The sequence below is a fragment of the Salvelinus fontinalis genome, chromosome 31 (genome assembly GCF_029448725.1).
Source record: "Salvelinus fontinalis isolate EN_2023a chromosome 31, ASM2944872v1, whole genome shotgun sequence".
NCBI classification, from domain to species: domain Eukaryota; kingdom Metazoa; phylum Chordata; class Actinopteri; order Salmoniformes; family Salmonidae; genus Salvelinus; species Salvelinus fontinalis.
In genome coordinates, this window is record NC_074695.1 from 12,895,998 (window position 1) to 12,968,086 (window position 72,089).

At 42.7% G+C, this 72,089-nt stretch overlaps 2 protein-coding genes across 6 annotated transcripts; both read right to left on the reverse strand.

Annotated features, from left to right (window-relative positions):
• Positions 1-31,921: 31,921 nt before the first annotated feature.
• On the reverse strand, positions 31,922-45,271 carry LOC129829566 (tumor necrosis factor receptor superfamily member 14-like). Of its 3 annotated transcripts, XM_055891337.1 has the most exons (10): positions 45,051-45,271; positions 44,100-44,189; positions 42,372-42,497; positions 41,964-42,122; positions 41,700-41,784; positions 40,465-40,622; positions 40,293-40,307; positions 40,179-40,198; positions 39,909-39,955; positions 31,922-39,545 (listed from the first exon to the last, which is right to left on the reverse strand). In XM_055891337.1, exons 1-10 carry the CDS (start codon positions 45,085-45,087, stop codon positions 39,488-39,490), a joined length of 795 nt encoding a protein of 264 aa, XP_055747312.1. In that variant the 5' UTR covers positions 45,088-45,271; the 3' UTR covers positions 31,922-39,487. The 3 variants fall into 3 exon arrangements, with proteins under 3 accessions (XP_055747312.1, XP_055747314.1, XP_055747313.1); XM_055891339.1 differs by lacking the exon at positions 44,100-44,189; XM_055891338.1 differs by lacking the exon at positions 39,909-39,955.
• Positions 45,272-45,391: 120 nt separating this feature from the next.
• On the reverse strand, positions 45,392-53,946 carry LOC129829561 (tumor necrosis factor receptor superfamily member 14-like). Of its 3 annotated transcripts, XM_055891331.1 has the most exons (9): positions 53,008-53,869; positions 48,888-52,053; positions 48,337-48,442; positions 47,963-48,244; positions 47,764-47,851; positions 47,436-47,623; positions 46,704-46,753; positions 46,520-46,565; positions 45,392-46,388 (listed from the first exon to the last, which is right to left on the reverse strand). In XM_055891331.1, exons 2-9 carry the CDS (start codon positions 48,933-48,935, stop codon positions 46,375-46,377), a joined length of 822 nt encoding a protein of 273 aa, XP_055747306.1. In that variant the 5' UTR covers positions 48,936-52,053; positions 53,008-53,869; the 3' UTR covers positions 45,392-46,374. The 3 variants fall into 3 exon arrangements, with proteins under 3 accessions (XP_055747306.1, XP_055747305.1, XP_055747304.1); XM_055891330.1 differs by lacking the exon at positions 53,008-53,869 and adding an exon at positions 53,904-53,946 and having other exon boundaries at positions 45,392-46,565; positions 48,888-49,049; XM_055891329.1 differs by having other exon boundaries at positions 45,392-46,565.
• Positions 53,947-72,089: the final 18,143 nt, after the last annotated feature.

The window sequence follows — 72,089 nt, forward strand, 5'->3', positions numbered from 1 at the left end:
TGAACAAAATGCACTATTATTAGCCTGAAACTGATAGACAGACTAGCAAACAGGTCTTTGCCCAAAAAAATGACTGGAAGCAGACGTTTGGAGAAGCACATTATACCGTATTGATATCATATTGTCCTGAAAACGGCTATGGACATTATTGACACTAATCTCCTTGGCAAAGATCCTTAAATATCACTCAGTAGCAGTGCACCAAAACCCTTTCATTACAGAAAATGGTGGTCTGAGACTGACAGAGGCTGTAAAAAATAAAAATACATGGTTTTTTTAAACACAATATTACAATTGAGGATTTACTCACTTATGTAACTAGATGTGGGTGAAGAGTATCCACGGTTGGTTGCCATGTGCAAACAGCCTTGTAAACGTGACACCTGTCCTCGACATGCGTGATAGCTAATGTGGATCCATTACGCCTATGTGTACTTTGTGTGTACTTCGTGTGTACTTTGTGCGTATAAAGTAGCACATCAGCAGCTAGAGTACTATGTAAGGGCTGTGTCATACATAAAACGTCTTACATAAAGTCTACAGTGCACTACTGTAAGCTACAGTGCATTACAGCAAGCTAGATCGACCCTATGTCCTGTCCTACACCTAAATACAATCCTATGTGCTGTCCCACACCTATATACGACCCAATGTCCTGTTCCAAACCTATATACGACCCTATGTCCTGTCTAACACTGTAACGGGTGACGCTCTCCTCATCCTCGGATGAGGTGAGGAGAGAAGGATCCTCAGACCAAAACGCAGGCTTTGGGAAATAAGCCATCTTTATTTAACAACGATGATGGCAACACGAAACGAAACAAAACACTTTCAAACTACAAAACAAGAAAACGACGTTGAACGAAACCTGAACATAAACTTACATAACTAAACATAAACTTACGTACAGGAAACGGACGACATCGAAACGAAACAAACAAACAAACAAACGCTACAGTCCCATGTGATACGAACGTACATACAGACATAGGAGACAATCACCCACAAACAAACAGTGAGAATGCCCTACCTAAATATGACTCTTAATTAGAGGCAAACGCAAACCACCTGCCTCTAATCAAGAGCCATACCAGGCAAACCGAAACCAACATAGAAACAGATAACATAGAATGCCCACCCAACCTCACGTCCTGACCAACTAACACACAAAAACTAACATAAATAGGTCAGGAACGTGACAAACACCTAAATACGACCATATGTCCTGTACTACAAATACAGTATATGTATTCTATACAGATATATCTCTAGGCTACCTACCTATATGTATTCTATACAGATATATATATATATATATATATATATATATATATATATATATATATATATATATATATATAAATTGGATGCAGTCTATCACAGTGCCATCCGTTTTGTCACCAAAGCACCATATACTACCCACCACTGCAACCTGTATGTTCTCGTTGGCTCGCCAAACCCACTGGCTCCAGGTCATCTACAAGACCCTGCTAGGTAAAGTCCCGCCTTATCTCTGCTCACTAGTCATCATAGCTGCACCCACCCGTAGCACGCGTTCCAGCAGGTATATCTCACTTGTCACCCCCAAAGCCAATTCCTCCTTTGGTCGCCTCTCCTTCCAGTTCTCTGCTGCCAATGACTGGAACATATATATATATATATATATATATATATATATATATATATATATATATATATATATATATATATATATATATATATATATATATATATATATATATATAATATACAATATATAATATATATATATATAATATATATATAATATACAATATATATATATAATAAATATATTTAACTCACTAGCTTTAAGCACCAGCTGTCAGAGCAGCTCACAGATCACTGCACCTGTACACAGCCCATCTATAAATAGTCCAAACAACTACCTCTTCCCCAACTGTATTTATTTATTTATTTTGCTCCTTTGCACCCCAGTATTTCTACTTTGCACACTCATCTACTGTCAAATCTACCATTCCAGTGTTTTAATTGCTATATTGTATTTACTTCGCCACCACGGCCTATTTATTGCCTTTACCTCCCTTATCTCACCTCATTTGCTCACATTGTATATAGACTTATTTTTCTACTGTATTATTGACTGTATGTTTATTTTACTCCATGTGTAACTCTGTGTTGTTGTTTGTGTCGAACTGCTTTGCTTTATCTTGGCCAGGTCGCAGTTGTAAATGAGAACTTCTTCTCAACTTGCCTACCTGTGTCACGTTTCTGACCTGTTTTCTGTTGTTTTGTATGTGTGTGATGGTCAGGGCGTGAGTTTTGGGTGGGCAGTCTATGTTTTCTGTTTCTATGTTGGTTTTGGGTTGCCTGGTATGGCTCTTAATTGGAGACAGGTGTTTTGCGTTTTCCTCTATTTGAGAGTCATATTAAGGTAGGTTGTTCTCACTGTTTGTTTGTGGGTGATTGTCGCTGTGTCTGTGTTTGTTGCACCACACGGTACTGTCTCGTCTCGTTCTTTCGGTCGTTCCTGTTCATGTGTTCTTCGTTTCATGTAAGTTCGTAGTTTAGGTCTGTCTAGTTCGTTTTGTTATTTTGTATATTTAGTCAAGTGTATTTCGTGTCTGTCTTCGTCTTACAATAAAGTATTATGTATTCATCACCCGCTGCGCCTTGGTCTACTAACTGTCCGAAAGACGACCGTGACAGAATCACCCACCAAACCCAGATCAAGCAGCGGGTTAACGGACAGCAACGACAGCAGCAGTGGGAAAAGGAGGATTGGACATGGGAAGAGATCCTGGACGGTAAAGGACCCTGGGCAGAGCCAGAGGAGTGTCGCCGTTCCAAGGCGGAGCTGGAGGCATCTAAAGCAGAGAGGCGACGTTATGAGGAGGCAGCACGGAAGCAAGGCTGGAAGCCCGCAAGTACTACCCAAAAAATTCTTGGGGGGGGGACCTAAGAGGTAGTGGGCCGAGGGCAGGTAGGAGACCTGCGCCCACTTCCCAGGCTAACCGTGGAGAGCGGGAGTACGGACAGACACCATGTTACGCAGTAGAGCGCACGGTGTCTCCTGTACGGGTGCATAGCCCAGTGCGGGTTATTCCACCTCCCCGCACTGGTAGGGATAGATTGGGCATTGAGCCAAATGTCATGACACCAGCCTTACGCATGGTGTCCCCGGTTCGCCAACACAGCCCAGTGCGGGTTATTCCACCTCCCCGCACTGGACGGGCTACGGGGAGCATGCAACCAGGTAAGGTTGGGCAGGCTCAGTGCTCAAGGGAGCCAGTACGCCTACACAGTCCGGTATTTCCGGCGCTACCTCCTCGCCCCAGCCCAGTACCACCAGTGCCTCCAGTTCCGGCACCACGCACTAAGCCATCTGTGCGTCTCCAGAGCCCTGTACGCACTGTTCCTTCTCCCCGCACTCGCCCTGAGGTGCGTGCCCTCAGCCCGGTACCTCCAGTTCCGGTACCACGCACCAGGCCTATAGTGCGCTTCGAGAGGTCAGTGTGCCCTGTCCCTGCTCCCCGCACTAGCCTTGAAGTGCGTGCCGTCATCCCGGTACCTCCAGTTCCGGCACCACGCACCAGGCCTACTGTGCGCCTCAGCAGGGCAGAGTCGGCCGTCTGCCCAACGCCTTCTGCACTGCCTGTCTGCCCAGCGCCGTCTGAGGCATCTGTCTGCCCAGCGCCGTCTGAGCCATCTGTCTGCCCAGCGCCGTCTGAGCCATCTGTCTGCCCAGCGCCGTCTGAGCCATCTGTCTGCCCAGCGCCGTCTGAGCCATCTGTCTGCCCAGCGCCGTCTGAGCCATCTGTCTGCCCAGCGTCGTCTGAGCCATCTGTCTGCCCAGCGCCGTCTGAGCCATCCGTCTGCCCAGCGCCTTCTGAGCCATCCGTCTGCCCAGCGCCTTCTGAGCCATCCGTCTGCCCAGCGCCTTCTGAGCCATCCGTCTGCCCAGCGCCTTCTGAGCCATCCGTCTGCCCAGCGCCTTCTGAGCCATCCGTCTGCCCAGCGCCTTCTGAGCCATCCGTCTGCCCAGCGCCTCCTGAGCCATCCGTCTGCCACGAGCCATTAGAGCCGCCCGTCTGTCCCGAGCCATTAGAGCCGTCCGTCAGTCAGGAGCCGTCCGTCAGTCAGGAGCTGCCAGAGCCGCCAGCCAGTCAGGAGCTGCCAGAGCCGCCAGCCAGTCAGGAGCTGCCAGAGCCGCCAGCCAGTCAGGAGCTGCCAGAGCCGCCAGCCAGTCAGGAGCTGCCAGAGCCGCCAGCCAGTCAGGAGCTGCCCTACAGTCAGGAGCTGTCCTACAGTCATGAGCTGCCTTACAGTCATGAGCTGCCCTACAGTCATGAGCTGCCCTACAGTCATGAGCTGCCCTACAGTCATGAGCTGCCCTACAGTCATGAGCTGCCCTACAGTCAGGAGCTGCCCTACAGTCAGGAGCTGCCACCCAGTCCGGACCTGCCAGAGTCCCTCAGCCCGGACCTGCCAGAGTCCCTCAGCCCGGACCTGCCAGAGTCCCTCAGCCCGGACCTGCCAGAGTCCCTCAGCCCGGACCTGCCAGAGTCCCTCAGCCCGGACCTGCCAGAGTCCCTCAGCCCGGACCTGCCAGAGTCCCTCAGCCCGGACCTGCCAGAGTCCCTCAGCCCGGACCTGCCAGAGTCCCTCAGCCAGGACCTGCCAGAGTCCCTCAGCCCGGTGCCGCCCCTTAGCCCGGTGCCGCCCCTTAGCCCGGTGCCGCCCCTTATCCCGGTGCTGCCCCTTATCCCGGTGCTGCCCCTTATCCCGGTGCTGCCCCTTATCCCGGTGCTGGCCCTTATCCCGGTGCTGGCCCTTCATTTAGGTGGTTTTAGTTGGAGGGTGGTCATTGGGAGGGGGATACAGAAGCGGGGAGTGACTATGGTGGTGTGGGACAGCGTCCGGAGCCTGAGCCACCACCGTGGTCAGATGCCCACCCAGACCCTCCCCTGGACTTTGTGCTGGTGCGCCCGGCGTTCGCACCTTGAGGGGGGGGTTCTGTCACGTTCCTGACCTGTTTTCTGTTGTTTTGTATGTGTGTGATGGTCAGGGCGTGAGTTTTGGGTGGGCAGTCTATGTTTTCTGTTTCTATGTTGGTTTTGGGTTGCCTGGTATGGCTCTTAATTGGAGGCAGGTGTTTTGCGTTTTCCTCTAATTGAGAGTCATATTAAGGTAGGTTGTTCTCACTGTTTGTTTGTGGGTGATTGTCGCTGTGTCTGTGTTTGTTGCACCACACGGTACTGTCTCGTCTCGTTCTTTCGGTCGTTCCTGTTCATGTGTTCTTCGTTTCATGTAAGTTCGTAGTTTAGGTCTGTCTAGTTCGTTTTGTTATTTTGTATATTTAGTCAAGTGTATTTCGTGTCTGTCTTCGTCTTACAATAAAGTATTATGTATTCATCACCCGCTGCGCCTTGGTCTACTAACTGTCCGAAAGACGACCGTGACAACCTGGTTAAATAAAAAAATATATATATACATATAGCTTGCATACCTATTTGTATTCTATACAGATATATATCTAGCTTGCACACCTATATGTATTCGATACAGATCTACATCTAGCTTACGTACCTATATGTATTCTATACAGATCTACATCTAGCTTACGTACCTATATGTATTCTATACAGATCTACATCTAGCTTACGTACCTATATGTATTCTATACATCTATCTGGGGTACCTACATGTATTCTATACAGATATACATCTAGCTTACATACCTACATGTATTCTATACAGATATACATACTGCACATATACAGCCCATAATATATAGATACTACCCATTAGCGAGCGAGAGAGAGAAACCATTTCAACTCAGAGACACACAAACACACACTGTAAAAGTATAATTTTTCTTCCTGACAATCCACAACAATCCTCCTTTTCTTTTGAGCTACGTAATAATCAGCGGAGAGAGAGAAGGCGGGAGAAAGGAGAGCCTTGTTGTTAGCTACATCTGCTAAATTACATACACACCACACTCCCCCGGGAGCAAATACACACCACACTCCCCTTGGAGCAAAAACACACCTCCACTCCCCCTGGAGCAAAAACACACCTCCACTCCCCCTGGAGCAAATACACACCTCCACTCCCCCTGGAGCAAATACACACCTCCACTCCCCCTGGAGCAAATACACACCTCCACTCCCCCTGGAGCAAATACACACCTCCACACCCCCTGGAGCAAATACACACCTCCACTCCCCCTGGAGCAAAAACACACCACCACTCCTGGAGCAAATACACACCACACTCCCCCTGGAGCAAATACACACCACACTCCCCCTGGAGCAAATACACACCACACTCCCCCTGGAGCAAATACACACCACACTCCCCCTGGAGCAAATACACACCACACTCCCCCTGGAGCAAAAACACACCTCCACTCCCCCTGGAGCAAAAACACACCTCCACTCCCCCTGGAGCAAAAACACACCACCACTCCCCCTGGAGCAAATACACACCTCCACTCCCCCTGGAGCAAAAACACACCTCCACTCCCCCTGGAGCAAATACACACCTCCACTCCCCCTGGAACAAAAACACACCTCCACTCCCCCTGGAGCAAATACACACCTCCACTCCCCCTGGAGCAAAAACACACCACCACTCCCCCTGGAGCAAATACACACCGCCACTCCCCCTGGAGCAAATACACACCTCCACCACCCCTGGAGCAAATACACACCACACTCCCCCTGGAGCAAATACACACCTCCACTCCCCCTGGAGCAAAAACACACCTCCACTCCCCCTGGAGCAAAAACATACCTCCACTCCCCCTGGAGCAAATACACACCTCCACACCCCCTGAAGCAAAAACACACCACCACTCCTGGAGCAAAAACAAATATTATGCCAACACTAACACACACCCAACCCCCCTTTTGCCCAAAGCCCGGTATTTGGGTGCTGGATGCACTTAACCAGCCGATGAGAATCGTTATTAGTGCCTGGGCTAATTATCTTGTTTGAAGGAGGAAGAGGAGGAAGAGGGGGGGGGGGGGGTGAATTACAGATAGGGAGTATATTCACCCCCCCCCCCCTTTACACAGAACAATACGCAACGACAAATCACTCCCACAAGAGTACCAGTCATACCAACAAATCTCTGTTCTACCAGAGATGACAGAATCACATAGGTAGCCATAGACATTGAGTGCAGTCAGAACAGGCAGTCAGAACAGGCAGTCAGAACAGGCATGACAAACAGGTTGCTTCACAAAACACAAACAACACCACACTACAACAACCAATCTGAATAGGGCTGCTTGTTTCTCATCAAACGGTAACATTTCTCACGTACCCTCATCCTTTACAGGATGCATTTAGTCCTCCTTGAAAGAGCCGTCGGCTGGGTTACAAAGAGCCCTAATCTGGATGTCGTGGTTCCTTTGTGCCTCGGCTGGCGGACTCTGATGAGAGTGCTCTCCCCTCTCCCCAGCAGCACTGAGTACCACAGCCAGGTAGGCATACACACACACTGGCGGCGCATACACACACCCCGCCACCCTCTCTCTCTCTCTCTCTCTCTCTCTCTCTCTCTCTCTCTCTCTCTCTCTCTCTCTCTCTCTCTCTCTCTCTCTCTCTCTCTCTCTCTCTCTCTCTCTCTCTCTCTCTCTCTCTCTCTCTCTCTCTCTCTCTCTCTCTCTCTCTCTCTCTCTCTCTCTCTCTCTCTCTCTCTCTCTCTCTCTCTCACACACACACACACACACACACACACACACACACACACACACACACACACACACACACACACACACACACACACACACACAGTGCCGCACTCCCTAACAGGGTCCAGACCCTTCAAGGAGACTGCCAACAAGACACCGGGCCAGAGCCCAGACTGTAACGTAATTGCAGGATACAAGCCAGAAAAAGCCACTATCAGATAGCGACCAAGGCTAGCAGGAAGCATGCATCCACAGTGTATAGACACTGCCTGCCTGCAACACATGAGAGGATGAGCTAGCTAGTAGCTATAAACACAGCAGTTATGGAGGCAGAGCACACACACACACACACACACACACAGACAGACAGACAGACAGACAGACAGACAGAGATTACATCTAGGCTAAAATCCAGAGAAGGATACTGCCGTCAAATCTATTGTCCGTGGTGGATAGATGGACGGATAGATGGATAGAGGGATGGATAGAGGGATGGATGGAGGGATGGATGCTCACCGGTGTCCTTCCTCCTATTCTTTCTGGCTCCTTCAGCACATACTCCTGGCTGGTGTGTACGTCGGGTCGGGAAGGAAACGTAGCTACATCCCCTCCTCTCTCTCCCCGATGCCTCTCTTCTTCTCCCGGCGATTTATTTAATTATTTTCTCCCTCTCTCTCTGTCTCTCTGACTGCCTCCCCTCCTCCCTCCCTCTCTCTCTCTCTCTCCTTCTCTCCTCCTCCCTGTAGCACGGTTGCTACAGCTGTCAGTGTTGCCCTCGCTCTTTTTTTGTGGCTATTTAATTCCCCTCTTTTCTCTCTCTCGCTGGTGCCTCCTCCTCTGTTTCTCTCTCTCTCTGAAGCCTCTCCTCCTCTGTTTCTCTCTGATGCCTCTCCTCCTCTGTTTCTCTCTCTCTCTCTCTGATGCCTCTCCTCCTCTGTTTCTCTCTGATGCCTCTCCTGCTCTGTTTCTCTCTCTCTGATGCCTCTCCTGCTCTGTTTCTCTCTCTCTGATGCCTCTCCTATGTTTCTCTCTCTCTCTCTCTGATGCCTCTCCTCTGTTTCTCTCTCTGATGCCTCTCCTCCTCTGTTTCTCTCTGATGCCTCTCCTCCCCTGTTTCTCTCTGATTCCTCTTCTGTTTCTCGCTGATGCCTCTCCTCCGTTTCTCTCTCTCTCTGATGCCTCTCCTCCTGTTTATCTCTCTCTGATGCCTCTCCTCTGTTTCTCTCTCTCTCTGATGCCTCTCCTCTGTTTCTCTCTGATGCCGCTCCTCCTCTGTTTCTCTCTGATGCCTCTCCTCCTCTGTTTCTCTCTCTCTGATGCCTCTCCTCCTGTTTATCTCTCTCTCTGATGCCTCTCCTCTGTTTCTCTCTCTCTCTGATGCCTCTCCTCCTCTATTTCTCTCTCTGATGCCTCTCCTCTGTTTCTCTCTCTGTGATGCCTCTCCTCCTCTGTTTCTCTCTCTGATGCCTCTCCTCTGTTTCTCTCTCTCTGATGACACTCCTCTGTTTCTCTCTCTCTGATGCCTCTCCTCTGTTTCTCTCTCTCTCTGATGCCTCTCCTCCTCTATTTCTCTCTCTCTCTCTGATGCCTCTCCTCTGTTTCTCTCTCTCTCTGATGCCTCTCCTCCTCTATTTCTCTCTCTGATGCCTCTCCTCTGTTTCTCTCTCTCTGTGATGCCTCTCCTCCTCTGTTTCTCTCTCTGATGCCTCTCCTCTGTTTCTCTCTCTCTGATGACACTCCTCTGTTTCTCTCTCTCTGATGCCTCTCCTCCTCTTTATCTCTCTCTGGTGCCTCTCTGTATCTCTCTCTGATGCCTCTCCTCTGTTTCTCTCTCTCTGATGCCTCTCCTCCTCTTTCTCTCTCTCTCTGGTGCCTCTCTGTATCTCTCTCTGATGCCTCTCCTCCTCTGTATCTCTCTCTCTGATGCCTCTCCTCCTCTTTCTCTCTGATGCCTCTCCTCCTGTTTCTCTCTCTCTGATGCCTCTCCTCTGTATCTCTCTCTGATGCCTCTCCTCCTTTGTTTCTCTCTCTGATGCCTCTCCCCCTGTTTCTCTCTCTCTGATGCCTCTCCTCTGTATCTCTCTCTGATGTCGTGAACATAAAGAACCAATATTTTACGGTACAGTGATCTTTCTTTCCACCTCTATCCCTGTCTCTCTATGACATCTCCTCCTGATGTCGCCAGGCATGGGGGTAACCGCGCTCGGCCCCGGAGAGGCAGTGGTACACAGCGGAGGCTGCTGGGAAAACACGACATGGATCGATGCTGAGCGGTGGAAGAGGAGGAGGTGGTGAGGGGACCGCTGAAGAGCCCGGTGCAGCCTCCGTCTAAGTGCATCCGGGCTTTCAACCCCCTCCGCCCTCCTCCCACACAGAGGGGGGTCTTTTCACTCTCAGGGCCGAGCAGAGTCCTCAACTAACGGCTCACACAATGAGCCTGACAAGGCCGGATCAGTAAGCCAGCTAGCGAGCTCCGTTTAGAGGGAGATTAAACATTGTCTGTTGTTGTGAGCTGTGTGTTTTGATGAGGTCTGTGAGGAGACAAGCTAGCATAGCCTGTACTGTGCAGTACAGTAAGGTCAGTACGGGGAGAACTGCTATATCAAAGCCGGCGAACGCAGGCCTATGCAGTGAACTAATCTCTCTTTACCTTTTTATACTTAGAATTGTTCTAGTTTATAATTCATCTGAAGCTGCCATCTGCCAATTAATAGTCTCCAATGAGCACAATGCTTTGCCAGTTAGGTGAGTTCTAATTCTGTACCATCCTGTCTAGTGAGTATGGTTAGTGTGAAAAACATGTCTAACACAGCGAGTACACCTACATTATGTTTGTATTGTGCTTTTGGAGCACAGCGGTAAAAGGCTTATACAGTAAATACATGCTAACACGCTACAGTCAGTGTGTGAGGTCGTCCACAAATTGACAGGGGGAGAGATACATATCTAGATTGGTTTCCTAACCTAGAAACAAAATGGTTTATCACATTCGTTAATAAACAAAATCCACCTTAATGCATATTCATATCAGTCTTTGAAGAACCAGAAGCATCCGAATTCTGAAAGACAGTGGCCATGCTCACATATTTAAAGAGATGAACCAAGATGGTTGACAAACAGAGTCTGGTTTGAATTTGCAGTTTCAAAAATAAACTGTTGTAGAACAAAGTCCAGGAAAACCGTCTTGGGATTCCGTAATGAAGAGCTCTAGTATTTCGGAAAACAAATTCCCAACGGTGGAAAAGCCCACCCAGACAGGGCACTTAATCGCATTCATTAAACATTTCTGATGACCTCACTTCCTCCTCTTCCTACTAGTCATTGAGACATCTCCATACAGCAACAGATAAATGACAGACACCCTGTATATAACAGACGCTCTGCCTTACACTCAAATACTCCTGACTAACCCCCTTTATATCACACAACAAATAACAAACAATTGTTCAAGTACTCGACCTATGAACCATTTCTAATATATTACTATAATCTCATCATGATCCTGAGTTATCAGCCGGTTTGAGTCTGTAGAAAATTAACCACACTTATAAATATCATATTATGAGTGATAATAAACCATTATAAAAGGCTTAAACATGCTTAAAACAACTCCTTATACCTCATTATACAATGGGTGGTTCGAGCCCTGAATGCTGATTGGCTGAAAGCTGTGGTATATCAGACCGTATACCATGGGTATGTCAACAACAACAAAAAACTTTTACTGTTCTAATTACATTGGTAACCAGTTTATAATAGAGATAAGGCACCTCATGGCTAAGGGCTGTATCCAGGCACTCCGAGTTGCGGCCATATACCACACCCCCTTGGGCCTTATTGCTTAATTATACTCATTATAGAGTGGTGAGGAGGAAGAGTAGGAGCTCCATGGACCCTTCCTGTCCAGATGTAATTTAGCCATTCATTGTAGTTATTGCACTCTGTAGAGTTGCTCGTTTTCTCGTGTCAATTAACTTGTGACATTCCTGGATTAATCACTATATTAAATAAAGTCTGATTTAATCACCAAATATGATAGTCAGTTTAAAAAAAGGTTAAGGGTACAAGACTGTGTACATACAGTCAGTGAATCTGGCTGTTTTGGTAAAATCACTAGATATCCCATCGAGCCAAGCAGGAAGAGGCTGCCCAGTTCCAAGACCAGTCATTAATTCATAAGGCAGATTGTAGTTTTTATGCCCTGACATAAGGAGCTGGCGGCGAAAACGTTGATGAAACAATTTAGAGACGGAAACGAATAAATCAGATGACTCATATTTAAGGACAGTGAATCGATATACAGTACAATCCTGAAACCAGATGACTCATATTTAAGGACAGTGAATCGATATACAGTACAATCCTGAAACCAGATGACTCATATTTAAGAACAGTGAATCGATATACAGTACAATCCTGAAACCAGATGACTCATATTTAAGGACAGTGAATCGATATACAGTACAATCCTGAAATCAGATGACTCATATTTAAGAACAGTGAATCGATATACAGTACAATCCTGAAACCAGATGACTCATATTTAAGGACAGTGAATCGATATACAGTACAATCCTGAAATCAGATGACTCATATTTAAGAACAGTGAATCGATATACAGTACAATCCTGAAATCAGATGACTCATATTTAAGGACAGTGAATCGATATACAGTACAATCCTGAAATCAGATGACTCATATTTAAGGACAGTGAATCGATATACAGTACAATCCTGAAACCAGATGACTCATATTTAAGGACAGTGAATCGATATACAGTACAATCCTGAAATCAGATGCACCTGTCAATAGTAGAACAAAGCTCAAAACAAAATGAATGGTGAAGTCTCCTCCGGACATGGTAGACACTTCCTCCTCCTCACCATTCTATTCCTGTTGGTTTGAAGTCTTTTTCTATTATGTAGTTAACCTCCATTGTCTTCCAAGAGATGCTGCATAGTTTTCACACTGCTAGTCTTTGATCTGACGTCATCACCAGGGCAACTACTCCCAAACACTACAGTTGCATGGCATGTTTGTCAAGGTGAAATGTTCAGATTAAAAATAGAACAGTACCTTATAGAACAAACAGAGATCTTGATTTCACAAGTCTGGTATGTCTATTCTCTATTGTAGTGACGTGTCGTTTTAACGTCACATGTTGAACATCCTTTTTCTGTCTGTTTATAACGCTGAACTGTTGTGGACTACTGATTTCCTCCGAGCGCTCTCTCTTTCTCCAAGACAAAGGGTCATAAAAGTGGTCCTTCACACCTAGGTGTGGTCACAGAAATCAGAATGAAGAGAATGGACATGGAAGCTGGCAATTGACTGGTAAACTCATGTGTAAACTCGCAAAGGCTGCTTGATAATGTGATGCAATCATTCCCTTGGTATTTTGGAATGTTCTATCAACTGATAGACCCAGTCGGTTTTAGATAGAACATCGTGGCCCTGCCCGACTATGGGGAAAATAATATGTCGTTACCTAGGTTACCCCATTGGCTCACAGCAAATACCTGGCCTTTTTTCCCAAACAATTTTATTTTTGTCTGCTTTTTAAGCAAAGAACAACATTGCCTGCTCCTGAATGTTCTCACTACTTAGAAAAACATACTATTGTAGTGCTTCCCTCATGCCGTTTTCCATGACGATGCTAGCAGCTTCGATGCTAGCAGCCACGTGAGTGAGTGAGAGCTACTGACCGGAACATTAAGCTAGCCAAGACTAACAACACAAACAAACGTAAACAGCTCCATGTAGTGAGTGGGGTTACAAATGGACTATACTAAACAAGTTAAACATCATACCTGTGATGAAATGTTTCCACACACATAGTTACGTGTAGCCTATTTGGACACCGGATCCCCACATTTCCCACCCTCCCACGTTGAATAGCCTGAAGCCACAGGACTCTTCCCGCAGGCTCTACTTCCCTACGTGGGAGCATTGGCAACCACAGGTTGGGATTTGTGACCTGGTTACATGTACATTCAACACAGCAGCTTTTTGGCATGTTTTTTTTCCTTCTGTATATAACAAAAATATAAACAACGAAGTTGGCTCTTTTACACTGGCGGTCAATGGGAAAGAATGTTTATTTTTCCCAATTTGCCATGGTAATGAATAATTTTCATTCAGATGATGCTAACTGATGTGGCTCATGCAACTGTAATGTCAGTTGTGTTGATTCAGCAACTCACAGCACAAATTGAAGGGTACACTTCCTGATTTTTTATTTCCTAGCATGGGTACACTCAAAATGGCTGCCAGTCCACCCATTATGCCATCAATGACTTGAATGAAGATGCCCTTTCTATTTCTATGGGTGTGATACCATGTGACCTGTTACGCACGCCTCTGAGAAGAAGGAACGCAACACCCTGCTGCAACTCAACGTGAAGCAAAAGAGGTATGAACTGTAGGTGCGATTAAGGACGACAAAGGCAGAATTTACCGTTTACTAGGATTTATTTCCTACACGGTAATATGGGGAAAAGGGGCTGGACGGAACCAAAGGAAAGAAAGTAAATATCAAAGCTCCCCCTCTCCTATCTAACCTGCCTACCCACTTAACTTACCTAACTTAGCACCACCTGGTGCCCTAACCAAAATACAGGGGGTGGTCCGTCCAGGTCTTACCTAGTGTGCCTAGACAGTGAATATACTACGGGTATATGTATGCCCGCGGGCCTCTTGCCTAAACACTCCCAAAGTGCCTTCTCCTTCCCCCCTGGGAACAAATGAAACAGAATAATTATTAACAATTTCACAAACACTTTTACAACAAAACTGAGTAAACTAACTCAGGCCACTAAAGAAGCTTTGACAAAGCAACAAACACAGAACATATCAAAGCTGCTACCAACAACAACTAACACATTAATACCACACTTTCTGTTAAACAACCAACACTATATCACAATCTAATTCTAATCTAAGATCTAAGGATCTCAGCCTGCCTATCATCTCTCTTGCTCTAATGCTCTCTCCAAAATATTCAATCTCTCTCCAATCTCTTCTCATGATCTCTCCAAAATATTAAATCTCCCTCTAATCTTTTCTCTTGAACAGAACACTGGCTTTTATATCTTCAGGTGGCAACGGTGATTAGAAACAGCTGTATCTTGACGAGGGGGCGGGGTCAGCTCCAATCATCAATTAGCATGGGGTCGACCAATCAGCTGGTTGGGGAGAACTCAGGAAGCAATGTCCTGAAACACACACTCAAATACAAACCACAACACAGAAACTGGGGAACGTAACATGACCTCACAGGACTACAAAAGGACTCTGCTGTCTCCACCTCACACTCTTAACCTCTTATCCTGCCGGACCTCTTAACTCTGGACCCAAAGAAGGGAGGAGAACCTCCATCTCCAGCAGCCCGACCACAGAGCCTGGACCTTTGCCTTTAACGGCCAGAACTGGTAACTGCCAGGAAGTATTCCCTAAAGTCCATTTAAGGGAATAGTACCTGCAATCCAGTAGACAAATTGGGACAGAAGTGCCCATGCACTAAACAGACTCAGAAGAAGACTTGCTCTCAGAAGACGACAGAAGACCTTAAAGAGCTAGCGTAACCTGAACGGTACACTTCCGCTAACCTTCTCCAAGGACAAAGAGCTAGCGTAGCCTGAACGGTACACTTCCGCTAACCTTCTCCAAGGACAAAGAGCTAGCGTAGCCTGAACGGTACACTTCAGCTAACCTCAGCTAATATATATATATATATATATATATATATATATATACACACACACACACACATTTTTGAACTAGGCAAGTCCGTTAAGAACAAATTCTTATTTACAATGACAGCCAAACCCGGACGACGCTGGGCCATTTGTGCGCCGCCCTATGAGACTCCCAATCACGGCCAGATGTGATTCAGCCTGGATTCAAACCAGTGACTGTAATGAAACCTCTAGCACTGAGATGCAGTGCCTTAGACCGCTGTGCCACCCGGGAGGCCTCAGACAATGACAACAAGGTGGACACAGCCTCTCTGTCTCTCACACAGAAACACTGTGATACTGCAGCTGCATAGACTCCTCCCCAGAGACAATAGGAATGCTATCTCCAGGACAATTTCCTGTTTTAGTCCTCCTCCCATTCTTCCCTCACTCCTATCTCCTCCTCCTCCCATTCCTCCCTCATCCTCCATCTTCCTCCTCCCATTCCTACCTCATCCTCACTCTTCCTCCTCCCATTCCTACCTCATCCTCACTCTTCCTCCTCCCATTCCTACCTCATCCTCACTCTTCCTCCTCCCATTCCTACCTCATCCTCACTCTTCCTCCTCCCATTCCTACCTCATCCTCACTCTTCCTCCTCCCATTCCTACCTCATCCTCACTCTTCCTCCTCCCATTCCTACCTCATCCTCACTCTTCCTCCTCCCATTCCTACCTCATCCTCACTCTTCCTCCTCCCATTCCTACCTCATCCTCACTCTTCCTCCTCCCATTCCTACCTCATCCTCACTCTTCCTCCTCCCATTCCTACCTCATCCTCACTCTTCCTCCTCCCATTCCTACCTCATCCTCACTCTTCCTCCTCCCATTCCTACCTCATCCTCACTCTTCCTCCTCCCACTCTTACCTCATCCTCACTCTTCCTCCTCCCATTCCTACCTCATCCTCACTCTTCCTCCTCCCACTCTTACCTCATCCTCACTCTTCCTCCTCCCACTCTTACCTCATCCTCACTCTTCCTCCTCCCACTCTTACCTTACCTCACTCTTCCTTACCTCACTCTTCCTTACCTCACTCTTCCCTACCTCACTCTTCCCTACCTCACTCTTCCTTGCCTCACTCTTCCTTGCCTCACTCTTCCTTGCCTCACTCTTCCTTGCCTCAACCTTGCCTCACCCTTGCCTCACTCTTACCATCACACACACACACTTACCATCACACACACAGCCTAAAACCCACACTGGTACACCACCCGGCAAAACATGCTGGCACAGCAAATGTACAAGAGTGTGCTATAGGCAACCCGATACTATGTGAGAGAGATAGAGATATTTAGAGGGAGAGCGAGAGAGAGAGAGATAGAGAGGACTAGAGAGTGAGAATGAGAGGACTAGAGAGTGAGAATGAGAGGGCTAGAGAGTGAGAATGAGAGGGCTAGAGAGTGAGAATGAGAGGGCTAGAGAGAGAGAGCAAGAGAGGACTAGAGAGTGAGAATGAAAGGGCTAGAGAGTGAGAATGAGAGGGCTAGAGAGAGAGAGGAAGAGAGGACTAGAGTGAGAATGAGAGGGCTAGAGAGTGAGAGGAAGAGAGGACTAGAGTGAGAATGAGAGGGCTAGAAAGAGAGATGCCACGATACACCACACACCGAAGACCAACAACAGAGCACAAGATGACTCATATGGATGCCTGAAGTTCTAAGGGTCGAGACGTTGTTGTAAATACAATCACCTGGGCGCATGAGCAGCAGCGTTTTCCTTTCTGACTTACAGTATAAGACATTTGTCATGTTAATCTTCAAAGTGAACCATTCTTAACCAATTAGAGAAAGTGATTGTAATTACAGACATTAGCATAAAGGTTAACATGCACACCTCTCCGTGATGCTGATATTAGACAACCCAACACCAGAGAACCCATCAACAAGGAATATCTCAGTCAGACAGCGTGGGAGTACTGTGTCTCAAAATCAGCCTCACAGCCAGGGAATGTAATGGAGAGAGAAAAAAGAGGGAATAGAGGGAGAGAAACCATAGCTAGTGTCAGAGGGAATGGAGAGAGAGAAAAGAGAGGGAAGGAGAGAAAGGAAGGGGGTTAGTGAAGATGTCAGCAGTGAGCTGAAGACATCCTGCTGCTGCCGCCACCCTGTGAAACGGACGAGTGGTAAACCCCTGACAACTTATTGGAGGGAACGCTCCAGAACTAAGATGTGCTTAACATTACTGGGCTGCTCCAGTAAACGTTGAAGCAACGTCCAGGTATCGTTCAGCAGGTCTTTTGTTGTGAGCATGCACACGAGGAACATATCTACATCATATGTTGCTTTGTTTTTTTTGTTTTTTTTAAAGGTTTAAGAAAATAGTATTCTTTATCATTACAATACTTATATTTTATCAATATTGAAGCAACTTTTACACAACCTCCATGTCCTTTAAGAATAACAACAAAAAACTGAGTAAAGTACAGAGATCTTTGACGAAAACTTGCTCCAGAGCGCTCATGACCTCAGACTCAAATAGTTTGTTGGTGATGTGGACACCAAGGAACTTGAAACTCTCCACCCGCTCCACTACAGCCCTGTCGATCCATTTCCTATAGTCCACGATCAGCTCCTTTGTCTTGCTGACGTTGAGGGAGCGCTTGTTGTCCTGACATCACACTGCCAGGTCTCTGACCTCTGCCAACACAGGGGCCCCTCAGGTGTGCATGCTTAGTCCCCTCCTGTACTCCCTGTTCACCCACGACTGCGTGGCCAAGTACAACTCCAACATCATCATTAAGTTTGCAGACGACACTACAGTGGTAGACCTGAACACAGACAACGATGAGACAGCCTATAGGGAAGAGGTCAGAGACCTGGCAGTGTGGTGTCTACTCTTACCACCTGGGGGCAGCTTGTCAGGAAGTCCAGGATCCAGTTGCAGAGGGAGATGTTAAGTCCCAGGGTCTTTAGTTTAGTGATGAGCCTTGTGGGAACTATGGTGTTGAACTCTGAGCTATAGTCAATGAACAGCATTCTCACATAGGTGTTCCTTTTGTCCAGGTGGGAAAGGGCAGTGTGGAGTGCGATAGATATTGCGAGCAGTAGCAAAGACTGAAGGAAAGTTACTTATTTAACTTGTAAATAAGTGTAATGTTTCATCCTACAGTTAACTACTAGGTTATTTACAATTAGTAAGTTAGTACTCCTACACTATCCTCTCCTAGATGAATACTCCACCAAGGTAGGGGGTCATGTCGTGTTGCGGGAGCTAGCTAGCGATAGCTAACTGAATGTAAACAAATTTGTTGTATCATTCCACATTCAAATATTATATTAATTTACATTCAGCTAGCTAGCGCGCTTATTCTCATTTCCTAGCTACAGAACACTGCTTCATGCCTCCAAAAATAATGGGGAGGGGCCTCTAGTTTTGTTTACATTTTGCGAATGGTTAGCGGTGTTAGCATTTCCTGGGAAACCAGGTGTAATACGTGCGTGTAATATGTAGCACTAGTACTCATTGTCTTCACCTGGACATGGCGTACCAGGCTTCAATGGAGTACTGGGGAAGACTGCAAGAAAATAATGAAAGACAACTATGAATATCCAGAGACATGTCAAATCAAAATCTTGGGACATAGACGGATTAATGATAGAATGATTGCAGAGGAGGGGAAAGGAGGAGGAGCAGAAAAGATAGTAGAGAAGAGGAGGTGAAAGGAGAAGATGAGGTATAGAGAGAGAGGGGGGAGGGGGGGGTGAGTGTAGACAGACTGAGGCCTGACTGACTGTGCAGGTGATCAGCATGTCCCTACACAGGAGAAATAATATTAATATTATTCAAATCACAAAGACTTTCACATTGATGAATATTATTAAAATGACAGACTCTTTGACATTGATTAATATTATTCAAATCACACAGACTCTTTCACTTTGCAACACACCAGGGTTAGTGCAAATGGAAATACACCCAATTGGATTCAGTCGAGAAGCTTGAACAAATTAAAATACAGCCCAAGCCAGACATGCATTGAATACAGTCAGAGAGTATTTCCTTAAGACAACGCTTGAGGTACCTGTCCAGTGGTGGATCAGCGTTAGATGTGTGGACTAAATATCTTGTAAAAATGGAATTACAACAAACCACTACAGACATCCATCCATCACGTGACTACCATTTGAATGTGTTAAACAGACCAAAGAAGGATGAATTACTACACAATATGATTTTAGCAACTGTGCACGGCTACAGGTTGAACTGTGCAGATGAACATTTGGACTTCCTTTAGTGGGAGGAAGCGGAATGATCCATGGCAGTGACAGCCTGGTGGCAAATACCATGCCACATATAAGCTGCAGCACACTGTGTGTCCGTCTGAATTCTGAAACTAGGGCCTGCCCTACAGGATGCCAGGTTGTGTGAGATGCCACTCCAGGCAAGCACAAGTCAACCAACCAGTCAGTCACTCTCATTCAGATATCACGCTAGTCTTTCATCACTGCTCCAGGGATGGGCATGAGAACTCCAGTACTACAGTACTCCAACGGACATCAAAACTCAATCTTTAACCAGAGATAATGCAAGGAAAATACCGTAAAACTATTTGGTGGAATGTGCTTTGTGGTTTGTCCCACCGAAAACAAATGTGATGTTGTACACATGTAATCGTTTTGAAGACAAGGTTAATTTGCTTTGACTCCAGTGTTTCATAGTTCTACATGTTGACTCCAGTGTTCCATAGTCCTACACGTTGACTCCAGTGTTCCATAGTCCTACACGTTGACTCCAGTGTTCCATAGTCCTACACGTTGACTCCAGTGTTCCATAGTCCTACACGTTGACTCCAGTGTTCCATAGTCCTACACGTTGACTCCAGTGTTCCATAGTCCTACACGTTGACTCCAGTGTTCCATAGTCCTACACGTTGACTCCAGTGTTCCATAGTCCTACACGTTGACTCTAGTGTTCCATTATCCTACATGTTGACTCCAGTGTTCCATAGTCCTACACGTTGACTCCAGTGTTCCATAGGCCTACAGTACATGTGCGTTTTGCACTCATACAAGCCAGAGGCAAGAGACACAAGGCTACTCTTCTCACAACTCACATCTGCATGCTACAAAACACCAGCTAGACAGCTGCTCTGTCAAAGAGCAGCTTCACCTTGACAAACTTGGGCAAGTCATTCTTATTCATTGACTAAAAGAAATGTCAGCCTTGTTGCGGAATAATTCACTTCCCTCATGCAGTTAAACAAGTGTGTCTCACTATGTGAGCATTTTAAGTGAAATATAAAAGGCTAGATGCAAAAATCAACTAGCTATTAGCAAACAACTAAAGCAAATAGCTAACAGCTACAAACAATTATGCAAAATAGGCAACCGGTGTGTAGTAGTTAGCCTGATGAAACCAGCCTGATAGCTGCGTTCCCTATTCTGTTTAGAAGTTAAATGTGATCAGGCTGGTCCCATCAAGCTATCTAGTAGTAAGATATTTCCATGAAATATCAGAGGCACAGCATATACAGAAAAGGTTGGCTGCACTGATGAGACGGCGAGCCTAATTGGGAGTGAATTGCAAATCCAACTCACATTCATTGGCATGTGGTGAGCAAACCATTCATTATAATGCAGGTTTCACTTCTGTTTCTCGTCTACTATTGATGTGGACATGGACACCCGTGATTGCTCCTTGTTTCTGTCTCAAACCATGCCAGGTCTCAGCTGTTGACTACATCATGGTTGGTACCACGGCCATCTGCCGGATTCAGAGTGGCTCTTTGTTGGCACAAAATGGCTACCTACCCTGCATCTCCAGGTCGGTGGCAGGCTACATTTTGATGGATAGGTTAATATCTTCATCAACACACAATAGCATCAACTGATGAACTGCATTTGTAATCCATTACAAATCCATAGGCCTACATCCATCACTAAAAATGTTGGTTTCTTTTCATATTCAAATCTAAACAGTCATTTAAAATTATGAAAATTGAGATTACGCTTCTACATAAATGTATAGGTGACCTTGTGGGCACCCTTTGATATGGACATTGTAAACTGTAGTGTGTTCATTTTCAACATCACACCTCATTAGGCCAACCTAACCCCCTCCTGTCTGAATCTGCTACTGTTGACAACACAAACCCAATTCAGAATATGGGCATTGAGCAATGAGACAAATAGGCAGATATGTTCAGGATCACTTAAACTAGACATAATTCAGTATTTATATTTCCAGAGGATCATTTTAGGGCAGCCAGTGGTTAGTATTCGACTGATCTCGGTTACCCAGAATGTATATTCTCGCGAAAGTTGTCACTTCCCGTTTAACTTCTGGGGGGAACGACATTAATAATTGGGATTTCCGTTGTGTGAAGGAAGGAAGCAAAGTGTCAGCCAGACCCCTGCCTTCAGCTCATTTCTCCGGTGTGTATGATCCGTGTGGATACATGTGCGAAGCAGTACCCATGGAAGAGTTCTGATGTTTTCAACATAACCATTTAGAATCTTAGCAGGGTCCATGTTTTCAACACAATTATTTAGAATCTTAGCAGTGTCCATGTTTTCAACACAATTATTTAGAATCTTAGCAGTGTCCATGTTTTCAACACAATTATTTAGAATCTTAGCAGTGTCCATGTTTTCAACACAATTATTTAGAATCTTAGCAGTGTCCATGTTTTCAACACAATTATTTAGAATCTTAGCAGTGTCCATGTTTTCAACACAATTATTTAGAATCTTAGCAGTGTCCATGTTTTCAACACAATTATTTAGAATCTTAGCAGTGTAATTTAATTAATACAGCCACAGCATATGAAACCAAAACAAAGCCAATTCATTTAGCAGATTAATGTTATTTTTTCAACCACTGTAAGTTCATAAAAGACAGTAGATACCCTGAGTGTACAAAACATTAGGAACAAATCAAATCAAATGTTTTATTTGTTGCATACACATGGTTAGCAGATGTTAATGCGAGTGTAGCGAAATGCTTGTGTTTCTAGTTCCGACAATGCAGTAATAACCAACGAGTAATCTAACCTAACAATTTCACAACAGCTACCTTATACACACAAGTGTAAAGGGATGAAGAATATGTACATAAAGATATATGAATGAGTGATGGTACAGAACGGCATAGGCAAGATGCAGTAGATGGTATCGAGTACAGTATATACATATGAGATGAGTACTGTAGGGTATGTAAACATTATATTAAGTGGCATTGTTTAAAGTGGCTAGTGATACATTTTTTACATGTATGGCAGCAGCCACTCAATGTTAGTGGTGGCTGTTTAACAGTCTGATGGCCATGAGATAGAAGCTGTTTTTCAGTCTCTCGGTTCCTGCTTTGATGCACCTGTACTGACCTCACCTTCTGGATGATAGCGGGGTGAACAGGCAGTGGCTCAGGTGGTTGTTGTCCTTGATGATCTTTATGGCCTTCCTGTGACATCGGTTGGTGTACGTGTCCTGGAGGGCAGGTAGTTTGCCCCCGGTGATGCGTTGTGCAGACCTCACTACCCTCTGGAGAGCCTTACGGTTGTGGGCGGAGCAGTTGCCGTACCAGGTGGTGATACAGCCCGGCAGGATGCTCTCGATTGTGCATCTGTAAAAGTTTGAGTGCTTTTGGTGACAAGCCGAATTTCTTCAGCCTCCTGGGGTTGAAGAGGCGCTGCTGCGCCTTCTTCACAACGCTGTCTGTGTCGGTGGACCAATTCAGTTTGTCCGTGATGTGTACGCCGAGGAACTTAAAACTTACTACCCTCTCCACTACTGTCTCGTCGATGTGGACAGGGGGGTGCTCCCTCTGCTGTTTCCTGAAGTCCACGATCATCTCCTTCGTTTTCATGACATTGAGTGTGAGGTTATTTTCCTGACACCACACTCCGAGGGCCCTCACCTCCTCCCTGTACGCCGTCTCGTCGTTGTTGGTAATCAAGCCTACCACTGTAGTGTCGTCTGCAAACTTGATGATTGAGTTGGAGGCGTGCATGGCCACGCAGTCGTGGGTGAACAGGGAGTACAGGAGAGGGCTCTTTCCATAACATAGACTGATCAGGTGAAAGCTATGATCCCTTATTGATGTCAACTATTAGATGAAGGAGAAAAGAAGAGTTAATGAAGGATTTTTAAGCCTTGAGATAATTGAGTTCTTCAAACCACCATGTTCAGCAAGCGGTTGATAGGACTAGCAGCGGACGAAGTGCACACTGTTGTTCATTGGTAAGTCTACATTTCAGACAAACTCCTGGCTAGCCATTGCAGCTAGCTAGCTGTATCATCCATCCTACTTTACTATCAACTGGCTAGCTGCATCAGGCAGCTTTAGATGCGAGGGAAGAAGAAAAAAAAAAATATATATATATAAACATACACTGAAAAATATATATAAAACGCAACATGCGACAATTTCAACAATTTTACTGAGTTACAGTTCATATAAGGAAATCAGTCAATTGAAATAAATTCATTAGGCCCTAATCTATGGATTTCACATGACTGGGCAGCCTTGTTTCAATACCAATATTTTGTTTGAACACAAGTACAACAACACACTAAAGTTGTCCAACATCCGTTTAGCTACTGTTAGTTCCAGCATTTCATTTATGAGCTTCAGGGTTGTTGCCACAACCATTGTAGAGGTATGTTTTAGGTTGGGTGTGGCAGCTACCGTTACTAAGGGCATGTGCAGGAAGGAAGCAGCTCTCTGGCACTTCTACAATATGCACTAGCCAGCAGAGCAGACCTGGTTTCTTACAGCTGCACTAGTCTGACAGGCTTCCTGTGTACATTAAGAAACTGCAGCGCCAGCACGAGATATGTCTTGGAAAAAGGAACCTCAATCCAGAGATGAGGAACGCTCAGTACTCTGAATTGTTCCATTATCCCAACCTTTACATCGAGAAGATTGAACGACTGCTTACTTCTCCAAGCAGCATGCCAATGTTTGGTTAAATCACATTCTGGTGTTACAATCTGTAGCTAATTCAGAGCCTAATGCCTTGTGAGAACTTAATGAATAGGGTTGTGGGTACTTCTATATGTAGCCATTACCCTATTGACCCATCATTGTAAAAATCAAAATCAGAGTATATTTGTCACGTGCACAGGATGCAGCAGGTATGAAGTGAAATACTTATATTTTTACATTTAGCAGACACTCTTATCCACAACAAATTACAGTAGGGAGTGCATAGAATTTCATACTTTTTTCATTCTGGTCCCCCATGGGAATCAAACCCACAACCCTAGTGTTGCAAACACCAGGCTCTACAAACTGAACCACACTGGACTTTAATGGCATAACCATGTCCCATGTAAACACTTACTTTGGGACCACTCTTTAGCGTGACTTCATAGGCACTTCGATGTAACTACGTGAACATGTATCTGAGCATACCAAACATTAGGAACACCAGCATCCACTGGTTTACACTGTTTAGTGATTTCGACGCAAGCCTCAGAGCTCCGGTATGAGCTCTTGGTATGATTCCAAAATGACTGCTGTGTTTTGTGCTACTTTGCATGAGGACGAAAAGGACCGTTTTCCAGAAAAACGGAAGTCAAAGGCACTTCAATCTTTTGTCTTGCCACTTCACCCTCTGAATAGCACACACACACACAATTCATGTCTCAATTGTCTCAAGGCTGAACAATCCTTTAACCGGTCTCCTCCCATTCATACACTGATTGAAGTGGATTTAACAAGTGACATCAGTAAGGGATCATAGCCTTCAACTGCATTCACCTGGTCAATCTATGTCATGAAAAGAGCAGGTATTCTTAATGTTTTGTATACTCAATGTATAGTGTGCATCATCTCTTAGAAAAATGCTTAGGTTAGAGTAAAACGTCAGGAAAGTCAAAGCATTATCCTAGCCCTGAAAAGATTCCCAAAAGCCTGGCAGTGAGCGAGGTAGGAAATCCTTCACTATGACAAATCAAAGCCCATGGGAATCTAAGAGCAGGTATAGACTCACTGCATGTCTCACTAAGACACCGTCTCAGACAGCTCCTCTGCACACGAGAGCCCACTGAGTTAAAGGGACAGTTCACCTGAAATCAAATACTTTTTTTATACCTTAAGGGTGGTCTAGAGTCAAGCTGAACCCATATACCAAACAATCTGTGGTTGTAGTTCCTATATGCATTAGGAGACATCTACAGGCTACAAAACTGGAATTAAAGAAAGTCACCATGTAAATAGATTACATGGGCCCCATCTTCCCTTTTAATTTTGACTTCAGTGTGAACTATCCCTTTAAGAAGAACTAATATGGCTGCTCATAATGGGTTGCTAGGCAACTGAAAGAATTAGGCTGTCAGCAAACGGACACTCAGCCCACGAGGCCACACAATATTACCTCCCCCACCCCTTTAAATATGTTTAGAATTGGGGAATTACAATGCATCCATAGAGCTCAGAAAGAGGGCTGATGCAATTCAGAGTATTCAAATTCTACCTAAGTCAACTCCCCCACATTAGTACAGACTCCATCATATCCATTGCATAACTAGGCAGTGTCGAGCTGTAATCTTCAAACCTTGCACAGCACTTTCTAACTGTGCATGCACACTTCCTTATTCATGTTCATTTGCGGGTTTGTAATGTTGATGTTATACACAAAGTAAATACAATGGGCAAAAGAGAAGGCTGTGTGTATAACACAAAGCATTCAGTCATCAACAGAGAAATACACTATATGACCAAAGGTATATGGATACCTGCTCACCAAACATCTCATTCCAAAATTATTGCCTTTAATATGGAGTTGGTCCCCCCTTTACTGGTATAACAGCCTCCACTTGTCTGGGAAGGCTTTCCACTAGATGTTGGAACATTGCTGCGGGGACTTGCTTCCATTCAGCCACAAGAGCATTAGTGAGGTCAGGCACTGATGTTGGGCGATTAGGCCTGGCTCGCAGTCGGTGTTCCAATTCATCCCAAAGGTGTTTGATGGGGTTGAGGTCAGGGCTCTGTGCAGGCAAGTCAAGTTCTTCCACACTGATCTCAACAAACAATTTCTGTATGGACCTCGCTTCATGCACAGGGGCATTGTCATGCTGAAACAGGAAAGGGCCATCCCCAAACTGTTGCCACAAAGTTGGAAGCACACAATAACATTCTATATGATTCTGTGCTGTAGCGTTAAGATTTACTTTCACTGGAACTAAGGAACCTGAACCATGGAAAAACAGCCCCAGGCCATTATTCCTCCTCCACCAAACTTTACAGTTGTCACTATGCATGCGGGCAGGTAGCATTCTCCTGGCATCCTCCAAACACAGATTCATCCATCAGACTGCCAGATGGTGAAGCGTGATTAATCACCAGAAAACGCATTTCCACTACTCCAGAGTCCAATGGCGGCAAGCTTTACGCCACAACACTTGACATTGCGCATGGAGATCTTAGGCTTGTGTGCGGCTGCTCAGCCATGGAAACCCATTTCATGAAGCTCCCGACAAAAAGTTATTGTGCTGTCGTTGCTTCCAGAGGCAGTTGGAACTCGGTAATGAGTGTTGCAATCGAGGACAGACTATTTTTATGCGCTGTGCGCTTCAGCACTCGACGGTCCCATTCTCTGAGCTTGTGTGGCATACCACTTAGTGGCTGAGGCGTTGTTGCTCCTAGACATTTCCACTTCACAATAACAGTACTTACAGTTGACCTGGGGCAGCTTTAGCAGGGCAGAAATTTTACAAACTGACTTGTTGGAAAAGTGGCATCCTATAACAGTGTCACGTTGAAAGTCACTGAGCTCTTCAGTAAGGCCATTCTACTGCCAATGTTTGTCTATGGCGATTGCATGGCTGTGTGCTCAATTTTATACACCTGTCAGCAACGGGTGTGGCTGAAATAGCCGTAACCACTACGTTGACAGACTGTCCACATACTTTTGTATATATAGTGTTAAGTTATTCCCTTCAAACATTCAGAGAGTCTGGACATGACCTTTCAATGCACAACAGGTCTGTTTAATAAGCCAATTGGGTGATGCTATGTTATTGTATAGCGCCAGCCTGCTAGCTAGGCCATACAGGGATGCTGTCATCTTCTCTGCCTCTCTTTTTGGCACAATGATTTGTTTAGGATGGGGTGGGATCATCAGAGCCTCCGCAAATCAAGGAGGCTGACATTTTGCATATTCAAAAACGGCTTATCAAACATCCAAGTATATCCTGTGCTTGGCTCGACTCCCATCCTCTGTAGTGTGACTGATCAGGACTTTACATTGAATGACCGTCCTTATCACAAGGTTGCAGCCCGTCAATAACATTTGCATCGCATTCATTCAAATCGGACAACCTCTAGACTGTAAATTTGCATATTTTTTACCCTAAGACAATTAAGGGCGTCATTTATTTGTTTCAGCAACCAAAAACATGTTATTAAGAATATAACCTCCAGGGTTCATCTCCAGAACGCAGAAGACAATATGGACCCCTATTCACATTACACCTCATAGGAGTACTGGTCTGGGATCAATGAATCAGCTCTTGTTCATTAGGATTGTAAAGGCAAAACTGACACTACATCAGCACTCTTAGACGCTTTGTGAATACGGAACACTGGTGTTTGGCCATATGAGACCGCATCCTATTCTGACAGGAATTATTGCCAAGTTGTTCAGTGGCATCCTCATTCACCATTATTATGACCACTGCAGATCTCAACTTCGAAACCACCAAGCCTTAAATCTACCTACAAGAACCTTTTGCCTGTAGACAAGCCTCCTTTTGCATGGAGCAAACTAGTATGTACATCACCTTAGCTCCCTCTTACTGTTATGTCAACAGCCAGGCCCAGATTTGTTTGACTGCCCGTTTCAGCAACACTTGACACACACGTCGGTTAGATAACAGCATCAGCCACCTACAATAAAAGGACAGATATCAAAGCAATTTTAAGGCTTTATGAAGCCATTATAAACCCTGTATTAGGCTAAATAGATGCTTCTGAAATCATTGCAAATATCCTGCTGTAGGTTGTCACTTTTGACAAAGCATCAGATGTAATGCTCTTTAAATCCTACTATCCCAACTGTTACACCGAGAAGATTGAACGACTGCTAGTTTTAAGTTTTTAACTAGAAAGTGTTCTGCTAGCCATACTGTAGTACTTAAACGGTTGTCAATGGGGAATTTGAACTCTAACCAATACAGAGGTGGTTTACACTAGTCGTCGGTAGGCCGTCATTGTAAATTAGAATTTGTTCTTAACTGACTTACCAAGTTAAATAAAGATTCAATTGAAAAAATAAAATCAACAAAAGACGGAGTTTCTCATACCTTTTCATCTAGAAGACTGCCAACCTCCATACCTGTTACTTTCTTACACCTTGCCCAAACCGGCTGCGAGCGTGCGCCATCGTGCGCTATCGTGCATACATTTATTTTGCCCCCCCACACCAAACGCGATCACACCAGCAGGTTAAAATATCAAAACAAACTCTGAACCAATGACATTAATTTGGGGACAGGTCGAAAAGCATTAAACATGTATGGTATTTTAGCTAGTTAGCTTGCACTTGCTAGCTAACGTTAATTTGTCCTATTTAGCTAGCTTGCTGTTGCTAGCTAATTTGTCCTCGGATATAAACATTGAGTTATTTTACCTGAAATGCACAAGGATCTCTACTCCGACAATTAATCCACACATAAAATGGCCAACCGAATCATTTCTAGTCATCTCTCCTCCTTCCAGGCTTTTTCATTGTTTAAATTATATGGTGATCGCATCTAAACTTTTTTTTCATTGTTTAAATTATATGGTGATCGCATCTAAACTTTCATTGTATTACCACGACTACCTGCAAAACAGTTCGTCTTTCTATCACCCACGTGGGTACCTGCTTCTATAAACCAATGAGGAGATGGCACGTGGGTACCTGCTTCTATAAACCAATGAGGAGATGGGAGAGGCAGGACTTGCAGCGCTATCTGCGTCAGAAATAGGAATGAGTTCTATTTTAGCCCTTGGCGTCGCAGACACTCGTTGGCGCGCGAGAGCAGTGTGGGTGCAATAATCGAATAACATGGATTTCAAAATTTATTTTGCGACGCTCGCGCACGCGACGTGTCCGGTCTGGTCAGCATGTTAGGAGTCTGTTGGAAATGCAATCCGGTTTAAAAACTGATACAAAGTAACCCTTGAGTGACGCGCGAAGCCTCATAACCGATTTGTTAAATACTACCCGCTGTAGTGCGCTTTAATTGTCACGTACTCCGAGCCCAGGTCCACCAGAGATCCGTATCTAGAAGGCATTGTAATCCAGGATGGGAACTACCAGACAACTAAACAAACCTGTATCAACAGGCCTCACTTGAAGATAAAGGTTTCCATGGAATATTTGGAATTGACTACTCGATAGAAACTATAATGTTATGCAACGTGTCAAACATGAAATATCCTACTACCTGCCTTGCATGGAATTCCCTCGCAACGTTTTATATTCGTAATTCTGGACACGAGCGTCTCCGGTGATATGGGTCTCGCTATGGTTACCGACCGTAGAGAGTGGAGAAACCGCACCACCAGGGCTGGCTGGCCTGGCCCAAATCACCTGTTGACAGTGTTGGGTCAAAGTAACACTACCTTCAATAGAAAATGACTCAAGTAAAAGTGAAAGTCACCCAGTAAAATACTACTTGAGTAAATTTTTTTTTTAAATGGTTTTAAATATACTTAAGTATCAAAAGTAAAAGTAAAAATCATTTAAAGTTCCTTTAATTAAGCAAACCAGAATAGCCAAATTTAAAAAAGTTTAATAATTTACGGATAGCCAGGGCACACTCCAACACTCAAACATAATTTACAAATTAAGCATGAGTGTTTAGTGAGTCCTCCAGAGGCAGTAGGGATGGCGAGGGTTGTTCTTTTGATAAGTGCGTGAATTGGACCATTTTCCTGTCAAACTGTAACAAGTACTTTTGGGTTTCAGGGAAAATGTATGGAGTAAAAAGTACATCATTTTCTTTAGGAATGTAGTGAAGTAAAATTTGGCAGAAATATAAATAGTAAAGTACATGGCCCAGTTGCATAAAACCCCGTAAGTTCATTTCCCCCCTTATCTTTTGCCTTAAAGTTTCCTTAACTTTAAGTCAGTTGCACAAAATATTTTAAATTAAGTGAAAAAGTTAAGGGTGCCAATGAGGTCCCTTAACTGCTTCATTCAGTATGGATATAAGATGTAAACAGCATTTGTGGAGGTGGACTTTGCTTTCATCTGCTCTGTTAACAAAAGGAAAACATCAACCAGATAGCTACTTGGCTAAACAATGGAAAGTGCACAATCCATGGCTACAAAGCTAGCTGGCTAGTTAGTTATAGCTACTCTGTAAAATAGTATTTTTACTTAAGTACTTTACACCAATGCCCGTTGATTTAGGACATTTACTAAGTAAAATATGGCAACCATTTACATTTGAAGGGCCATGATCGGCCTTATGAAATTACTGCTACAAATTAATAAAATTAACACATTTAATCAAAGCACTTGAGTTTTCCTCTGTGACATTTTTAGCAATAACCTTTTCTTAATTAGCCTAAATTTGAAGAGAATATTACATGTGGGCATTTTTTTTTTTACAGATGTGTTTGTAATCGTTAATCAGAATGTTACAACCAAACCGAGACCGACCTGCACCTCTTCTGATCACTAAGCTATTAGGTTCTGATTAGCCCATTCGGCTCCAGGGTTCTGTGACTGAGAACGAGAACAGAGAAGTTCTTGAGCGTTGCTGTAACTGTTACACTTGTGCGCCATCTCATGGATTGACAGTGTAAATTCATTTATGAGAACCAAACCATTAGGCTACTACTGGAAACAGTTAACTTGTATTCATGCATATAGTGACATTTATTACTAACAAATTGTATTTAAGAAATTGATCCTAGCAACAAATTAGGCACCACTGTGTATGTATATATATCACACACACTACCGGTCAAGTGTTAGAACACCTACTCATTCAAGTGTTTTTATTTTTACTATTTTCTACATTGCAGAAAAATAGTGAAGACATCAAAACTATGAAATAGCACATATGGAATCATGTAGTAACCAAAAAAGTGTTAAATCAAAATATATTTTATTTGAGATTCTTCAAATAGCTACCCTTTGCCATGACAGCTTTGCACACTCTTGCCATTCTCTCAATCAGCTTTACCTGGAATGCTTTTCCAATAGTCTTGAAGGAGTTCCCACATATGCTGAGCACTTGTTGGCTGCTTATCCTTCACTCTGCGGTACAACTCATCCCAAATCATCTCAATTGGGTTGAGGTTGGGGGATTGTGGAGGACATGTCAACTGATGCAGCACTCCATCACTGTCCTTCTAGGTAATATAGCAGTTACACAGCCTGGAGGTGTGTTGGGTCATTGTCCTGTTGAAAAACAAACAATAGCGGGACTAAGCCCAAACTACTGCCCCTGAACAAGGCAGTTAACCCACTGTTCCTAGGCCGTCATTGTAAATAAGAATTTCTTCTTCACTGACTTGCCTAGTTCACTTTTTTATTATTATTATTTTTTTTTATACGTGAACTTATGCTCTGCAGCAGAGGTAACTCTGGGTCTTCTCTTCCTGTGGCAGTCCTCGTGAGACCCAGATTCATCATAGCGCTGGATGGGTTTTGCGACTGCAATCGAAACTTTCAAAGTTCTTGAAATGTTCTGTATTGACAGACCTTAACTTTTAAGAAGGCACACCTGTTAATTGAAATGCATTCCAGGTAACTACCTCATGAAGCTGGTTGAGAGAATGCCAAGAGTGTGCAAAGCTGTCAAGGCAAAGGGTGGCTATTTGAATACACCGGTAGTGTATTTTTTATAATTGAATATTAAAACATACAATCTACTTGTAGCTGCTCTTTTTTGTTGTTGTTTATGTTACGTTTACATTTTTCAGTCATCTAACGGACTCCCATTGAGAGCGACTCACAGAAGCAACCAGGGGCAGTGCCCTGCTCAAGAGCACGTCAACAGATCTCCAGCAACCTATCAGCCACCGGCCCAAGCTCTCAACCCCCAGCCCTCCAAGATGCCCCCCACAGTTCCCAGAGAGCTGCTCCTTAACAACCCCCCGCCAAAAAATAAATACAATTAAATCATTATACACCCCCAAGCCCCCACCAACAACAAAACATGAACAAAAGAGAAAAATAAGAGGAAAACAATGCAAAAAACATCAAGGCCAACAAAAGTCATATCAGCCGACAATACAATTGGGTGCATGTATAGCACTATTTACATGTGTGTACTATTTACATGTCCATGGTGCACCCGTGGCACCACTGTATTCTGATGTTGATCATTTTTGGCAATATTGACAAATGTACAAGTGTGTTAAAACATGGGAATACGGGGGGCGGAGCTAGCATGTTGGAGTGAACGGCTGCGTGTGAGAGGCTCCTGCAACTTTTTTGCGAAATAATCTAACTTAACCTACTTTATGATACTTTTTACAACAAACATTTCTTTCTAATACAACATCGTAACTTTCTGTGTAAAAATGCCGAGTAATAAGCGACCAAAGGACAATAAATCCACATCGGAGGCCTACTCCACACCAAACAACGAGACAGACATGGCGGAAGGCACAGGCAACAACGTGACACTTAAAGAACTTACCCAGGCTTTGGGAGAACTACGTGTTGCTTTAGCTGAGGATCTTAAGGCTACTATTGCTGAACTGGACACCAAAATCGAGGGCACCATTCGAGCGGTCGCTTCGCAGGACCAGAGTATTGTGGACCTTGAGAGGGCTTCTGAATTCAGCGCTGGTAGGATCGACGAGTTAGAGAAGCTGTGCTCGTCACTACAGGGTACTGTGCAGAGGCTTTCTGTGAAAGTGGTCGACCTGGAGGGCCGTTCCAGACGTAATAACCTTTGCGTTGTTGGTCTGGCAGAGGGGGTAGAGGCGGGCTCTCGCCCCACCGACTTCTTCGCCAAGCTATTGAAGGATGCAATGGGATCGGATGTTTTGGCTTCGGACCCCCAGCTGGACCGTGCACATCACGCCCCTGTCCCAGTGCCTGGACCGGGTCAACGCCCTCGCCCAGTAATCATCTGTTGTCACAGTTTCAAGACCAAGGATCTTATCCTGCGCGAGGCCCGAATGAGGGGAAACCTGTTATATAAAGGGCACCCCTTCCGTGTCTATGATGATTATGTGCCCGATGTGGCAAAGGACCGTGGCGGCTACAGAGATGTCATGGCCAAACTCTACAAACTCCATCTTCGCCCAGCCTTGCTCTTCCCTGCAAGACTAAGAATTACCCCGCCCTCCGGTGAGAAGATTTGGCTCTCCTCGGTTTTGGACGCAGAGAAGTTTATCCGGGAACATACGCCAATCCCCCGTACAGGTTAGAGTGCCTTGTCATTGTGTGTTAGGGTCTGCTCATGGAATCGAATCCATACTAAACCATAACGGGTGAAACCGTATTGAACGGTCTCAACAAGGGCTACCGAACATGTAAGATGCTGTGGAGGGCAGTCTTGGCTCTCAATTAAAGTCACTTTCATTCTGGCTGTGTTCAGAGCGATGCCTATTTAGGATGCCTTCCAGGTTTGATTATTGACACTTTCGGATGAATATACTTATATTCCCCCCATTTTTTGTTTTGTTATTCTTACATTTATTGTTATTACAATACCATTTATTTAAAGCTTGCAGGGGACTGGGGGTGATGGTGGGGAAGGGGCAGACACAGACACCTGGATAGCAAGGTGATGTTTTGTGCCGTTCTGCCTTTGATATAGCCGAGGGCCGCTCTCCCGATTAGACCCCTACCAGCCCTCTGTAGTGTCTAGGTAGGTGTGCGTACATATAATTATTATTTGTACTTTATAATTTTCTCTTAGCATTTTACTATTATGTATGTGTATATTTTAAATTAGTGTGGATTATTACTCTGGGGCATGAATGTTTCTGTATGTATGTGTATATGCGCATATGTATATATGTATGGGTGTGTGTGTATATATATATTTTTTTAAATATATACCTTTATATGTATTTTTTGGGGATGTATGTGTGTGTATGTATACATATATGTATATGGGTAAGTATGTGTGTGTATGTATACATGTATATAACCTTTTTATTTATTTATTTTCTGACTGGGGGATACGTTTAATTTAGAAAAATTCTTGTTTCCGATCTAACCCACAATATGTAAATGTACGGCTGTCTAAGTTGGTTGCTGATGGTTCATGTTTAGACCGGCAGTGCTTAGCAAAATAATCTTGTGATGCTATATCTTGCTTATCTCAGGGATAGATAGACCCAAGATGACGCTTAAGTGCGCAATATGTTTAGGTTGCAACTTATTCTCTTTAGGTTTATTAGATGCTAATTGGACACTTTATTCGCGGGAGCCTCCTCAGTTCATATGTTAGTAGAAGTTCTAGGATAGTGAGAGGTGAACATACAGTTGGGATTTTATTTTTGTTTCACCTCTTGTTCGAGGTCGCGCCGTGCTTTTTTGGCATCGGCCAGACAATGTGTTTATTATTTTTATTTTATTTTCTCTCCTATTTGTGTATGCCTGTTAAAGGTGGGTTGATCGGGGGGGGTAAATAGTGGGGAAAGTAGGGGAACAGGGTGGGAAGTAAAGGGGCTTGCAGGGGGGGAGGGGCTGGTTGGATACTGCTCGGGTGTAGCTGCTACATATGCTGATCGTGATGGTTTGGTGCGCTTTCTTACCTTTTTATTGAGTTACAAGTTATGCAGGCCACCATAGGAACTACAAATTAGAGGGGGGCGGGCCTCACATTCACTTCCTGGAATGTTAAGGGCTTAAACGAACCAATTAAGAGAGGCAAGGTCCTAGCCCACTTGAAAGCACTCGTAATATCATATTTTTTGCAAGAAACCCATCTGAAAAATAATTCTCACAGCAGACTTAAATGTAGGTGGGTGGGGCAAGTGTATCACTCTAACTTCTCTGCCAAAACGAGATGCACAGCGATTCTGGTACGGAAAGGAATTCCCTTTCTACATAAAACCACTATTGTGGATAAAGAGGGTCGTTATGTGATCGTAATAGGAGAGATCCACTCTACTTCTGTAACTCTACTAAATATCTATGGGCCAAACATTGATAACCCCTCTTTTTTCAAAAGAGTCCTTGCCCTGATTCCAGATATCTCCCATACTAACCTGATCATTGGAGGGGACCTTAACTGCGTGCTAGACCAATATTTGGACAGATCCTCTACCCGGCGAACCCCCACCTCATATTCAAGTGAATTCTTGAATACCTACATAAAGAATTCTAACTTATTTGATATATGGAGGATCACTAACCCTACGGGTAGGGAATACTCCTTTCACTCTCATGTTCACAATGTTTATACTCGAATTGACTACTTTTTGGTTGATGCAAAACTACTCCCCTATACCTGTAATGTGAAGTATCATGATATTATAATCTCGGACCACAGTCCACTCACCTTCTCCCTGAGATTGGGTGACATGGTACCAAACGAGAGGGTCTGGAGGTTAAATCCTCAGCTCCTCACAGAACCAACATTCTGTGAACATCTTAAAGACCAAATAACATTTTTCTTTGACACCAACGACAACACAGAGACTTCCCCAGCATTACTGTGGGAAACAGTTAAGGCTTATTTGAGAGGCTGTATCATCTCCTATCAGACTGCCAGGAGTAGGCAAAACAAGGGAAAATTGGTAGAACTGGAGGGACAAATTCACTTACTGGATAGGGAGAATGCTAGACATCCATCTATGGAGAAACATAAAAAAATTACCTCTTTAAAATTTGAATATAATCAGACTCTCTCAGCTAAAATTGCTAAATCTTTTCTCTACGCCAAGCAAAAATATTTTGAGTTTGGTGACAAACCACACAAATTACTCGCCAGACAACTTCGAAAAATTGTGAGTGACCGAATGATTCACAAAGTTAAATCTGCATCTGGGGAATTACTCTCTTCCCCCAAAGACATCAATGACAGATTCCGTCAGTTTTATGAGACTCTATATACATCTAAAGCCGATTCTAACCCCTTAATTATGCAAAACTTTTTGGATGACTGTGATCTTCCTGCCCTGAACCAGGAAGATTCTAACTTCCTGAATAAGGAAATATCTCTTGAAGAAATTCGAGAAACAATCAAAACTCTAAAGAGTGGCAAGACCCCAGGCCCAGATGGATACCCAGGTGAATTCTATAAAACATTCAGCTACATGCTCTCTCCCTACCTGCACAAAATGTTGGTTCAGTCCAGAGAGGATGGAGCTCTCCCATCTACTTTGGATGAAGCATTCATTACAGTTATACATAAGAAGGGTAAAGATCCGGAAGAGGTAGGGTCGTACAGACCAATATCCCTCCTCAATACAGACCAAAAGATTTTAGCAAAAACCCTGGCTAACAGGCTTAGCACTTTAATTGGAAAACTGGTCCATTCGGACCAGACCGGCTTTATCCCGAACAGAAACTCATTCTTCAATCTCAGGCGCCTCTTCAACATTATGTATTCTCAGAGGTTACCAAACGTAGACCTTGCCGTTATATCTCTTGACGCCGAGAAGGCTTTTGATCAAGTTGAGTGGTCCTATCTATTCAAAGTCCTACAGAAACGTAATATTGGAGATGGGTTCATAAATTGGATCCAGCTTTTATATAGGAACCCCTGTGCGAGAATACTCACTAACCAATCATTGTCGCCCCGATTTAACCTCTACAGAGGGACAAGGCAGGGTTGTGCGCTGTCGCCTATGCTCTTCGCCCTAATCATTGAACCTCTCGCTCAGACGATTAGATCTGATGCAGCAATACACGGCTATAATACTAAAGATACTCTAAATAAGATTTCCCTATACGCAGATGACATTCTCCTCTATGTAACAGAACCCCAAGCTAGTATTCCAGCTATCCTTGATGTGATTAATTTGTTTGGTACCTTCTCGGGATACAGAATAAATTGGAACAAGAGTGAATTAATGCCCATACGGTTACAAAACACCTCCTGGCTAGAACATCTTCCACTTAAGTTATCTTCAGAAAAATTTACCTATCTAGGAATTGTAGTTACCAAACAATATTCCTTACTATTTAAAGAGAATTTCCCCTCGCTGATGCAAAAACTAAAGACAAACATACAATTTTGGAGAACTCTCCCAATTTCTCTGCTCGGAAGAATTAATGCCATTAAAATGGTCTTCCTCCCACAACTGCTCTACCTATACCAGAACATCCCAGTATTCATACCTAAATCCTTTCATAAACAACTGGACTCAATTATCAATCCTTTCATCTGGGATTATAAAACACACAGGATAGGTAAAAAACACCTCTGCAAATCCAAGATGGAAGGAGGATTGTCTCTCCCAAATTTTATATTTTATTATTGGGCCGCTAACCTCCGTGCGGTTACGTTTTTGCTGGATGACGCACGTCCGTCACCCACCTGGCTTAGTATGGAGCGGGAGGAGTGTCACCCCTTCTCTATTGGTGCTGTGATTTTGTCGCCTGTCAATCTGGAGAGGTCACTTTATCGTAACAATCCTATTATACATTGCACAGTCCGAATCTGGAAGCAAATTAAAAACCACTTTGAGCTTAGACCAATGTCATTCATGCTCCCTGTTGCCAGGAACCCCTCCTTTGCCCCCTCCAACCTTGATAACACCTTTGAGCAATGGGGAGAGTTGGGGATAAGTTCCATAGGGGATTTATATATAGAAGGGACCTTTGCTTCCTTTGAGTTGCTGAGGGAAACTTATAATCTTCCCAGAAGTAACTTTTTCAGATACCTACAAATCAGAGACTATGTTAGGAAACACCTCCCAACATTTGGGAACGCTAAGCCTTCCATGTTTGACGGATGCATAAAAACATCCCCCACCTCAGACAAACTGATATCTCGTTTATATGATTCTTTTCAATCGGTTAGCACACCCTCTACAGATGCCATTAAGGCAAAATGGGAGGAAGAACTAGGGACTGACATTTCGATGGCAGACTGGGAAGATAGCTTGGAGTATATCCACACCTGCTCCATTAACTCCAGACATTGGCTCATACAATTCAAGGTATTACACAGATTACACTATTCCAAAACCAAACTGCATAGGATATTTCCTGATACATCCCCTATGTGTGATAAATGTCAGGCTGCACAGGGTACACTTCTCCACTGCTTTGCCCTATGCTCTAGCTTGCATGGTTACTGGTGTGGAATTTTTAGGATCCTCTCTGAAGTTCTGGAGACTTCAATTGACCCAGACCCGCTTCTGATAATCCTGGGAGTGTCTGATTCCCTAATCGGACTAACCAACACCCAAAAACAACTCATCTCTTACAGTCTCATTTCGGCAAAAAAACTAATCTTGTTGTTCTGGAAAAAGAGGGAAGCGCCCACTACCAAATTATGGCTCAGCGAATTGGCAAACACTGTACACTTAGAAAGGATTAGATATATTCTGAACAATAAATTATTAACATTTGATCAGATCTGGCAGCCTTTCCTCTCTTACTTGGACCATTCGGCACTGTGAATTTGTACTTTTTAACGCACTCTCCATTGTAATATTTTAATCCACCTCTGGGCAGCACGTGCTGGCACCGCCACCCGAGCAGCGGGGAGGGGTATAAGGGGAAGGGATAAAGGGGGGGAATAAGGGGGGGGTGACACCCACCCTCTTTCTTTCTACCTGTCCTTGTTTTGTATGTCTTGTTTTGTAATAATTGTTTTGTACCCAGAACTCTGGATCTTTTTATTTCTGTCTGCTCTTTTATGTTTAGTTAAAAATTGTATACCTGCCTTTCATACCTATACACCATTCCTGTGTGTGTTCAATAAAAAATATTTGAATGAAAAACATGAAAATACAATTGAAATGTTATTCAAACAATCATCAAAACAGTGAAATATGAATTGTTTTGTTAAATGCACAGGTACTGTTAATATAAAAAATGTAATTAAAAAGTAACAATGTTTAGGTAGATATAAGAACATGTGGATAAAGTTAACCAATTTCTGTCTGTGTATTTAACAGTCCACTCCAGATAAGTGCACGTATTAGTCAAAATGCAGGTGCCTTCTGGGTATCTGCATGCATTCATGGCACTTCCTCAGTTTAGTGGAACATCAGTTACAACATTACCAGGCACATTTTCTGCTGTTTCCACTCTGGAAAACAAGAAGCGAACAAGTCAATCATTTAGTTACTAATAGTATAAAGTACGATACCAGTATTTAAATATTCTGTCCATGGCAAAAATTAAATCATGAAGCAGACCAAATTCTTTTGTACTTTAAAAACCTTCTGTATGTAAAATAATGTCTGCTAAAGCTTGGGATATAAATACACGTGACTGCATGACATAATGTTTGTTCCAACATTAGGGCTGTTTTCCTAAAGAAGTTAAATCAGCTTTGTCTTTTGTTTCATTGTCACAATACTGGTATTGTTCCAGCCCTAGTATAAAGTAATCTGTTTATTCAGTTATTACTATGATAGTCTGAAATATTTAATCCAAATGGATGACCTACAGGGAGTTACTGGTGACTTGTACAGGTTCCGTTTCTTGCACAGGAACCTATGAGATATTACATTAAGTTAGGATCGCTACAGCAACTAAAACGGACTAAATGACAATAACATTGGATTCTTAATCCATAAATTTAACAGAATTTCACTCACTAGCAACAATTTACCAGGAAAAACTAACTTTGACAATGGATTTGCTTGCATAACAATGTAATATGAGGGTTTATATCAAAACGTCAACTGAATAGAGAAGTTGAAATAGAATGACTTACCTCAGAGAACCGATACAACTCTGAAAGTTCAGTAGAAATAGTCAGATTAATAGAGGCAAAACAAACTAGTTAACATGGTGAGAAAGGTATTAATGTAAATAAATAGAGACTGACCTTTCTTACGTTTAGCTGAAAACACAAGAATAATCAGATTAGTTGGGGTAAAGACAACTCACCATTAAATGCATGTGTATGTATTACAACAGCAAGTTACATGACAATTACATGCTTTTAAAGAAGTGACTCATTAAATAGAGACATGAAGTTAAATAAACAAAGGACTCACCTCTTGCGAGGTAGAAACAAAACAGTACAGTTACTGTCAGGCCTAATAATAATATTGGAGCTATTATAGCGACATGACTCCTTGGTGGCACTTTGTTACAAATAACATCTTGACTGGAATTTCCATCTTTAGTCTTCACGTGTCCCATTGCTGCACAACTGCAGAGTAAGCAACACATAAAGTTGTATTTAACTAGACAGGTCAACAACAGCATATTGTAATGTCAGGTTTTATAATTTTAATTTTAGGACCTGAATGACAAAACATTCAGGAGATAAAAGGTGCTCAAATTTTTGCCATTTTGCAAACCCCACCATACCATGAGACATCCATGGCTTCATCACTGGAAAAGATATCAACCTAAGTGACATCAAAGATGGCCAACCAACTTTCTGATAGAGAATGCAGTGATGAGTACCAATTACTACCACAAAGATGGCCGCCGGTTCACCCCCAGTTAAATGTCAACTTAACTAATCATGTTTATTCTATCATCTATATTTCTATTATTTCTAATGGAGGATTGAATGTGTAATTTAAAACAGATATTCCCATTAAAATCAACATTCACTGATGTGTGGACCTCCAATCATCTTTGTGGTACCATTTGAAAGTTTACATTTCAATTGTATTCCTATTTTATTTTTTATCCAAAACATTACTCACCCTGTATTCAAGAGCATGTTGTCTCAACCGATGGTGGCACAACACAAAAATCTCATGACCTAAAATAGGAGATTTTAGATAAATAAATAATCAAATTAAATGTCTTTGTTAAGAAATCATTAAAATAGGGTTTTCTAACTATTTGTAAGCTTTTAAATTATATCGATCTCAACCATTAATCTTTTCCAGTGATGAAGACATGTATGTCTCATGGTATGGTGGGGTACACAAAATAGGTCAGCACCTTTATCTCTTGAATGTTTTGGCATTCGGGTCCCAAAAGTGCACTTTGAGCACTTCTACAATGGGCAAATATGTATGGAAGGTTCCGTTCAAATCAAAAGGGGTGCAGTCAAAAAGTGAATGAATTCAAATAGTTTTAACATTAAGCCAGCCTGTAATTATATTGTCAACCAAAATCTGGTTGCCAGAACTGAATTTATAGATTGCTATCAGAGCATTGATCCTGCTATCTGAAATGTAATATCATCAATGTCCCAATAATTTTTTTAAAGAAAAAAGAAACCTAAAGCAATTTAAGAAACTCTAGTACACGAACGATGACCTACTCAGTCCAAGCAGTGCAGTTGACACCATGTTGTGAGTAAAAGCCATGTTGACACTCCTCACACATGGTATCTGTTGTCTTTGTTCCTATAAAGTGAGAATAAACAATGTTATCATGTTCAAAAGATAACAATTGAGGTGATGGAGAAGTCAAAATCACCTGAAGTATGACTTCACTTCAAAAAGAAACCAGCGCAAAAAAAACACCATCTATTTATCATAATTATAATGTCCTGTACAATATTTAGCCTCTACTTCATACTTACCAGGTGATTTAGTACTCTGTCCCGGTGAACAGTGTGTATGTTCTACTGCAAAGCTACACTCAGAGTTGGATGAGTAGCTTCTACAGTAGAATCCATCGGGAACGTCGCAGACTGTGTTACTTGTTGGTTTGCACTCTGCCTGAGTGAACAGGCCCTGTCCTGGAAAATATCAGGGTTGATTCATTTCAGAGGACTACTTATGAGAAGGCACCTCATACCCCTTTCACACTATTGAGGTGACCTGAAACGTAAGACACTGGCTCAGATATTTTCTTTTTTACATTGTACTTTCCAGTTGGTGGATGCAGAACCAAGCCAGTGCCACACAACTCAGCTCAGCTGTGAAAAGGTTATGATGTGTACTGCTAAAAGGAAAGATGGGAAGGTTTGGAATAAATGTAAATGTACCTGGGTCACAGGGACTGCAGGGAAAGCACTTGGTTAGACCATTGGCCTCGTTCATGAAGGTCCCTCTGATACAGGGTATGCAAGATGTGCTGGAATCTACTGTACAATCTCTGCGGACCACCAAGCCTAATCACAGAAAAAAAATAAAAAATTAAACTTAGAGACGTTACATATTTTCTTTAAGTAGCCTAGTTTTGTTGTTTGGCTACCTGAAGAGAACTAGGGCCTATCACTCACAGCCTACCTATTCAAAGGCATTATGGAAAAGTGTGCATCGAACATCGAGTTTAACATCCTGGCAGTTAAATCATACTCGATTTTCAAAAATGTATCTGCTATAAAAACATGTTTTTACATGTTTCCCGCTCTTTGTTGATTTCGGTAGGGTATCCCCATATTTAATTGATCAGATGTTGTCAAAGCCGAAATAAGTGACATCGGTGCATTTAAAGTATACTCGATTTTTTAAATATCACATCCTTTTTCGCATACTCAGACGGCCGACTATTTACGATGCAAGCATGGGTATTCGGACAGAACCAGTGTTTCAAGGAACACAGCTCGCTGCACCATGAAGGTTTTTTTGGCCCCCGGTGACATCCAAGGGGGTTGTTTTCTCAGGACTTGATCTTCTATCTTTTTCACTACATACTGGTATGGTTCTGGAGATAGTAAATATAATGTTAAAATGTGAAAAAGTGACCCTTTAATTGGGAACATGCCGAATAGCGAAGTTTCTGCCGTGGTGTTAAAATGTAGCCCAAGTAGTTTTTGTTCTCCATAAAATTATCATGGAGTATTGCATCCTGGTCTTTTTTTTGTTTTTTTACCCAAAGTGGATTTCTGTTTTCTCATTGAAAAGTGTTTCTTGTCTCTTGGCCTTTGTCAGCACTTTTAAACTAAATACTAAACCAACTTTTGATTTCTGAATGTGTCTGCACCGGGGACTCTGGATGTGGCTGCGTTATTGATGTCATGTTAAATCAAGCCTTTTGATTTGAACGGATTGTTTTAGTTTTGTAATCTAGGCTACCTTTTGAATTATTTAAGTTATTTAAGTTATTTATTTAAGTTATCAAGCCATAGCGGTCATTCTGATCTCGTTCCCAAAGTGCTTTAGTTTATTATGTTGCTGTCCAGCAGTTCTGAATTTGGGATAAACACGACTGTCCACGTTTTTCTGTGCAATACCTTTTGATTTGAACATATTAAAAGTGTTGGTGTGTGTACTAGGCTATTTGATATAATTTATACATGTTACAGCACTTTGATTTCACAAATAATTATGTTGAAATGGAACCAAATTATCTGTTTCTGTCCTCTTCAAATAGGATAGATGGACTTTATTGGCTACGGTATAGGTTGAGTGTGATAGGCTGGTTATAGGCAGCCTGAGTAGGCCTATCACTACATTCTATTCAGAGTTTAGAGAAATGAATGGAACTGGAACGCAGTCAGGAGCCGCTACTGTATTGTGGCACACTTTTTACTAAACGGTACATGCTAAATAGTATGCGACGATGAGTACATAGTTTGCAGTTTAAGCATGTAGTACGCTAGTATGGATCTTCGGACACAAACAATGTCTCCCATTTACTGCATAAGTCTTTCTGAAACACTGTAGTGTATGAGATATATGAGCTACATGTAGAAATGTGCCTGCCCCTTGTTTACTGGTAACGTGCAATTCAGCAACATTGAAAAAGCTAATGCATAAATTAACATTACCTCTACCACACATTGGGCAGCACTGCCCATCAGACTTTTTGTATTCTGCTGGACCACAATTGCTTCCAAATACATGCATAAAATTCAAACCTGAAACAGACAAAAAAGATGAATTGGCTAAGGGCCAGTCTGTTTGTTCTCTCTTGACAACTCCTTAATTGCCATGCCATGCACTTAACAATGACATTGGAGTTGAAAATAAACAGACTGGAACTTGTAATTAAAACAAATTACAACTTCGTGTCTTCCTCCCCCTAATAAGTGGAAACCCACAAGATGGCGGCCGGATGGCAACGACTGTCAGACCGATTAAGACAACATCAACATATCGACTTCGAGTCAGGCGTGGTTAAAAAAAAAAATCCAAGCGCCGCAAACCTTGCCCACACCTGACCATGTAGCAGGATGAACAATTCATTTTGGTTCCGAAATACTGTAACCACGACATCAGATGAGTACGCTAGACTAATCACAAAGTAAGTCTGAATATTTATCTAAATCCGTCATAAAACGTTAATATAATTATCATTTGAGATTTTGCGTTCGTCAGATTGAAACTAATGAATGTGCGCTTGACTTCCGCTGCTCCCACAACCTTGTTTTAATGTTTTTCTTCTCATATTATCTAGTTAATGTCGTAAAACAGATTGTTGTAGCTAATTATACATAGACTATTTTAAGGGATAGTGCTATCAAATATGAATTGTTCTGTGGCGCAACTGTTAGGCAAGGAAGGATTAATTAAACTCGTTGGTTTCAACATAGCTTGCATACGTCTTATTGCTTTGGCAACATGCACATGGTTGTGGTTGTAAAGTCAGTTGCTAGCATCGATAACGCAAATTTGCTGATTCAATCTGAAATGTGATAGTTGGACTATTTGATTTAGCAGGACGCCATTTTATATCACAATTTTGTAAAACCTAAATGTAGCTAAACCAGCTAACTTACCAATGAGGAAATACTGTGCAGACGAAAGGTATACCATTTTCACTTGATAAAGACGTCAGAACGTTGTGACGATACATTAATACTGCTACTAGCCAACTATTATGTCACATATATGCTTTTAAAGCACCATTATTAGTCAATTATCTGTGCCTCTTGTTTAGCTAGGATAGCAAGCAGGGTGCGTTCACATGACACCGGAAATGACGTATTGGCTCCGTTTAAATTCTTAAATACATATATTCCCTGAAGTATAATTGAAAACCATTGAATTTAGTCTATAATAGGTCTGAAATATTAGGAGGTGCATTATACAAATAAACTTAACTGGCTCACACACATCCTTTCACTTCACATTTTGCTTTAATACATTTTTACAATATAAGGTCATTGGAACACTTGAACATAACATTTTACTGCAGATACTCTATTAATCCCACGAGGTGACAATGGATTTGCCACCATATTTACACATTAAAAAAAAACACATCAGAGAGACTTGAGCACTGATGGAAACACACACAAATCATGACCAATGCAAAATCTATATTCCGTGAATAATCTGCTAAACACTATATAATACAATATGTACAAAATATGCATCAAAAGCAAAGGAACTATACAATCATGGAGGACTGTAAAAGTCATGAAGTGTTTATTATTAATTGGAGTCCTATTGGGATGCATCAGGGTCACACACTGGACATAGCCTTCACTTTGCACCATTGCCTTTGTGGGGAATGGGATTATACAAATTCATGGTCGCACAACAAGTCAATTGTTTCCAAACCAGTGTCCAGGCCATGTTATTCAAAGGTCCTTTTCACAGTTTGTATCAACAGAATCTACAGTACATCACAAGTTCCATGGGGATGCTGTGGGATCATCTTTAGATTTCCTCAGTTCATGGACATTTGTTCCAAAATGCGATTGTATCCTGCACCATCATCCAAAGACCAGGTGCAGTGTCATACAAAACTCCTTTAGTTCCAGTTACGCTCAAATGACTTGGACTGACCATTAAAATTAAGACCATCTGAACTTACCCTGGACAGTACAGACCTGGCTCCTACTAGGGTTTACATCTTCGTCCCCACTATTGGAAGGTTTTACAAAAATGTTTTTTCCTTGGAATTGTGTTTTAGGGTTTTAGGCCATGTATTAAGGTCATAATTGGTTTAATCAGTACACCACAAAACAAATGTGTCAGCCCCAACTTTTATTTAAAAATGGAGTCTAGATCACATTTACTATGTAGTGGACAGAAATTGGACCCTACTACGTCTCAGGCCAATGAACCTCAAACTGGATTGTTGTAAAGAATGTCCTAGGGGCATGAATCTGGTAAGGATAATATTAATAACATGTCAAGTTTACATGAAAAAGATAAAGTTCTAAATCATACATATTTTGGCTGAAGTTCACGAGAACTCATGCATACCATTCTGTACATATGTTAACAGAACCTTTACCTGTTCTTGTTCCCATAAACAGCGTTGCTCCCTCGGTGTCTGATTCCTACAAATGAAACCGCAACTCAATAAAACATAAAAAGTGGAACTCTCGAGTCAGTAGAAATAACGGAACAAGTTATGTCATCTATCTCCTTGCCACAGTGAGTATGTTATAAAATACAGAGGGTGCACATGAACATACCTCTATAGGTGTTTGTAGGCCTTTATGTACATCTGTAGGCCTTTGTGTCTCTGTAGAAATAGAAGCATTAGCGTTGAGACAAAATAATCAATATCGTCATATGACCAGTAGGCAGTGGTATTGTCAGAATTGACAAAAACTGGATATTTCTCACTGTTCATCTAGGCCAGGAATGGGCAACTGGTGGCCCTCATGCTTTTGAAGGCCCTCAGAACAATATTCCCAAAAAACAACCTTTTTTTTTCTCTGAAACTCAGTCAGGGTCTCAACTTACTGTTTATAAGTTAGAATAGTAGAACACACAAGATGCCATTTTGAAATTTCGTTTTGCATCAGCAGTTTCTCTTATGTCAGTTACTGATAGTCAGTCAGTTATCCCATGTCAGCAAAACATTTTTAGACATCTAAGTTAGTTTAGTGGCCAGCTATCTAAACGTATCATGGTCGGAATTACCGGTCAGGGGGCCCTCATTGAATTTGTTAGTCTCACTCAGATATCATATTAAAAACTGCAAACATTTCCCTCTGACCCATGGCAAAATGTGCAGAATTACAGCAAACTTGCTTTTCATTTTCTCTACACCCTAAAACTTAACAAATGTCTCTCTGGTGTCAAGAGGGCCACTAAAATATGTTGCTCACAATGTGTCTGTGTGTGTATGGCGGGGGTGTTGCCCATCCCTGATCTAGGCAATTAATTAAAACAATTCCCTCCCACCAAAATAATCTTACCAGATAGGTTTTTTCTTCGTTTTCTCATAAAAATAGATACTGCAATCACTGCTGCTATCACAGTTAGTACCACCACCACCACCACAGCAGATAGTATTACAGCTATGGGAAGGGAGTTCTGTGGTCCACATTCAGAGTCGGACCAATGAGTTCCAAGTTTAATTTGCTGACGCTTCAAGGTATCACATCTATAATAAGAGAAATAGACCACTGATAATCAACAATTTAGTCATCCAACATTTAGTTTTACATTTCTATGTGAGCATATTATTGTAGTATTTAGTTTATATTTTGGGGAAAATAACCATTATACATGAGCCCCACTTACTGTGTGTGTGGCTGGCAGGATGTAAATGATCCATCTGAATAGGTATCACCAGTACAGTCAGAACACACAGTATCTGTAGATGTTGTTCCTGCACCAACACAGGGTGAAACTCATTAAGGATCCTAACTTGAGATGTGCTTAACTCACGACTGCATAAATCATGTACTGATGTCAATGGAAGATTTGCATGAAGACAAACCTGTGTGACTGATGTATTGACCAGGTTTACAGCTGCTGTGTCTCTGGGCTGCTCTACAACCATCCTTAGTTGGGTCATGACAGTAGAACCCCTCCAGTGTCCCACAGACCGTGTCTGATGAAGGTCTACATGACTGCTTTACCTTCAATCCAAAGCCAGGGTCACAGTTTGTACACAGTATGCATGCCGTAAGACCATTGGGTTCATCAAGGAAAGTGGAGTCGGTACAGGGGGCACAGGAAGTACTTGTCAATTCTGTACAGTGTTTATGTACCCGGTTTCCTGTGGGATAGAAGGTGAGTGTCATGGATTGATTGGTATTGAAATGTATTTTCTTCATAATAATCCATATAGTATACAGAGCTGGTCCTTACCTGGTGAACACATAGGACAGCATTCATCACCTGTTCTGTACTCTGCTCTACCACATGCACTAGAGCGCTCAATGGTTAGAAACACCAAAATGATTGGTAGATCTATCTGTAAATAGAGAAAATGAAAACATATCACTGTTTAAAAATCTGTTTTCGTCTATTTTGTACAGCAATGGTTTCATAAAACCAGTATATTAGAGTCAATGCGGCAGGGTGGTGGGGTCACACTTGGGTAAAGCAGGGTTGAAGAGTTTGGGGTTATGGTGGAGTTGAGAGGAGCGATTGACAGTTTCAAGTTGAGAACTCATATTTAATGTTTTCCATGTTTCCATTTGCGTTGTCAAGGCCATCTCCCTTCTGGAAGATGTGACTATGTTCAAAGACTAAAGAAAATTCTAGACAAATTTCAAAACAGGGTTTATAATTAAAGTTAGAATTTGACAGTACGCTCAGAGTATTCACAATTTCTATCAGGTGCCAAATGCGCCTACAGCTGTGATATGAAAGGTTGCCAAGCCACTAGGTTTACACAACCGAAATGTTTAACATACTATCCATTTTGCTTTGAAACTGAGCCATGGTTCTCCAATCCTCACCATCTCACTGGAATAAGGGGCACCACCCTGGATTCTTAGGAGTTTTGAATTATAACAATGGCACAATCCCTGTTGTCTTCAATCTTAACGTAGACCTTGAGTCACAGCCTAATACAACTATTGGAAGACAAGGGAAAAGGTTTAATACACAATATTGAAATACACAGCACAACAAACGAATGGTAAGATCTGATTCATTCGATTCAATGCAATTTCATCTTTGATGGTAATGTTCTTGTATTTCAGTGTAATGTGAGCCAACATTTTCAGCCTGGACAGCTGCTATTTACCTGTCTTTTGACGAATCACTATCGTCTGAACGAACATCGGCTAGCACACGCATTTCAACCCTTGAGCCAGCGGGTACATTAAACATGCTACATTACAGTCTGTTCAGACTGCAGACATTCAGACTGAAGCAATGGCGCCGGCTCCTCTAACAACTTTCAAAACGAGAAGGTTAAACGTTTATTCTTTTTTTATTTTAAAGACGGGTCAAATATGCCTACAGTAATTAAACACAGTTTCCACGACCAGGCAGCATTTCGTAAGCAGTACCCCAAAAAGGGCTTATTGTCCCTGGCCCAAAAACAGTTGTGGCAACCACAACTCTATCACAACTTAATAACATGACCAGTCACCTTACATTTACATGTTTGTAATTTAGCAGACGCTCTTGTCCAGAGCGACTTAAATTTAGGGCTGTTCCCAACTAAAAAAAATAACTTGGTCGACCAAGAGTCGTCTGTTCTTTCGACCAATCGATTGGTTTGAATTTTAAAACGTGTATTTTTCAAAATATAGACATATCCTATGTGTTTTATTCACACATGTTTTATATTCAATGAGCTTGTCTGATCCTTTAAGCGCACTGTTTGATGAAATAATTAAGATGCAAATGAGAGAGAGTCCGACCAGCGATTGATTTGATTGTGCCGGGCCTGGCTCAGACTTGCTGCACTGTGTAAAAAATAAAAAAACAGCGAGTGACTGTGTGACTAGCACCCTTTGTCTCCCTCTCCTCTCTGCTGCAGCGACCACCAGTGTTTTTCGCGCTGTTTGTGTTGCTGAAGCTGCAACATAATTACAGACATTTCTGAATTAAATGTTCTGTTACCGAAATCATACATTTGTTTAGAAAAAAACTTCCTTAAACCCTTGCTCTCTTTACGTGACATGTACGCATCGCATGCACGTGACCAATAGGGCCTGACATATAACATATCATATTCACATCCATAAATTGGTTATAACAAACTTTGAACACCATAACCGCAAAATGGATACAGAGGACGTTACAAATAAACTCAAAACGAGGGAATGTTTACTGGTTGCTCATGAAGTAAAGGGGAAGTCAAATGTGTGCAATAAATGTGACTAGTTGTGGAAAATACTGGAGATCAAGAAAAAGAAGGTAAGGAGCAAGCGTTGAGTGCATTTTAGGTGCTGTTAGATTACAATATAATTTTGTCTGTTGTAACTTTTTTTGTTGAGCCTTTATTACAGAAAAGACTAAAAACAGTCACATTCATTTGTGAATATAATTTCCAAAATGGAACGGTTTATTTATTGTTTAAGTGAATTATTCAAGGCTTCCTTTATTTTATAACCAAAATGCTTGATTGCATTTCAAATCATGAATGACTCGTATGCTGTGTGATGACATGAACGAATGAATGATACAGTAGCCTATATAAGTATTGAAATATAGGCCTAAGTAAGTTAGGGTATTAAGACTAAACAGAAAGCGCTCTTAGGCCTACAGCTCAATGGAGTCTATACAAGGCTGCTATACTAAGCCTACTAATGATTTAAATATATATTTATTTAACCTTTTCTTTAACTAGGCAAGTCATTTAAGAACTAAATTGTATTTACAATGACGGCCTACCCCGGGCGATGCTTGGCCAAATGTGCACCGCCCTATGGGACTCCCAATCACGGGCGGGTGTGATGCAGCCTGGATTCGAACCAGGTACTGCAGTGACGCCTCTAGCACTGAGATGCAGTGTCTTACTTATTACTATAACGATGATCATAACAATAAGGAGATCAACAACAAAAAAGAGGGTTATTATTTTTCTGACAATTTGGAACACTAAATAAATGATAAATGTTACCAGAGGCTGGTCAAATGAAAAAGTGTAAAGCCTTTATTACAGCAAAGCAAAGATAAACAACAAACACCAAAACAGGCAACAAAAGCAGGATTTGTCTTATTTCTGTAGATATACATGGATGATTTATAAAGCCAGACACATTTAACAGTTATGCTATTGATTATATACCTATTTAAGTTGGGGTTTCCTCTCTCCTCACTTTTCTTAGACAATAAGGCAAGGGCTGTTTCCTCTTCTCCTAACTCTGCTGCTGCCTCCGCCACATTGTTCTCAACACCAATATGCTGGTTAACTTTGCTATTATGCACATAGCAAGATGGTCTAGGAAAAGGCGCCAGTTCAACAGCGCACTGGTGTGTTTCAGAACACCGGACAGTGACCACTATCCAACGCAAGAGAAGGCGCATTTGTTATAAAATACATTATTTTTTATTAGCATTGCACCATTGTTCTTAGGTAATGTAACCATGTACAATTTCAGTAGCAGATGTCTTAGAGTGATGGACTGTGCCATCCCCACGGCCTCCACAATGGATTAATCCACTCAGACAAGCGTGAATCAGACAGGTGTCTTGTACACCATGATAAATAAAATGTTTTTGCTACTGCTCGACATTAAGAAATCTTGGTCGACCAAACAATCGACCAGTCGACTAAATGGGGTCAGCTCTACTAGCAAACTATTTACTGGGCAATTGTGTAGGGACTGGACAATACGTATTTGGCACAATCCCTTCAAGTTGGCAGGTGCATTTCATTCCTCAATGGCTTTACTTTTGATAATTTAACTGTATTTACAGGTTTTGACTTCAGGCCTGACGTACACGGGGGAATGTGCCATGTTTGAGGCAAGGATGTTTAGCTCTGTTGGTGGAACAGACTTGTAGCCCATTTTAATGTAATGAGCTATGGTTTACAGTAAACCGATGGCATGGTTGCACTGTCCCTGGTCAGCTTTGCATTCCATTCAGTCTCCATGATGGACTTTCAGAGAACTCCACCTGGGGAAAAAGTGAGTTAGACAACACAAGTAGACCTAATATGTATTTCAATACACCATAAGGGACTCAAAGAAAAGCTAATGATATGGATTGTCCATACAATTCCATAATGTATTAATTTAGGCTAAAACAAAGCAGAACGCAAGAAAGGCACCTTAACGATATTTATTTTTTTAACTTGGAGGTTTGATTATTGCATAGACTTATGGATTTTCAGTAGTGATTCGTTGTTTTTTTTAATACTACAAAGTATTTTTATTGTAAAACGGGCCCAAATTATTCAATTTGGGTCTATTAATTAAATTAACTGAAAATCCATAAACCATTTGCATTTCATCAGCGCGTTTAGGAAGCCGATTTGAACTTGAAAATAAAGGGATATCATTTCAGAGAAAGTGGCTTGATTATTGTAGCGGGTGTGGGTGAAAATGGCAATTTGGTACATTTTACACACATACAGTACCTTCCATTTATGGATTGCGCGGTCGTGGCATCCTAGAGCACCACTAAAACGCATACCACCACGCTTGCCATTTGAGTCGTGCATTCAAGCGCATTTCTAGCTTTTTCAAAAGTAGTCATCCTAATTTGCACGTAGAAGCAGCCATACTCAACTGACACCCCTACTTACCTAACTGACCAGCAAACTACCTGAATTATGTAAAGACCATTCTTTCAAATTGAGCAAAATGACCTTGCCCTCGCACTACACCTGCCTGCCTCACATTGAACCAAGATGACAAGCACAGCCACAACATGGAACATTGGCTAACTCACGTTACTTGGCTACGAAGGTTGTATGTAGCAATAGCTGAAAGGATTCAGTAACATAGTTTATTTTACAATGTTAAAATAGCAACGTTACACCTTTTGTCAACCTACGACGTTACGTTAGCTAACAGTAGCTTAGTTACCTAGCTAGCAATAAAACGCATACTGTGTACATAATCTTACCTTGTAACGTTACATCGTGAATGTAATGTTAACCCTCGATCCAGTTGGACTGACTTGGACAGTGACTGACGTCTTCATCTCCCCATTTATAGATATACATTGTAGCCGGAAATTCCCTCATGTACTTTCTGTATTGATTTGTTGTTCATCAAAATAAAATAAAAAAATATATAATAAAAAAAATGTAGCCGATAAACTGGAAGTCCACGCCATCGTTGTTTACACTGGCGACATCCGGGGGTTTCCCACCTCAGCCCCGCTCGCTTTCGGTTTCACAATGGCGGATATACCACAGATCTTTTTTTAAATCTTAGTTTATACTCCGGGGTTTCCACAGCCACAAAATCAATATAAGAAACAACAGTTTTATTTAAGGTTAGGCATAAAGTTAGCAGTGTGGTTAAGGTTATGTTTACAATCACATTTTTTAAGCTACATTGTAGAAATAAGCGGCACTAGTAACTTTTAACTATTTTAACAAACATACTCGATCGCCATATTGGGCTGCAGCTACCCATACTAGTTCCTGTTATACTCAGATACATAAACATTGTTGTATACGCGGGTTCATTTGACTCGGGTAGTAGATAAAGGGGCTTCATTGTCAAAAACCCCGAAGTATCCCTTAACCATTTTTAGTTAAAACATGCTCTCAAACACAATTTAAGGCGCTCTAGATTATAGCCTCCATAGTTATACTGTAGTCAACAGTGTAGTCACTCACTGCTGTACGGTATACGCAGCAGCCAGAACGTTCGACGTCCCTAAATCCAGTCAACTCACAATTATTGCATGGCGGCGTTTGACGACATAACAAACAAAAATCATCTTGCAAAACACGACACTATGCACATTCAATCAGTATTGAATAATTTTACCACACACTGCAGTCTTACCTGATTAACGACTAGTTTGCTATCACTTTCGTGTGAGGGCAGGTTGCCAGGTCTAGCAAAAAAATTATAATTGTATTTATTTATTTATTTACATTTACATTTACATTTAAGTCATTTAGCAGACGCTCTTATCCAGAGCGACTTACAAATTGGTGCATTCACCTATTTCACCTTTATTTCATCTGGTAGGCCAGTTGAGAACCAGTTCTCATTAACCTGGCCAAGATAAAGCAAAGCAGTACGACCTAAACAACACAGAGTTACACATGGGATAAACAATCATACAGTCTATAACACAGTAGAACAATCTGTATACAGAGTGTGCAAATGAAGTAAGGTGGTAAGGCAATAAATAGGCCAATAGTGATGAAGTAATTACAATTTAGCCATTTACACTGGAGTGATAGATGTGCAGATGAGGATGTGCAAGTAGAAATACTGGTGTGCAAAAGAGCAGAAAAACAAATATGGGGATGAGGTAGGTAGTTGGTTGGTTGGATGGGCTATTTACAGATGGGCTGTAAAAAAGAAAATATAATTTGCCCTTACTAAACTCGCCAGATAATTTTCCATCAATTGATGTCGATTTAACTTGTTTGATTGCAATGATTAAGCAATAAGGCCTGAGGAGGTGTGGTAGGCTATATGGCATCTAGTGGTATATTGGCCATATTCCACAAACCCCTGAGGTGCCTTATTGCTATTAAAGTGGTTAGCAATGTAAATAGAATAGTAAAAAGTGGTTTTTGTCATACCAGTGGTACATGGTATGATATATCACAGCTTTCAACCAATCAGCATTCAGGGCTCAAATCACCCAGTTTATAATTGTAACTATAAACTGGGTGGTTCGAGCCCTAAATGCTGATTGGCTGACAGCCGTGGTATATCAGACCTTATACCATGGGTATGACCAACATTTATTTTTACATCTCTAATTACATCCGTAACCAGTTTATAATAGCAAAAACGTCACCTCGGGGGTTTGTGGTATATGGCCAATATACCACGACTAAGGGCTGTATACAGGCACTCCGCGTTGCATCTAATTTCAGGGAAAAGTCCACAATGAAACTGACATTACATTTGGAGAATGATACATTTGCAATAGACCTGTGACCATTATCACAATTGATAACTTCCGATTTAATTAACTACACATGGCTATTAATAATTGCATAATAACACAAGGCTACAACAACCTGAGTTACAGGCTATTTATTACATCTGTTTGCCAGATACACAAGAGGCACAAATTGATTTGCAATGACTCCAGCCATATCGTCATTTCAACATATTATTTACAACAGTAGCCTACAATGGCATATAAATGAATAGCCTACTTGATGGCCAACAGATGCAAATTAATGTATCATTCTCCACATTCAATGTCAATTTCATTGTGTAATTTTGCCCATAACAGAAGCATGCGAGGGAGTTCCATAGCTTCCATTATAAATGTCCACTTGCGCAGTGCCCGGGACCCAATAACTAAGCATGCGTAAAGCCCTTTTCGCTTGATACATGTTCCATAAGAAAAAAAAGTCAACGTTAGAATGCGGTTTACTTTAAATTATCTGAGTGAATTTATCTAGAGCTCTAGTGTGCCTAAAGTCATTTCCCAGTGCTTTACTGCGGTTACATCAGTTCTGGCGAGTTAATATGTTTTATGGAAAAAGTGTTCGAAATAGGTGTCTCCATAATGACAATCTAAATAGCCTACTTACAAACAATGGTCCCTCTAATTTTATTGGGCACCGAGCAAATGTTTGGTCTTGTGAGCAATTTCCAGCGTGCTTTTAGAGCGATCACGGGAGGCTGAACCCTTACAGTTTTAGACAGTAGCCAATAGGCTATTGTGGATATTTGAGCATAATGTAGGTCCACCAACAAAACCAATGGAGCAAATTCCATTACATTTTCACGTGGAAATTGCTTTTGATTTCTATGATATAGCCTACAGTAGCCTATGTGTGATGTTCAATGCAGGCCTACATTGCATGAGACTTTTAAATACGTTTTTACGTTATGAAGGGCTTGACATTAATTCATCATTTTTGGCCTCCTGACTTTTCAAAGACAGTATGAAATGTAGCCTGCACGGTTTGTGCTCTTGTAAGAAGCAGCAGATCCGCATTGCTGACCAATACTTATCTATAACTGGGATAACAACTCGATAACAAATAATATCAACAAATGTGCACACGTGTGGCTCTGATCTGAAAAGCACATTGTGGGCTACCCCTGCCCGTACAATTCTACTCCATTGCTCTATGGCTCTGCTTACAACAATATCACAGACTCGATCTTGTAAAGTTAGATTTGTTTTGGTTTGTTGCAATGAAATTTAGCCATTTTGTTGCTAGATTTAGCAACTTTTCAGACTACACTGGCAACCTTTTGCAACAAATGTAGCTACTTTTAAAATGTTATTTGAAACTTTTAGCAACTTTTGAAAGGTGACCCAAACGCTAAAATGCACGTATTTTCCCTCTAAATGACACAATAACGATTTTCTCTGTCACACACTCAGTCACAATACACGTGTCTGGCTGCAAAAGTGCATTGTGAGTGAAGTCAGCAGAAGGCCAGCAGCAACTTCAGTACATTGTAAATCATTGTTGGCTGATTGCAGCAGCAGTAGTACGGGTTCGAGGAGCCAAACCCAATGAATATAGTTGGTCACGAATGTTTGATCTTGAACAGAACTTACAACATCAATCAACATGTCTCAATCAAAATTGTACAGCCAGAAGAACAGAAAAGAGTGGGAGTCTGTACCTGAACAAATGTCAAATCATATTTTTCACCGAGATGGCCAGTCAATTTGAGTAACGTTATTGTGTATTCTACGTAATGACGCAGTTTTACGTTATCATGCAATGACATCACAACGTCATTTAGCAACAAATAAACCTGCCTCTAGCAACTTACCCTGAAAATTAGTTGGCAACACTGCCTCCAGCCCACCCCATCACTCACACACTCAGTAACAGCCTGGTAACAGTGAACTATATTCACGGATAATGGTAACTTATTTTGTACATAATGTTGATGCTATCATCTCTTATGAGGAGCTTCTGGATATCCGAACAGTGATTACTCACCTCGAACTGGGTGAAGATTTTTTCTTTAATGAGTCTGACAGAAAGGATAAATGTTGCTCCCAGACAAGACCCAAATCCACATAATTCACATCAAGGAAATACAGGGGGAGGAGATCGGGGTGCCTTGTTACAATTCGTTGGCGAGTGGGTAACCCGCCTCTACCATCCGTTCTATTGGCCAATGTGCAATCACTGGAGAATAAACTGGATGAGCTCCATTCGAGCCTATCCTATCAACGGGACATTTAAAAAAGTAACATCTTATGTTCAACCGGGTTGTGGCTGAACAACGCCACGGATAACTTACAGCTGGCTAGGTTTTCCGTGCATCGGCAAGAAAGAACAGCTGCCTCCGGTAAGATGTGTGTGTCGTTTTATCAACAGCTGGTGCACGAAATCAAATATTAAGGAAGTCTCTAGGTTTTGATCGCCTGAGGTAGAGTATCTCATGATAAGCTGTAGCCCACACTATTTACCAAGAGAGTTTATCTATATTTTTCTATTTACCACCACAAACCAATGCTGGCACTAAGACCACACTCAACCAGCTGTATAGAGCCATAAGCAAACAAGAAAATGCTCATCCAGAGGCAGCGCTCCTAGTGACCGGGGAATTTAATGCAGGAAAACTTAAATCCGTTTTACCTACAGTAATTTCTTCCAGCATGTTACATGTGCAACCAGAGGAAGAAAAAAACTCTAGACCACATTTACTCCACACACAGAGACGCGTACAAAGATCTCCCTCGCCCTCAATTTGGCAAATCTGACCATAATTCTACCCTCCCGATTCCTGCTTACAAGCAAAAACTAAAGCAGGAAGTACCAGTGACTCGCTCAATACGGAAGTGGTCAGATGACGCAGATGCTACACTACAGGACTGTTTTGCTAGCACAGACTGGAATATGTTCCAGGGTTCATCCAATGGCATTGAGGAGTACACCACATCAATAAGTGCATCGATGATGTCGTCCCCACAGTGACCGTACATACATACCCCAACCAGAAGCCATGGATAACAGGCAACATCCGCACTGAGCTAAAGGTTAGAGCTTCCGCTTCAAGGAGCGGGACTCTAACCCAGACAGTTATACAAAATCCAAGTCCCTGTGTCCAATAACACTAAGGTAACCTGTCTAAATGACTACCGACCCGTAGCACTCATGTCTGTAACCATGAAGTGCTTTGAAAGGCTGGTAATGGCTCACATCAACACCATTATCTAAGAAACCCTAGACCCACTACAATTTGCATACCGCCCCAACAGATCCACAGATGCGGCAATCTCTATTGTACTCCACATTGCCCTTTTCCACCTGGACAAAAGGAACACCTACATGTGAATGCTATTCATTGACTACAGCTCAGCATTCAATAACATAGTGCCCTCAAAGCTCATCACTAAGCCAAGGACCCTGGGATTAAACACCTCCCTCTGCAACTGGATCCTGGACTTTCTGACGGGCTGCCCCCAGGTGGTAAGGGTAGGTAACAACACATTTGCCATGCTGATCCTCAACACGGGAGCCCCTCGGGGGTGCGTGCTCAGCCCCCTCCTGTACTCCCTGTTCACTCATGACTACATGGACAAGCAACTCCAACACCATTATTAAGTTTTCAGACGACACAACAGTGGTAGGCCTGATCACCGACAACAATGAGACAGCTTATAGGAAGGAGGTCAGAGACCTGGCAGTGTGGTGCCAAGCTAACAATCTCTCCGTCAACGTGATCAAGACGATCGTAGACTAAAGGAAAAGGAAGGCCGAGCACGCACCCATTCTCATCGACGGGGCTGTATAGTGGAGCAGGTTGAGAGCTTCAAGTTCCTAAATGTCTACATCACCAACAAACTATCATGATCCAAACACACCAAGACAGTCGTGAAAAGGGCACAACTACACCTACTCAGGAGACTGAAAAGATTTGGCATGGGTCCTCAGATCCTCAAAAGGTTCTACAGCTGCACCATCGAGAGCATCCTGACTGGTTGCATCACCACCTGGTATGGTAACTGCTCGGCCTCCGACTGCAAGGCGCTTACAGAGGGTAGTGCGTACGGCCCAGTACATCACTGCGGCCAAGCTTCCTGCCATCCAGGACCTCTATACCAGGCGGTAGAGAGATTAAAGTAGATGTCACACGTCAAGATTTGATGGATGACCCTATGTGAGCCTATGTGACCGCTATGTGAACCTAAGGGGTTGCCTGTCAGGACATTCTGATGGTTAGGTGGGGGTCTTTGGGTAAGGGTCCAGTTGTCAGGTCAACCGGTAATGATTTATGACCCAAGCCTGATTTATGACCCTATGTAATGATTTATGACCCCCCTGATGGTTAGGTGGGGGTCTTTGGGTAAGGGTCCAGTTGTCAGGTCAACCGGTAATGATTTATGACCCCAGCCTGATTTATGACCCTATGTAATGATTTATGACCCTATGTCCTGTTGTAGCAGGCATGCCCATATTTGGGCTTCCGGTCAGGACATCCTGGCCGGGGTGGGGGTCTTTGGGGTAAGTGTCAAGCTGTCAATGTCGTAAATCAAAAAAAGATCATGATTTATGACCCTATGTAGTGATTGATGCCCCCAATGGTTTGTAGAAAGGGGGGCATGCCCATATTTGGGCTTCCTGTCAGGACATCCAGATCCTGGGCTTTTTGGGGTAAGTAAGTGACCAGGTGTCATGTCAAACTGTTCCTGGATGTCTAGTGTTGGGGGTTGTTAATGAACATTTCAAAGAGGCTGGCTTTGCAGAAGCCTTATAAAGCCCCAGAACAATTCCTGTTTAAGACTGTACAAGATCTTAAGAATAACCATGGAATTTGGGATCGGTGGCAAAGCGGTGATGACTGTAACAACTGAAGCGGGTCCTCGGTTGGTACATAGAGCACGGGCCAAGTATCAACCCGCAATATATGATGCTCCAAAAAAACGTTTTTTAAATGTGTATAGAAGCCAAATACCTCCATCAAATGCGCTGAAAGATCAAGTGTTGATGTCTAATGGACAGCTGTGGGGGTATCGGTTTGATTACGTGGCCTGTAGAGTGACCCTCTATACGGTCGCTGAAGGAGAAGAATATACAGACCAGACTGTAGGCTTGGACTATGGTGTTGAAGACTGGTCGGTTTTTCGCAAGGTTGTGTGTCCTGAACTGCGCCTTATCACCAAGGGGTATAGTGTGTTCACGGGGCACGAGACCCGTTGGGAAGGTACCCCTGACTCCTCAGGACGAATATTTCACAGGGTGAAAATACAAAGACAGAATGGACGTCCCTGCGGCTGCGTGGAGTTCTATATCGGCACCCAGGAAATCCGAAACCAAAACCTTCGGGAGGGGGGCCATACTGGGGATACCAGACTGCGTCTGCTTATTCCTTTTAAAAGTTGGGATGTACTGGAATTGAACATGTTGAAGGCGTTGGATGATCTCTTTGTACAGAGCCAACAGAGGCAGAGCCTTGTGCATTTAAAGAAGTGCATAATATATACGAATCTTGAAGATTACGTTTCAAAAGAGCCTCAAGAAGATACAACTTCAGAAGAAAACTAAGTACGGGGAGTCTTTAACCACGCCCAGATACCCAAAGGCGGGGTTCTACAATAAAAGCAAAAGCAGCCGGTTCTTCATTTCATCATAGACCATGGATATCCCTACCTTCTACGAGGACTCCGCTACGTCATGGGGCCCCGAAACTAAGGACTCAATGCCTCGCAGCCCTACACTCTACTCACCCCTGGCAAGACCCTCGACACCCCCTACATGTACCCAGCCTGAGGATGTGTTTGATGGGGTGGTCAGTACTATTTTTGTGGATACCATCAAGGCCTCTGTAGCTACACTTTTAGACTTGGTGATTGGCGACTATATAAGAGAAAAATGCATCGGCTGTGAGATCAATCATCCCAGCCAGCGTCGTCATCCTTGCCTATACGACCCTCCGAGATACTACTTTTTCAATCATTTTGAGGAGCTGGTGAAAAGACTGTGGTCCCGCAGGTTTATACCATCGCTGGTCAGCGCCCTGGAGTCTATGGGTCTTGTGCCGTCTATCCCCAGAGTTTACGGGGTAACCGAGGCCTTCCTACATGAACTGAAGGAGGCAATTTTCATCCACGAGAAACTCAAAGAAATCCGACACACCCTGGTGGCCGACAACAAATACCGGGAAGCTGTGGTGGCTGATGTGGTGCTTTTCTGGCTCAATAAATCCCAAGAGACCGAGTGACATTTTGTTATTTAGAGCTATGGGTAACTATGTGTCTACGATGTTGGAGCGAATAAATACATTTTTTCTTTTGAGAGACCTTACAAATGTTATGCATCAGATTATTGAAAATAAAGTGAATAATGTATCGTTCTACACGACACACAATACCTGGGCTAATGTCGAGCGTTTGTTGAAAATGGAACAAATCATGAATCATGTACGACATACGGGTGGGAGTTTGCAATGGACACAAATGGTATCAAGAATTGTTGATGAGTCTGAAGAGCTAGAAGTAACTTTGGCTAAGATTTTGCATTATTTGTTTGAACCCCCATTTAATGTGAACGTGTATCATATTTGTTGTTTATATACTTATATATCCGACGTGTGTGTTTTAAAAATTCAGCGACACAAACCTGTAAATCTAAACCATATATACAGGGTGTTGCATGATGTGATTGTTGAGAAAACTGGGACTTGTATCTTGCAACAAATCCTGAATTGGTTGTATACGTAATACTTGGTGTTAAAAAAATAAAAATTCTCAAACTGAAATGTTGTCGTTATTTGAAAGTGGCTCATTAACGTTATTGTCCCTCAGAGAGGCAAGAAGGATGGCTGAACAGCTGTTGAAAAACATTTATTATAATCCCGCTAACCCCGGGTCTTATGGTGGTAAAGAGCGTTTACAGAGAGCAATAGCCGAAGAAACAGGTAGCCTGTTAAGCGATGCTAAAGTGAGTGAGTGGTTATCAGAGCAGGATGCCTATACTCTCCATAAATCTGTAAGAAAACATTTTCCAAGAAATAGAGTTTTTTCTACGCATCCCTTATCCCAATTTCAGGCGGATCTATGCGACATGCAGGCCCTTGCCGATAAAAATGATGGAAATCGCTACATGCTAACGGTTATAGATATTTTCTCTAAAGTAGCCTTTGTAAGGGTTTTAAAAAATAAGAGCGGGGCCGAGGTAACCAGGGCCTTTGACTCGATCTTGAAGGCAGGAGGAGCACCCAATAAAGTGCAGACTGATGGCGGAAAAGAATTCTTCAATAAAACATTTCAGAAGCTGATGAATAAGTATAAAATAATACATTTTGCTACAGGCTCGGATTTGAAAGCTTCGGTTGTGGAACGCTTTAATAGGACTTTGAAGGAGCGGATGTGGAGATATTTTACAGCTCACAACACACACCGATATCTCGATATAGTTCAGGATTTAGTAACGGGTTACAATAACAATTATCATAAGAGTATAAGGATGAAGCCGTCGGAGGTGTCTTCTGAAAACTCTTTTCAAGTCTTTAAAAATCTGTATGGTTTGTTCCCCGTTCGCCGTAAGAAAAAAATTAACTTTAAATTCAACGTGGGTGACTTGGTGCGTATATCTAAATTGAGGGGTGTTTTCGACAAAAAATACGAACAAGGCTTTAGCTCTGAGTTGTTCACCGTTACAGAATGTCTGCCACGCATACCCTCTGTCTACAAATTACAAGATTATGACGGGGAGCTTATAGAGGGATCTTTTTATGAAAAGGAATTACAGAAGGTCCAGTTGGGTAAAGACAAAGTCTTTCACGTGGAGGAGATTCTAGATCAGAAGAGAGAAAAGGGTAAAAAATGGTTGCTGGTCCGCTGGAAAAACTGGCCCCAAAAGTTCAACAGTTGGGTATTGGAGCATGATGTGGTGGAGGCAACGGGGATTAACTTAAACCCACAGTCCTGATAACTAGCTCCTCATTCTCGTGTACACACGAGTGCATCATGGAACACAGCGGCTTCTACCTGACTCTCCCCAGTAATGCGTCTGCACATATATATCGTAATAATCAGAGTTCGAATTATACAACCAATTTTCCAAAGCCTATAGAGTTATCCGAGGCTTGGGAAGTAGGTCTCAGCGAGATTACATACCCCCATAGTTGGTATAATATCAAAGATAAGGACCGTGATTTTTATTGCAAAAAGTTATCGGAACCTGCGAAACTTATTAAGCTTAAAAAAGGTTTCTATAGAACCGTCGACAGGATCGTCTCAGAGTTGAATGAACACCTAACCCTAAACAAGATGGAAATATTCCTATTCTACAATCCAATCCATAAAAGGATACAAATCTCAGGGCCTGCTAACGGGGGTATAAAGACCAGCGGTAATTTATCCTACATGTTGGGGATGGGTCCCAATAAATGGACGTATGTGAAAGATAAATTATTCCCATTCCCTGCGGATATCCATGCAGGCTTTTACAACATATTTGTGTATACCGACATCATAACCTATCAAAGGGTCGGAGACACATGTGTGCCCCTCCTGAGAACAGTTCATATAGACGGAAAGGATGGGGACATCGTCACTGTCAATTATGACAAGCCGCACTACGTACCCGTCAGCAAGAAATATATTGAAAACATTCTGGTTGAGCTTAAAACGGATCAGAACGAAAACATTGAATTTACTTATGGTAAAACGATTGTAAAACTACACTTTAGACCCACCAAAACCTCTCTACATATATAATATTTGGTATTATATTTATAAACATAATACCAAATAAAAGGGTTATGGAGCACCCTCAGCTCGACCCCAACCGTTATGTTTCATACTATGTGGATCAAGTTGGTAATGGACTACCAGGATATCATGGAGCACCGACAATGTATGGTGCGGGGATAGGGGGTATATTTCGTAACCTCTTTAGGATGGTTTTACCGTTTATGAAGAGAGGCTTCAGCATAGCCAAACCACACTTAAAATCCGCGGCTAAAAATATAGTAAGTGAGGTTGTAGCAAATGCTATGACCCGCAGAGCGTCACCAGAGGTGGAGCATCAAGAAGGCTCGGGTCTTATGATATTGTCTCGAAGGCCAAAAAAGAGACCCCCAGGTTTAAGACGCAGGCCTGCACCTAAAAAGCGGAGGTTAACTGTTAAAAGAACCTCAGTAAGTCAAAGACGTGGTAAAGTGAGGAGGTCTGGCCCAAAAAGAATACTAGGAAGTATTTTCTAAAAGAATAAGTGACATGGCTCTTTTACACCGAATGTCCTCTGAAGCTATAAAGACAGAACTCGATCTTTTCACGGCACCGTTAACGCAGCATTCAATAGACAGGTCCAGTTATGTGGAGATAGCCCCCCTCTCGGCTATTACAGATAACGGGCCTATCGAATTTTTCATACCAGGCCACGGTGACAACTATCTGGACCTCAACAACACCTTGGTGCATTTACGTCTAAAAGTGACCAAAAGAGATGGGTCTAATATTGCAGGCGATGCCAAAGTGAGTCTCATTAATTACCCCTTGGCCACCATCTTCTCCCAAGTGGATGTGACTTTGGGTGAACGCCTAATCAGTCAAAGCAGCGCCACATACCCATATAGAGCCATCATGGAGTGTTTGCTAAACTACTCCGAAGACACTCTCAAAACACAATTTAGCGCCGGGTTGTTTAGCAAGGATACTGCAGGAGTCTCTATGGAATCGACAGACCCTTCCACCGGGGCGAACAAAGGCCTGGCGGCACGCGCTCGCTACTGCGCCGAATCTCGAGAGTTTCATTTGCTAGGCCCTATACACTCTGACATTTTCTTTCAAGAACGGTTGCTCTTAAATTCTGTTGATTTAAGATTAAAATTAACCAGGGCCAAGGATGAGTTTTGCCTGATGTCTCCCCAAGACGGGGATTTTAGTTTGAAAGTGTTGGGGGCCACCCTTTTTATTAAAAAAGTGTCTGTATCTCCGGCAGTACGCCTGGGTCACTCACATGCTTTGATGAAAGGAAATGCCCTTTACCCTCTCCAAAGAATTACCATGAAAACCTTTAGCATACCTGTGGGCAGTAGAATCTGCAGTCAAGAAAACCTATTTCTAGGCCCTTTACCTAGATATGTGGTTATAGGTCTGGTTGATCACGCCTCTAATACGGGGAGTTTAGATAAAAAACCCTTTAATTTTCAACACTTCAATGCAGAGTATGTAGCTCTCTGTCAGGACGGACGTCAGGTTCCTGCTAAGGCTTTCCAACCCCAATTTAACAACAACATATCTGTGCGAGAATTTTACAATCTATTCCTGGCCACAGGGAGGCATCTAAAAGATCTCTCTTTGCCTATTGACAGAAATGATTTTGCAGAGGGTTACACTTTGTATGCTTTCAATTTATCACCTGATGATGACACCTCAGGAAATCTGTCTGTGATGTCCCAAGGTAACCTCAGGCTGGAAATGCGTTTCCGTACACCTTTAACCTGTACAGTTAGCATGATTGTTTACGCATGCTCTGATTCAATCTTGGAAGTGAATGCCCGAAGACAGGTCTTAGTGGATTATTATTAAGGACCTTTGAGCAAAGACATGAATACCCAAGAGTTGGAAGGGCTCATGAGCCGCTTGATTGGAAAACAATTTTGTGGAGTGATGGCTTGTGATGAATTACCTATTGAGATATGGCCTGAGAGGCCTGCAATGTTTATTGTCAATACCCATCCTAAACACATGCCTGGTGAACATTGGCTAGCTATGACATTAGAACAGGAAGGTGGAAGAAAAATCTCAACTTTTTTTGATTCCTATGGCTTTCCCCCCGGTTTTTCACATTTCCCTAAATCTATTAAAGATTTTTTGACCCTAAACGGTTCAAAGATCTACTACAGCATCAAACAAGTGCAAGATAACCTTTCCACTACATGCGGTCACCACTGTGTATTTTACCTGTGCCAAAGAGCCCGGGGAGTTTCTTTTGAAGATGTTATGTTTCTTTATAAGGATGATTTAAGAAGTAATGATAACTTTGTATCTTGTTTTGTTAGAAAATATCAAAAGTGTTCAAATGTGTGTCGTTTAAGAACGCGTAATCAAGGCGTATGCTCACGTCATATGTTTCAAGAATGCCACAAATGTTAAATTGCTTATTTTTCAAATAAAACATTTTATTGAATTTAATCATAGTCATTCAAAAGTCATTTTCAAAAGTCTAACCACGCCGAGAGATCGGGATTAGGAAAAGGTCCTGAGACGTTCATGGGAGTAAATGAGTTAGCATCATCGCTTTCATAGGGGGGCGGTGTCGTTGGGGCATCTTTAGGGGTGCTGTATCTCGTTGAAGGCTTTTGTTTTAAAGCTTGAATCTGTTGACGAAGCTTATGGTTGGGTACACCCGAGAGGGGAATGTTCAGGATTGCCAGGGCCTTAAGAAACTGACGCCAGCCGGGAGGCCTTCGGTCATCAGCAACCTTGTGGGCAGCCGTGGTACTTTTAAGTAAGTCCACCATATGGGAACCCCTAACAACAGCGCCCTGAAGTATAAACTCTCCAGAATCGTTCCAAGCAGCTAATCCCTTTGAGTCTTTTATCTTGTTCATAATGTATTTAACATTCTTCCGGTTACGTAAAGGCACATGTGTCAGTAGGTCATGCATAACTTTATCTTCAAAAGGCATTTGAGCTTCACCAGACATAGGATCTTCACTAGGTAAGAGCGCCGGTACAGGCCTTACCGGGGCCTGGCTATCGTTAGGTTCGACATCTGTTAAAGGGTCCGGTAGGGAAAGTGTTAAATGGTTGGTCTCTCTCTCCCCTTGCTTTACCAGAGTCAAATATCTTTGCATTAGGTTTGTGTATTTTTGGATCTTATCATAAGGGTTCAATCCTTTTCGGTTCAAAACATCCTTCATGGCCGTATCCAAATCATTTTCAGCTGTTTGTCTGATATTTTCAGGACCCTGCATTTGATTTTTAAGTCTATCCAACTCTTGTTGTGGCACCAAGTACATTTTAGTGGCCATCACACCGCGTGTTCAACCCCCACGTCTGGCCGCAATAAGGCTGGTGATGAAGGGCACAGCTATGCTGAGTAAAGGTATAAGAAAACCTCCAGACTGTTGTATACTATGTCTTTTCTTTTGAAGACTGGCCCTTTTATTGGCAAAGAGTTTGATCGCGGTCTTTTGTCTCTTTAATTTTTTCAATTGGTTCAGGGTGAGTGGAATGCGTCCTTTGAGAAGATTCAAAGCAATCTCACATAAGGCTAATATGAGATCTGAAGAACAACTACCCAAGATGGCCTTCCGTCCTTTAGCTGTAGACCCAACTAGCCTTGTCAAGAGGGGCAGGTTTCTTTTTAAACGCAGAGACATAGCGTTTACTTTTTAGGAAGGTATGCAGCAGGCCGCTCCCACGGAAACAGACCTGTACGTAGCCTAAGGTGTTCTGGAGTATTTGCTTTTAAATCCACGATTAAATACGAAAATGGCTCTTTGGTAGCGTCCTCATAGCTCTCCATAAAGTATGATTTCCTTCCAGGGTACATCTGCTGAGCTAGAGTGCTAATTTGCAGTTTGTCTCTAGGATTTTTAAACAATACCATGTAGTTGGCATTCAAGCTAATGGTACGGCTATTTTTACCTTGGTGAAACACATTCTGGACCAAGTAAAGCACGGACAGGTTTCTATGATGAGTATATTGGGTAAAAGCTCTTGCAATTTCTGGATGTTCGCTACCAGCAAATAGCATATCGTCCAAAACAAGCAGATTGTGTATATGTGGGGGGAGAAGTTGATCATCAGACAGAGAATCGGGTATTCCTTCAACAAACTTGATTTTTATTGTCTTCAATAATTCATCATACAGAGGTTGGTAACAGGAATAACACCATACAATATTGTCAGGCTTTTGAGATAACACATGTTCAGAATTCTCTAAAATACTTTTTACAAAAAAAGTTTTACCACTGTTTGATGGGCCTGCAATTAAGGCCGAAAAGGGCAGTTTTAAACGGGGGTCAAAATCCTCGACAGCCGTCATTATATCTTAAGCTTTAAGACACACTGGGGCTTGTAGCCTAAGTCAGTAGCCAAAGGGCAATGTGGTACCGTCAGGCAATAGCCGTCTCTTGTCATAGACTACCCTGAATCTTTTAGTGAGTGGGGCGTTTCTTAGATGGAACCCCTTTTTATCCCTCACTATTTTGTTGTAGGAGGTCAAAATCTCCAAGTCACTATTCTTGTCATTTACGAACCCGTCGACCAAGCGCGTGATTGATTCCAAGTTTACACGCGGGGCATTTTCGTAGTTTTGAGTCACGCCTTTGGCTTTCAACACCACGTGATTGTCTTTAGTCCTAAAAGCATAGCTTTTGGGCCCACATGAGGACCATTCTGTGATATGGTCACCCTCGGCGAGTTCACTAGTTAAACCCCCAAGATAGTTGCTAAGTGGGGGGTTCCAATCCCCCGGCTTGCTTACATAGACCACAGAGTCTGTGTCGTGGTAAAGAACCCGCCGCTGAAGCTGTTCCATGAGGGTGTACAGTTCAAGTCGGGCATAGGCTGTGGTAAATGCTGCAAGAAACACATTTACATTACCTGGGGGTAGAACCCACTTTGGGTTGCGCCGCCATTGCACCAAGGCAATGTCTTGACTCAAGAATGAAAAATGTGAAATTTCGTATTGGTCCGAAAAAACAAATTCCAAAAATTCTTCCGGGTCTTTAATGATCGAAGTTGTTAGCATATTGCTTCTCTGCGCTAACTTCCCCCAAAGGGAGTTCAAGTACAATTTCGAAACATTTCTTTTGGTTTTGTTGACCTGTATTCTGTCAGGGTCAAGAAGTATGCCTTCTCTGTCATGGTAGTCTTGAATGTACTTCTCTTTACTTTCTTGATCTGTGACCGATGCTGGATAGCCTGAAGCCATCTGCTTGCATCTCAAGAAGGTCTTGATGTACTCTTTAAAAAGTGTGTCTGATTTCCTGGAAAAGTTCCACACTTCAAAGATTTTGGCCACACGATACCCCTTCTCCAAAGCCTTAGAGAATTCAGCGGTGACCCAGACACCTGTCAGGGCTCTTTCTTGATCTGAGTGATCACATGGGTTTTCCTGGTTGTTGTTTTCACAGCATGTGCGACAAAGGGGAAAGAAAAGTTTTCCTTTAGACCCCTTGTAAGGCAGCACAGGTATAAACAGACCCCTAGGAGGGTAGACAGTCGCTTTGATTAAACCAAAATAATTTTGGGGTTCGTCAAAGTCGCTGTGAATAATTTCAGGATGCCCTATAGGATAGCATGAGGAACTCATTACATGAGGATATAGGGATGTAAAATCTACATAGCCTATTGTCTCGTCGGGTTGAGCTACATAACGCAATGTCAAAGCATTGGTCCTGCCTCCAAACAAGGCCTGTCTCGGTTCCAGGGGCTCTGGAGGGTCATATTGGGTAAGGAAGGCCTGAACATGAGGATCCGCCTTTTTCAGGGCTGTCCATTCGTGTTCCCACAAAACCACAACTTTTAACCCGTATGTAGCCTTTAAAGAATTCAGTTTGTCTTGAAACTCTTGGTACATTTCCCCAAAAGTCTTTTGGGTTAGGACACACATGGCCTGGGGGACAAAGCATAATTTACAACCGTGGAAGAAACAACCGTTGTACTCATACACTGTCTCAACACCGTCAATCTGTGTGTATCCATCTACATGGTAAGGCCCAAAAGCCTTCTCCCCCCGATTCAAAGCATGTTGGATAAAAACATTTTTATCCTGGGCTAGGTACTCCAACCATTGAATGGAGCCACTAGAGTAGGCCTTGAATTGTCGTCGGTAGTTGTCTGGCGATGGGATCGCTATAGATGCTGGAGTTAGATAGTGTGTACGATAGGTTTTCATGCACGCGGATGCAATAGTTGTACAGCTCCAGGGGTCAATGCCTGCATCTTTGATTACCTCTTCTCTGAATCTGAGGCATCCTTCACGTAGTATAACCACGTCATTGTCACAGTATGATTCCATCTCTTTATGAAAATCAAAAGTTCCATGTCTTACTGTCTCGTACCACGTCATGAATTTCTCACGCTCTTTGGTAGACATTTGATCACAACCGTACATTTCGGGGGCTGGATAAGCTCCTATATAATGTAGATTCTCCTCAGATGTGAAGAAGTGGGGGAAATAGCCTTTGACCGAGTTTTCAAAACCCAAGGCCTCTGGCATTTGAGCCAATCTCATGGGTAAGAAGCTTAAACTGTCAATGTATCTCTGTTTGAAGGCGTGGTCAACAAAACATAAGATTTTACTCCCTTGAGCAATGACACTGGGCGCCACGCCTTGCTGTATCAAAGGGTTCAGAAGCAGATAGGAGTCATAGGCTCGCGAATTGTGAGCTATAAACGTGAAGTTTCTGTACTGGGCCTTTCTAAAATGTTTTAGAAAGAGTCGGGCGCAATCGGGCCCCTCGGCCGACCACTTTTCACCGGTGAAAGTCATGGTAGATACAAAAATAGGCAGGTGAACCCCTGATTGCGGATTTGTCTCAAAATCATAAAAAACATATTTCTCTGTATGTTCATCTTCAGCCAAGGGCTGAATGTAACACTCATGTGTTACTTCTTGAACAACTTCTGCGTCTCTGCTTTTCAAGGGCCCTTTACAGATTGGGCAATGTATGATTCCACAAACATGGGGTTTAGGGCTGTCTATTTTAAGGTTGTAATTGCAATGACATTTTGGACATTTCTTGTTAATGTCACAAATGCTTACAGATTTACAGGCCTTGGGGTGCCATGTTTCAGTTTTGTGTTTTTCGTAACAGTAGGCTGAACGACATGTGCGGTGACAATCCTCACAGGGTGTCAAGTTTAGCGGTTGCATAGGGCAATGTTTATCCAGACATACTGAACAGTTATAACGGCACGAGTGCCCCCCCTTGCGGGTGTAGCCGGTATGACAGGCTGGACAGACATATGGGGCGCCTAAAAATGATGTGATGTTAGTTACGGCATAGTAATGCTCATTTTGCACATAAAAGTACATAGTCTTAGGGTGTGGCTCTTGTATATTTTGGAACTTCAGGAGCGCGTCATTAGCCCTGCTGTGGTACAAAACCACAATCTTGATATTCAGAAAGTTTTCAAATTTGCCTATGTCTGAGAAAGCCACAGCCTCCTGTATACCTAAACCCACAGCCTTTTGTAGCTCTTGAGCTTTCTGTAACGCTTCGCGCTCTGTACATCCTGGGCTGAGTAAGTGGGCCAAACCTATGGCAAAGCATAGCTTATTACCATGATTGTGAACGATTATGAGGTAGGCCTTTTTATTGCTTATGATTTCGGACTGCATCAGGCTATCGAGTTTACGTCTCTGCCCGCCGCCCCCTTGTGGTGGCCTGACTAATTGTACTACAAGTTCGAGGGTCCTATCTGCTAGCACGTTTAAATTTGACTGAACAAGGCGTTCTAGCAGGTTAACAAATTGTTCAAGATCTGCTTCACCCCTATTTAAAATAAGCGACACACGGCTCTGCAGACTGTCTCCAAAAATGTCCAACTGTAAGGTATCCCTTGGTTGGCTATAAGCTCTAACTCTATCTACCAGTTCATTCAAAGTGTCCATAAGCATTACGTAAAACACAGCATATTCCCGAATCTGACCCCCCCATGCGAAATTGAAAAACTGTCGAACCTCAATATTGTGGAATTTATTTCGATACAAAACATGTTCACTGCGATCAAGACCATCCCCATCCTGATTTGCTAGACAATTGTCCAACTGTTCAAAAACATCCTATTGGGTTTCAGACTCTTCAGACATGGGTGTTAAAGGCTGGCTTAGAGGTGTAGGTGGTGCAGAATTAAACCTAGGGCTCTCGTTCTGTACATTGTGATCAAGACCTTCCCTCTCCAGATTTGATAGACATTTGTTCAGCTGTTCAAAAACATCGTATTGGGTTTCCTCTTCGAACAAGGGTGTTAAAGGATGGCTTAGAGGTGTAGGGGGTGCAGAATTAAACCTTGGGCTCTCGTTCATCTGGGTAATTAAAGATATGATTGATTCGGGTATCTGTGATAACCTGTTTTCATCTGCAGACCCTGACTCATTC

Bases quoted from the DNA above. Each gene is read 5' to 3' on its own strand.
- LOC129829561 (XM_055891330.1), bottom strand. From the start codon at position 48,935: ATGGTGAGGATTGGAGAACCATGGCTCAGTTTCAAAGCAAAATGGATA. The intron at 47,852-47,962 runs GTTTGTCTTCAT...GTGTTGGTGCAG, and splicing joins TCAATACATCAGTCACACAG to GAACAACATCTACAGATACT. The intron at 47,624-47,763 runs GTAAGTGGGGCT...CTCTTATTATAG, and splicing joins TCCTGCCAGCCACACACACA to ATGTGATACCTTGAAGCGTC.
- LOC129829566 (XM_055891337.1), bottom strand. From the start codon at position 45,087: ATGGTATACCTTTCGTCTGCACAGTATTTCCTCATTG. The intron at 44,190-45,050 runs GTAAGTTAGCTG...TGTCTGTTTCAG, and splicing joins TGCACAGTATTTCCTCATTG to GTTTGAATTTTATGCATGTA. The intron at 39,956-40,178 runs GTAAGTCATTCT...AATATCTCATAG, and splicing joins AGTTGTATCGGTTCTCTGAG to GTTCCTGTGCAAGAAACGGA.